Source organism: Chelonia mydas, chromosome 6, assembly GCF_015237465.2.
Source record: "Chelonia mydas isolate rCheMyd1 chromosome 6, rCheMyd1.pri.v2, whole genome shotgun sequence".
Taxonomy (NCBI): Eukaryota; Metazoa; Chordata; order Testudines; family Cheloniidae; genus Chelonia; species Chelonia mydas.
Genome location: NC_051246.2, coordinates 30,540,672 through 30,612,760, shown reverse-complemented (window position 1 = coordinate 30,612,760; position 72,089 = coordinate 30,540,672). Strand labels below are relative to the sequence as shown.

Here is a 72,089-nt window from a genome sequence, read left to right as displayed (position 1 = left end):
GAATAATTAACACAATGGCACCTGTCTCCTGAACATTTCTTCAGTTGTCATTATGCATGATGATAGCCTTCAACACATCCCAGACAAAGGCTCTCTTATGCAGCAAGCACCCACTCAAGATGTCCAAGAACAAACTGTGGCCAACGCTTCTGCTCAAGGCCAGATGCTGCCACGTCCCCACAGTACTGTGATTTTACTGTAGGCCAGTGACAGGCTGCATATGGGGACAATGCATCTCCCTGTGCTCTGAAGAATTCCCCGGTGCCTCTTGCTATGGGATGTGCCTCCAGAAGTTTTTGCATCATGCACAACTGAGTACAGCACCAGTGAGGAGGAAGGGCATGGAACTCACTTGTTGTTTTACCGCGAAGTTGCACTCTCTTGTGCAAGGGAAGTCACTTGAGGTTGAATCATTTGAGTGAATTCTGTAGGGTGAACATATAGTCTCTGGCAGCACAGAGGAGGGATTTGGAAGTGGGGTACGGAAGGGGCACAGAGTGTAAACCCTCCCCCAAAGAGTAGCACAGAGTCCTCAGTTGCTAGTATCACCCATCAAACTGTCAGAGCGACAGAGGTGCAGCTGTGCAGCCACTTCTCACCAATTGCTGGATTGGGCAAAGGATTCCTTCCCGCCCACATCTCTTAGATCTCCTGTGCAAAGCCATGTGCTCTGGCTTTGTGTCAGGGTGAGGAGTGGCATTTGCCTGTTGGGGGAAGTTTCCAGCCACAGGTTACGTAAGAATGGCTCTTACTGCTCGTCTCCAGGTAGGGTGACCAGATAGCAAGTTAAAAAAAGTGGGACGGGGGCGTGGGGTAATAGGCGCTTCTATAAGACAAAGCCCTGAATATCAAGGCGTTTGGTCACCCTACCTCCAGATTAATTTCTTCTGAATTGCTTTCGTGACAAGCACGTTGCAGACAAATTATGATAACTCATTTATAGAGTAACATATTCTAAATTAAGGGTCGAATCGCAAGGTCCTTAGTCAGGCAAACCCACAACAAAGGAAATGTGTCGAATCAGGGCCATACTGTACCATCAGTTTTTAGGCAGAAATACTCAGTGATTTCAATCATACTTACAATACGCCCCCTCCTAAGCACCTGCAGTATCCATTGGCTTCAATGCCTCACTTTGTCAGGATGAATATTTTAAGGCTGATTAGCTAAATGATGCTAATCTAAGAGTCACTATATGAAATTAGAAGGAGTGAAACAACTGGATACACCTGATTCTTAAGACAAGAACATTAGACTGTGTTAGGAGAGCTGGATTCTTGTCCTGTCTCTGCCACAGACCTGCTATGTGACCTTGGGCAAGTCACTTCACCCCTCAGTGCCTCTCCCACCCTTTGTCTATTTAGGTTATAAACTCTTCAGAGCTTGGACTGTCTCTTAGTCTCTGCATGCACAATGCCTAGCACAATGGAGTCCCAATCTCAGTTGTGACCTCTAGGTGCTACTGTAATACAAATAGTAATAGAACAAGATAATAGTAGCAGTGTCACTGTGCTGGTTTCTTGACAATTCAGCTGTATGCTGGAAAAATCTCCTTTGATGGCTGGCTCCAGATGCTCTCCTGCATTAGATTGCATTTGGCACAGAAAAGGAGAGGTGCTGTCAGGGAGAAAGTTATACCTCCCTGCTTCTCATGCACCAGCCCCATATGATTGGCATAATATAGAGCAGCTAATGGGCTGCTCTAATTTACACCAACTAGCTAAGGTCCCTGGGGCTTTACACTACTTGTGACTTAGTGTAGCTCAGCTGCACTTTTCCCACCCACAACTCACCTCTTCCTGCCCCCTACATAGGATGCAGATGGACATTTGTCATAGGAACTAGCTATGCCACTTTATATTAGCTTAGAGCTCCCCATTGCCAGGGGAATTGTTAGCTGGTCATTAGGGCCAGATTCTGCTACTTTGCACTTGTTTGAGTGGCCTGGGGAGGCCAGAACAGAAGGAGGGATTCTGAGCCCATTAGTTTCTCTATCTTCCACTTTTGCTAGATAATCTCATGATTTGTGTGGGAAGGAGGAATCTTCAAATGGGACAGCCATAGCTATAGAAACACTCTGACTGGGAACAATTCCAATTTCCAGTTATTTTATTGGCAATTGTGAGCCAGCATGATTTGTTGATTCTGTACAGAAATAGAAACAAACATGAAATCTGCCTCAGGAAAGATAAACTGATTTAAATTCTCATTTGTCTATAGTTTCTGGGGCCTCTTAACAAACGTACAAGAGGGAAACTTCCTAAGGTCCATAGAATCTTACTCCTTTCCTGTGCACTTCCGAATGTTCCATCCATCCACACCTTGAAGAGTACAGCAGAAAGGTCCTCAGGAGGGGAGCATCCAATAGTCTCCTGTCCTGTGGAGTTCCTGAACTCTGCAGGATTGGAGCATTTCTGAGATTCCTCTCTGCTCAGGAACTCTTTGGGTAAAGGGAGCTTTTGCTATCTCTCACTCCTGCAGGAGATGTGGAAGCTCCTCTCCCACCCCGATTTGCCCTAGCTACCTAAAGTTTTGGCATGAAAAAAAATGTTTTGTGTCAGATCCTGACTGTTAATGGGTCAGCTGCCTCCTAAGTGCCCCCTCATGGCCTGAGGTTGCGCTGCAGCAGCCCTGCCTCAGTTTCCCTACTTTTCAGGGCTCTCTCACTCAGGCTACCATAACAAACTCTTTGGTTCAACAACAGTTCTCCTTAGGGCTGGATTTATTAAAATAGCAATCATACCCCAAATCAAGTTATCAAATCTCCACAATTCCATACTTCCCCACCCCCCTTCCCACTAGGAGTCTCCAAGGCCTTCTGTGGCTGGAACCTTTTCTTTAAAGAGTCAGGGGTCCGTGCTAAAGTCTGCTCGCTCTCAGTAGTCATTCCATGCCGTGCTAAACCTCTGCTGAAATCTCACACACTGGCTTCATTCCAGTCATCTCACTCTACAGTTTGCTGCCTGCTGCTCTTTATAGGGGAATCAATTTCTCCATACTCAGCTGGTTTTACCAATTAAACTTCAAGTCACACCCCATCTCAGGGGTGGCAGGCCGGGTTAATTGACAAACCCATTCTAGAGCTGTGGCCCTGAAAGGAGCTGGGCACCCCGTTACACTTACAACATATTTTCTATCAGCTTCTGAGGGTGTTGAACAAAACCAAAAGGGACAAATAATGGTTGTAACAGCTTCCCCTTTAAGTTTAGAATACAAAGTACCCTGATTCTTGAATGATCTGTGATATGTGAAAGTCTGAAGGGCCCAAGTGATATCGTTTTTCCCATTTAGGGATGAGAAAATAAAACCCATAAAGGTTCAGGACATAAAATTTTCAAAGGGGCAAGTTTTAGCTGCTTTAGATTCCTACATAAAGGAATCAAATTCTGGTGTCAGTGAACCTGGCCTAAATCTAGAGTAATTCTATTGACTCCAGATGAGTACCTGTGTTATTAAGAGCAGAATTTGGCCCACTGCTTTGAAAAATGTCCTAAAATAAATTTACTGTTCAGATGCAGATTCATTTTTATTTGGAAAGTAATTAAAGGTCTGCAGGACATAGACATGCTCTGAAGATAAAATTGAACAGTATGGAGTCACTAGTAACACCTCTGTCTGTACAATCCAGCTAACTGGGGTTCTTTGGGAAGATCCATTTTCAACCACTGTGGCAATTTCCAAGACTTTGCTGACAAAGCCAGAGGCCAGTTCCTGACGGGGTGACATCTAATGAGTGCGGCTGATTGCTCCGAGGAGTTTGATTAGCTATCACAGTGACATGTCTGTGTCCCCCATCAATGCCTTCTATTTTTCAGCTGGATTTTTTTTGGAGCTCTGTTCAATAGTTGTTTGGCCAGTTTATTTGGCAACCCTGCTGAGTTACTGCCCAGAGTCACATGAACCGGGAGCAATGCTAAGCAACTAGGAGTGGAGAGACTGGGAGCAAGAAGAAAAGTATATTTGTTTTTCTCCGGTAAAACATGATTTACCAGCCATGATGCTCTTTTTCAGCAGTCTCAACCAGGAAAATCAGGTATTCATTAACCTAGCCCAGAGTATAACCATACCATGCGATTTAATCCTACATGTTACTCATATAAATCTCTCTCAATGCACAGCAGTTATAGCTTATAGTCATGGAAACATAGAAGGAAGGAATAGACAGCAGTAGTTGGGGACAGTAGACAGACAGTGATGAAAGGCTGCCATGGAGAGCTTCAGTAGGTTACGCCTGTAGGCAGCAAAGAAGAGGTAGGTTTTTGAGCTTATCACAGTTCTGCAGAACAATCCCCTGTATCCACGCTCCTTTAACCCCTGGCATTGCCCCCAGCGCAAGTTATAAAACAGCCTCAGGAGTCCTTTAAACTATGCCAGTTTGTAATGGGCTTGGTGGGTATCACCAGAGTGCAGCACATTCTGGTCACACTCTCTTCCATGTGCCCCCAACACAGGGAGCAGGACAGAGCGGGGCATAGAACCAGCTACAGGAGCTCTATGCTAGGCAAAGATTCAGCCATACTTGGGGAATCCTAAGCTGCCCACTGAGGGCAGCTTTTGAGCCCCTTTGCACCATTGGAGCTGCACAAAGAAGTGAGAGGAGGAGCCAGAATCTGGCATTGCTCAGATAAACAGAGGACTTCTGTCCCCAGGACACTCAATCTGGCACCTTGCATCAGCACTAAATTCATGCTGAAAGAAATAAACTGACCCAAAGCCAACAGAAGTCAAAGGCCCTATATCCAGAAATCCAGACTCTGTAGCTGTGTGAGAATGTAAATGACTGCTGCAGCTAGTACTGAAAACCAACAGAAGTTATACTGGCCACATCCAAATCACGGAACCATTCTCTCCTCATGGAACTGGCATTTGTCCCACTGCAGGCTGTCATGTGCTGCTGAACTGGATAGCTGACATTGCACCTTTTAACTTCGCTTCCATCAGCTAAGAAATTTCATTGTTTCTCTCCCAATGACAAGGAGGATGGTGACTGTCAAATGAGAGATGGGGGGGAAACTAGCTGACTCCTGCGGCTGCTGTGGCTGCTTTTACTGCTGACGCAGATAAACTCTCGTCTTTTGAAATAAAAGTTCCTTGGACATAACATGGTTTTCAGAGTGAGTTGCAAATCTAAACAGTTAATCCCAGAGATCTCGGCTGAATTACCCCACTTTGTGGGTGAGATTTAATTCAGCACCTAAAAAAGTATTAACTGACCTTTAAAAAAACCCACCCTTTTTATCCCCTCCCCCAACTTGGTGCACTCTGACATTTCCTGGTTTGCTGAATATAACTCTGTATAATAAAATTCATCACCATGTGAGCTCATGAAAAGCAGAAGTCTCTTTGCAGCCTGTGAAATTTCTGGTAGCTGTAATGTCATACAATGATGCATTATGGGATAACTCTAGTGAACCAAGAAGGGCCAATATAGTTCACCACTGGAACTGTAGCTTTTTAAGCCAAGAGATGGGATTTTAAGTTACTTGGTTTGTGTCTTTTTTCTCCTTCCCCCATAAAGTAATCCTAACTCCCCCACTGCTTCTATGATTCACATAGCTACAGTGTGACCCCTGTTTTCACCTTCTTAGCCCTGCCCTGACTTCCTCCTGCCTTATTGCGACCCCCTGTGGCGGTCTATGTCCTTTCCTGGTTTTCCTCAAGTTGCTGCCTTAGTGCGCACCATCCAACTATTATATCTTCAGTTACCTCCCACTCAGATGCTCTGTGCACAGGGAATGAGTGAAGTCTGGGATCTGCCTCTTCATCGCACCTGCTATGAAAGTCACACTCTGCTTCCTGACTGCTCCAGAGGCCGTGAAACAATGCACTGCCCCTTGCTTGGGGCATAGAGGTTGCTAAGTCCTGGAACCAGACAAAAATAGCATTGCGGGGCTGAAGAAGCAGTGGCCATTTTAAGTCTGGTATTTTGTGTCATTAATGTCATTTAATAGTTTGTCTGAACCTTTTATTAGGGCTAAAAATCGATGCTATATACCATTGGGAAACTTAAAATTCCATCTTTTCATTGCCTGGCAGCATTTATTTTTAGACTTTGAGGGTTTGCAAGGAATAAAATCACATCATTCTGATTATCATCATACCCTTTCCCTCTTCCTTTTCTGACCTGATTTTAGAAGCTGCTATCTGAAGAACTATTTGTAGCCGAAATCAGTGCTGTACAGAATCTAAAAGACTGGAATCCCTACTTTCACATGGGAACAATTTTCTCCTTCCTACCCCAAGGAGCAGGGCAGGGCACAGACTGGTATTTGGGCTGTGCTGCTGTTTAGGATTACTCTTAAATATATTGCTGTTTTCTGGCCCACTTCACACCATTGCTCTGTACACAACGTGTAGCCACAACAAGCTTATATATATATATATGAGTTGTGACCTACCTGTGGGAACTTCAGAGAGATGGGGTGGAGAGCACCTTGCAGTGGTTATACACTGTGGTATATACTATATTATAGTGGTCTATTTTCTGCAGCTGTGATGACTGTGTATTTCAATCCTGAGTCATCCCTGAATTTATAGCCACTGAAATGAAGCTGAAAAATATATTTATCAGAATCCTCCGACTGGCTGAAATAGAATCTTCCATCAACATTTACAGAACAAGTAAGCATAGACAACTCCAAGACTTTTTCTTGCTTATCATTTATTAAACACAGACCTCCTCAGATGAGGGTTTTTTTGTGGGACAGTAAATGTCTCAGAGTCGCTGCGCTCTTTCCTGTGAAAAATTGTCACTATCTTTTAGTGTTTTTTAAGGTCAGTGTCACAGAAATGTTATGCTTATCCCTAAGTCTAAGGGCTAGCTGCCAGGTTCTGTACCCATTCCTCTGGGCCTGAGTCCCCTTTCACTTAAACCAGTTTTACTCTAGTATGAGTCTGTTAAAATAAATGACTACAGTACAGTTGCTCCTTATTTACAGCACTGAAAGTGAGGAGAAACAACTCCCCCCCCCCCATTTTCTTTGCCCTTTTGTAAGAGATTGGACCCAAGTCTACAGATTTCTCTTTAGTCTGTGAAGTGATGTCGTTTCTCATTTTACACAGGCTTTCTTTGTCAGCTTTGTTCTCTGATGTCTATAAATCTAGCGGGGCTTTTTGGTGTGTGCTTGTTGTTTGATTTCTTGTTTCTCATGCCCAAACTGTCTGATTGTCTTTGCTTTTACTGACTGTTTTTCCAAATGTCTCCCATAAACCTTCTTTTACTGTTTCAGTTGCAAAGGACAATTGCGTAATTGTACTAACTGAATGAATTTTCTCACAGATTTAGTTGAGTGGAGATAAATAACCTTAAACACTCTGCTAATTGCAATAGTATTGTGCTAGGATTGGGAGCCTTAGGAGAATTTGTATTAAGACTCTCCAGTTGCAGTGAATGGCTACACTATATTGTCAAACATTCTTCCATTAAAAAAACACCCTCTGTAAAAACTGCATTGCCCTTACTTTTAACCCACAAAACAGGATATTTTTGGGGATCGCTAAAGTCATGGGAAAGCCCATATTCTGGCAGAAATCTTACTGAAGGAAAGGCCAAATCCTACAAATGCTGGCTGCACTACTTAGAGTATGTCTTCACTGCAGCTGGAAGATGTGATTGCATTATGGGTAGACTTACCTGAGCTAGCTTTAATCGAGCTAGCTAGGGTACCAACAGCAGTGAAGCCACAGCTATATTGGAATAGTCCCGGGGCATAGATGCGGCTTTCACCAATATAAGGGGTTTTCCTGTTGGTGCAGGAACGCCAGCCCCCTGAACAATGTTAGCTACACTGGTGGAAGCGCTCTTCCGTTGATACAACTGTCTCCACTGAGGGGTTTTGTCAGCACACCTACGTCAGTCAGGAGTTTTTCCCACATCGCTGACTGACAGCGTTATTCCAATATAACTTTGTACTGGTTTGTCTCTGTAACAGGCACTGGTTTGCTGCACTATGGGCCTGACCTAAAGCCCTTTGAAGTCAATGAAAAGATTCCCATTAACTTAGATGGGCTGTGGATCAGGCCCTATCTCTGTAAATGCTTTAGCTCAGCAAAGGTCAAGGAGATGGAATGAGGAACATCCATTGTATAATATGTTTATTTCATTTCATATAGTCAGATTAATCAAACCTAAGGCCACCTATTCAGGTGTGCACATCTTAGTGCCCGGTATCAGCAAAGTAAATACTGTTATTATTTGTATTACAGTAGTGCCTAGTGGTGCCAGCTGAGGTCCAGGTCCCATTGTGCACACACATATAGGAAGAGACAGACGGTAAGAAACAGAGCTGGGAAATAAACCCACATGGCCTGAGTCCAAGTCCGGTGTCTTGACCGCAAGACCATCCTTCCTGTTATACATGATATGAAGTCACAGTTACCAGTACAAATAAGAATAACAGTAGATTGTATGGAAAGGATCAATAAAAAAAGGATTGGCTCTTGGATTTCTATGTCAGCTTCACTTCAGGCTGTTTATACAGCGATAATTACTGGATCTGCTATGGAAAACAAAGAACAAAGCCCTTGAGTATTACCCTGATAAGGGGACTCTTTGAAAGAGATTATGTACACAGTTCCACTAGGGTCCACGTTCATAATCCTCTCGACATTTCAACTTTCAGAGTCATGAGAAAGGCCTTGAGGGAGAGATTTTAGCTGAAGCAGCTTGTTTCTTTACAGTTCATATATGGTCACAGGAAAAACAGCCAGCTTCCATCAACTACAGTAAAAGTAAGCAAACTCCAACTCCAGTTACGGTGATTCCTTAGTCCCATGAATTATTCTAAACAAAGCACCAGAGGTAATGTATTGGCCTTACTGGAAACTTCTCCTACCATGGTCTTTTGCAAGAGTAAAGCTGCTAGTTAGACTTCTCAACCATTTGTAATTCTCCTCTTTCTTGTTTAAATCTAGATTCAGCTGTTTTATTGCCCATTATACATTGTCTATGGCTGGCCCTGCCTCAAAATCTAGGTCAGCGATTGGCAACCTTTGGCATACGGGCCGTCAGGGAAAGCCGTTGGCGGGCCGGGACGGTTTGTTTACCTGCAGCATTCGCAGGTTTGACCGATCGCAGCTCCCACTGGCCGTGGTTCGCCGTTCCATGCCAATGGGGGCTGCAGAAAGCAGTGTGGGCCGGGCCGTCTCTTCCCGCAGCACCCCTCTTCCCGCAGCCCTGATAGGTGATCTCTAATGACAAACAGGGCTCCTTTATGCTAAACCGGAAATATGTAACAGATGCAAAAATGTAGATGCTTGTGCAGAAGAACACTTAAAATTACTACTAAAGTCTGTGTGCTTCAGGTATGTGAATCCTCACTTTCTTCAATTCCTGTCTTTCTTGCCTCTTGGAAGAAAAATGTAGAGAAAGCCAATGCAATTGCTCAAGTATATGTGAAAGTTACACTAAAGAAATATGGAAGATCACCTCACTGGTACATCAGCATCAGCCATATCTAGTTGGCGTTTTAGAGCAGAAAGGCTCATTGAGGGGGATGGACTCCAAGTACAATTAAGGAGAAAAGAAAAATCTCATATTTTAGTTGAAAATCCACTGAGCTTGGAGGAGTCTGGATTTCCCTGATCTATGATGTCCACTGTGGTTCTATGATTCATCGATTGCAAAGCCCAAAGCGATCACTGTTATCAGCTAGTTTTATCTCCTGTATAATGGAGGTCATAGAACTTTCCCCAAATAATTCCTGTTTGCAGTAAAAAATATCTTTTAGAAAAACATGTAATCTTGATTTAAAAATTGCCAGTGATGGAAAATCCACCAAGCCCCTTGGTTAATTGTTCCAGTGCTTAATTACGCTCATCCAGAATTTATGAGTTTTACATAGACAGATTTCCCACATCAATGTAACACTGTTTCTTACCTGACAGGTGCTGACCTGTCTTTTGTTTTGCTTGGCTTAAGGCCGTATATATATTGGAGATAAATTCAGTGGGGACAATTGTATTTAGAAAACAGAGAGTGGCTTGTATAAGAAACTTCTGTTCTGGTTCAAACAAAGGACTTACAGTTTGTGTTTAAAAATAAAGGTAGGGATTAACCCTTCTACTAGGCATCCAACCTGGAAGAATCCCTGCCGCACAGACACTGCATAGGGATACCTATAGTCAGGGGCCTACTGGTGGTGGGGGGAGGAAGAGAGTGGGTCAGGAGGTGGACAGAGAGCCACTAACAGGATTCTGGGTTGTTCCAAGCTGCAGAGCAACTCTCAAGGCATTCCTTGAGAGGCTGCTGTAAATTAATGCTCTAATTTATGCCAAGTGATGGAGTGGACCCCATAGCACAGAATTCTGGAGAAGCATAAAGATGGCTTAAAGAGACCTTTCTGTATTGGACCTCTGAGAGGCACAGCATAGAACTCCAGCCATTGTTTCTAAACTGTAAATATCTACAGTAGTAAGCCTGGGGGATTATATGTAGTTTCTTAGTTCTTTCTGTTTCAACACTTGGCCCCACTGGTCTCCAAGCACCATTAGCCCCTAAATTGCTCAGACCCTTGTGATCCCCATCCCTACACAATGAAAGCATGCTGCAGTTATTGTGAATAATGGGCTGTAGTTCCCCTACTTTAAGAAGGGAATTTTGGGTCAAGTGTCACTCCTTTCCACAGCTATGCTGTGTGGCTCTGAGGTTATGTTAAAAATGCTGAGGGCATAGACTGAAGGAAAGTGGAAATAGTTCTACCAAGGTTCTAGGTTAGGCACAGCTAATGTTACTCAATTTCTAACCAGCTCAGGCTGGACTTTGACAACAACTAATTGAGACTATATCTGAGGTTGCATGCCCTGGCAGAAAAATCACAGTGAGGGTGATTAGCCACTAGAACAAACTCCAAAGGGAAGTGATGGATTCTCCATTTCTTGAAGTTGTCAAATCAAGACTGGGTGCCCTTCTGGAAGACATGCATTAGTCAAACAAGTTATCGGAGTCCATACAGGAGTTAGTGGATGAAGTTCTATATTGCCTGTATCATAGAGGTGGTCAGACTAGATGATCTAATGTGCATGAAACATGGGAGTGGCTGTGAGACTGAGTCCCTCTGTGTTTTTAGAATCATAAATAATCTCATCTTTTTTTAATCCACCAAACAAATCCACTGATAACTTTTACATTTTGTTTTTTTTGTGTTGGTGAATAACGGTGGGGTTATTAGAAGCAATACCAAATGCTTGGCATGATATTCATTTTGATCACACTTTTCTCCCATATCAGGTCAGTAGCAGGTAGTGCTAGCATCAGAGATATGATTTGCTTTTTTCCCCCGAGTAGTATTGTGGCATTGGTCTCCTTTGGAACTCTGAGGAGCTAGGTGGATATTTATGCCCCCAAATGTGAAACCATTCAGTGCTAACCAGAATGGACAGGAGTGTAGGAAGCAAAGGCCAGCCAATAGACATAATTAGTAGTTTGAAACAATAAATTCAGAACTCAGGAAGCATGAAAACAAATTCATTATTGATTCAGTTCCTGGAATGTTTGATTCTATCTGTACCATACAGAGAATGTTATCAGCACCAAGGTTATGTTCCTTTTTTATATATATATATAACACAGACAATTTACACTGTGGGGGAGGACAACAGTAGTAACTTGGTCATTGGACCATATCAGATCTATTTCACCTCTGTTCCCATCCTTTCTGTTCTATGCCTCACCCCATCTCACAGTGTGATGAAATTTAGAGGTTTTTAAATGAGGATTATTAGAGATTTAATTAGAGAGAAAGGACAGTCTTGTGGTGAAGGCTCTGGGTGGGATTCAGGAAGACTGGGGTCATATTCCTGGCTCTGCCACTGATGTGCTACATGAAGGTAAGTTATCTAATTGCTGTGCCTTGGGTCCCCATCTTTAAAATAGGGGTAACTTTTCCTTTGTATGTCTCACCTATTTAGATTGTAAGATCTTCACTGAAAGGGCAGTCTTTTATTAGGGCCCAGAGCCACTAACTGTATTTACAAAAAGAAAATGAGTACTTGTGGCACCTTAGAGACTAACCAATGCATCCGATGAAGTGAGCTGTAGCTCACGAAAGCTTATGCTCAAATAAATTGGTTAGTCTCTAAGGTGCCACAAGTACTCCTTTTCTTTTTCAAATACAGACTAACACGGCTGTTACTCTGATAACTGTATTTAGGCACCTAACTCCCATCACTGGGCCTACGTGATTGTGCCCGTAGGCGCTATTGCAATACCAATAATAAGGCTTTATTTGATGTTGATTAAACTGTTTTAGATTCTCAGATGACAAAGGTTGTGGTCAAAATTTTTACGCTTGTGTGTCTAAAGCTAGGCACCAAAATCCATATTTAACACTGAAAGAACTGGCCTAATTTTAAGAGGTGGTGAGAGCCCACAATTGAGCAGATTGATTCATGATCCTCCTTAAAACTAGGCTGCTCCCTATAGATCTTAGCATAGTTTAAAAGGGGAAGAGGGTATGGGATTAACAACCCCGGAATGTTTCTGTGCAGAGCTTTCCCCTTGAACCTGCCTCACTACCAGTTTTTTTGCAGGTGATCTCTGTCTGAGCCTCCATTTCAGCTGCTGTTGTTGGTCTCCTCCTGTCAAGCCAGTTTTTCCTACTGCTTTGCTCATAGATTCTTAAGGTCAGAAGTGAATATTGTGATCATCCTCCTGCATGACACAAGTGATAGAATTTCACCCAGTGAGTCCTGCTTCAAGGCAATAACTAACACCCAGGAAGATCACTTTTCTGCTAGAGCTACCCACAGGCCTTCACATGTGTCCCCTCCATTTCCTGTTCCAGGCATAATGGCCTCTCTACTGTCTGCTGGGCTTCCACCACTGTGGGAGATCTTGAGCTTCCTTCTTCTACTAGGATCTCTCTCTCTCCGTCATAGGGCCACCCCAGGCTACAAGATCCAGTGGCTTTTGTCCTCAGAGCGAGTAAAGTTGTCAGATCAATTGGGGAAATGGGAAATACATTCCCATCAGCCAGGCCCATTTTTGGTGGGAAGGGGTGGGGTGGGGGTGAGTGTAGGGAGCAGGGCCGGCTCCAGCGTTTTTGCCTCCCCAAGCAGTAAAGAAAAAAAAAGAAAAAGAAAAAAAAGAAGCAGGACCCGCTGCCAGAGAGGGAGAGAAAGACCCGTAGCCGAACTGCCCCCGAAGACGCGAACGCGCCGCCCCAATCACGGACAGAGTGCCACCCCTTTCTGTTGGCCGCCCCAGGCACCTGCTTCCTTCACTGGGGCCTGGAGCCAGCCCTGGCAGGGAGAGGTTGGACTGCGGGGGCAGCTGCAGGCTTTTTTGCCTTCAGCTTGGCTCACTGTGGCCAAGCATAGTCTATTCATTTATGTAAGACCAGAGCTAGCCTTGAGCTGTAGAGTCAAAGAAATAGAGACAGAGTCATTTTCAATAAGGACCTTCATTGCCTACGAGTCAGGAAGAAAAGACCCTTTTGGCTACTCTAATCTTTGTTGGATTTGAATCAGATTCTTAAAAAGAGCCAGCTGTCAAGTACCCGTAGCACATGCATGTGGGAAATCTAGAATATGCCATATTATTAAATCAAAAAAGCATTCTAGCCCTTTAACCCCACAGCACTCTGTGCTTGTGCCATTGCACTCACCTGCACCTGTGTATTAAGTGCACAATAAAGTAGCTTCTCTTGTGTGTCTGGCCAACCTGTTTCAGGAGCATCCAGTAAACGGCCATAGTGCTGGTCTGCTGTGTGTGACATTCTCTTATGCCAGCCCTTAGCAAGCCAGAGAATTTACGAAAGACAGACCGCACTGTGTTTTTTACATTGCTTCCTGTTCCCCTTAGGCTTTGTTTTTGCACACTCGGGGGCTTTTCCTGCTGACTTAAGGCTTTTGTTCCTTTTACCTCTATCTGCTAAGAATATTGCTGATTGTTCAGTTGCGGGTAACTGACAAAGGGGGATGTGGAGTTAGTTTTACAGTAGAGTCTGGGACTGTCTCCATGAGGCTTTCAGCTGTTCCCATAGGAATAGTACAAGGAGAAAAGAAAACTAAGCAGACGTTTCAGGTTCCAATTGTTAATTTTTATTTTTTATTCATGCCTGTCACAGATCAGTTTCCATAGTAACAGGTAGCTGTGACACCAGTATAGACGACCAATAGAGCCCAGCTCCAGTGTTCTCCATTACTTCAGTAGTGTAGGCAAGCTCAGAATTGTGGGGCACCGGGGCAATGTCAGCACTAGGAAATGGTGGGGGGGAAAGCCATTTTCAAACAAGCTGAATGTGAACACAGTGAGCTGGCCGGAGTTCACCAGGCCCCGAAATATACTACAGCGAATTCCAAAAGCAGACTTGTACGTGCTTTCTGTTGCATGTTTTGACCAGCTTCAGCTAGCTACGTTCAAAGTTCACTGGGGTGCAGGGAGAAGGGGAAAGCGGTGTTAAAAAAAAATTGCTTTAAAACATGGTTCCATTTCTTTAGTGCAGACAGGCCAACAGGCACAGAGAAAAATAGTGGTTTGCCCAGGGTCACACAGCAAGTAAGCAGCAAAGCTGGGAGTAAAACCTACATCTCTGGCTCCTAGTCCAGTGCCCTCTTCCCCAGGACATGCTGCCTTCCCTCTTCATCCTCTCCAAAGCTGTGCAGGCCAACACATCCTTCCTCCATCTGTCCTTATTGGAAATTCCTCCTTGAGGTGGGGCACCTCAAAAAGTTTAGTGGAACAGTTTGGCCAGGCATCCAAACCCTCTAGTGCTCACCTGAGCATCCTGAGTCTATAAAACAAGCTGGAAATCTCACAAGAATGAAGGCTCTCATGAGACTTCAGGCACCTCTGGTCTCTGCTGCAAGCCAGAAGTGAGTGTCTTGGAATGATCTCAGGAAAGGTTTGGTTTCACTTCAATTCCAAATGGGTGAAGATTTGAAGGTGAAGGAGCATGTTCACTTACCCGAATTGGTTCACCCTTCCTTAATTCCTTCATTATTCACTGTCCTGCAGTTCAATGGTGTGCCAAGCAAAACACCAGTCACAGCACTCTAGCATGCCAACTAATGAAGTTACAGGAACAAGCCGAGTTCCAGGTTACTGGGAGCGTTTAATTAACGTGCTTAAATGCAATATAAAAAGATAAAGACACAGGCTTATTGGATATGTACATCTACAGACACAACTCTTGCAAACTGTTTCTAGAGTCCTGGGTGTTGTGACTGTCCCTCATGAATAATTTCATTCCCCACTATTGCCCTCTTACTCTCCTCCCCCTTTACCTGTTATTAAGAATCATTTTATTTGCATTTATCTTTCATTTTACTTTTTATTTTGTTAATTATTCTTAAAGGGCCTGATACAAAGCCCACTGAAGTCAGTGGGAGTTTCTCAGGCCCATAGTGCCATTAGATGTACCCAGTGCTTTACAAAACTGAGGGTCAGACAAAGAGTGGAATGCCTGCCTAAGGGGCTTACAGACTAATGGCACAGATGGGTACAGTTGAGTACACAGCAATATCAAAACGAACAAGCACCATGCAGATAAACACAGCATTGTTTGGTCACAGCAGCATGGAACAGATGATTGTTCAGGAGCTTCTTAGTGGAGGTGAGGGTACAGCAGTGTGGCTCAACCTATTTACCATTGTGGCCCACAGTGTGTTATGTGGGCTGCATCCAATACAACCTGTATGGCCCTGAGGATGTCACATGGGCTGCAGCTCTGTGCTGATTGGCCCACGGGTTGAGAACCACTGGGGCAGAGAGATACATTGATTGGAAGAATTTTCCAGGGGTATGGTATGACATGGAAAACAGTACAAAGCAGCAAGTAAGAGAGAAGAGCTATCTGCAATAAGGTTGGTTAAAAAAAAAATCCATGAAAACTGGTAGGGGTTTTGCTTTGTTTTTAAAGCAAATTTGGTTTTTGACTAAATGAAATTTCTCACAAAAAGTGTTGGCTTTCTGCACATTTGGTTTTTGCCTTTTTGGTCAAAAAACAAACACCCAAATTTAGGTGTGGGGGTTGATGAAAAGTTGACATTTTCATTAATATGTTCGGGGGGGGGGGAAGGGAGGGGGAAATACCCATTTTCTGACAAGCTCTATCAGCAGTCAGGTTTGATCAAGAGGGGCAAGGAATGTACAATCATAGAAACAGAGCTGGAAGGGACCTCAAGAGGTCATCTAGTCCAGAGGGCTGGATAAGATTGTAGAGTAGAGAAGGAAAGAAATTATTTTAATTTGCCTACCTTTTATCCTAGGTAGGTTTCATGGTTTAACAAGACAATATGCAACAGAACCAATTGAAATCTTTGGTTATTTGACCTATATTGTTCATGGCTATGAGGTGTGAGTTAGGGAGTACTTGGAAATTGAAGAGACATTTGAATTTATACAGAGAGGAGAGGGAATTCCAGAAGGTGGTCGAAGAAGTGGGAAAAGAAAGTATCTTGCTGGAGCTGTATGAATGGCCTGAGATGTGGAGAGGTAGAAGATGGTGATGCTGGAAAGGAAGAGGTTACAGCAATAAATATGGGAGATAACTAGAGCGTGGACAAGTGTTTGGGCAATGGGAACTGCGAGGAAGGGACATATTCTGGAGACGTTGTAGAGAAAGTAACAACAAGTCTGGCAAGAGCCAGAATCCGAAAAGGAAAGAACTGAGTCAAAGATTGCACCAAGACTGTGAGCTTGGGGGAAGTGGAAGGTTGATGTTGTCAGTAGTGACAGAGCACGAGAGGAGCAGGGCTTGGGAGGAAAATAATAAACTCAGTTTTAGGACACAGCCATCCCTAGGCTGCGCTGTGGGCATGTTGCACTGCCCTTCATAGCCTACCGTGGGAAGAACAATCGAGTGTAAAGGGATCATCTAGTGACAGAGCTAGTGGAACAGCTCATATGCCAACCCCGCTCCCAGGGTGCCAGCGCATGGGATGTGACTGGGGGAAAGGAACATATGTGGTTTATGTCTGTGCCCTGGCAAACCTCGGCTGTCAGAATGCTGCTGTAGGGGGCCACTGGCAGATAGTGTAAATTACAGCAGCCTTTGGGTTGCTCTGATTTACAGTGGGGGATTGGCCTGGTGCGCAGCTCACCCAGGATTAGGGAGCATAAAGACAGTTGAAGGCTTGAAGACACCTTGTCCTCAGTTGTTTTGTGTGCTCACTCAAGACAAAGCTGTGGGCCAGAGAATTACGTCTGAGGTGGCAGCAGGACACCCAGGAGGAGATTTTGGGGAGAGAGAGAGAGGAGTATGTCTTGTCTGCAGAGCGTTGGCCAGTATAGCTACGGCAGCAGGACCCCCTAGCGTGGATGCAGCATAAGAAGTTCTTCTGCAGGCATAGCTAAGCCACCTCCCTGAAATACATAAACGAAGCTGATACTCTTTTCTGTCGGCATGACCCAAGTAAGTCAAACAAGTATTGGCAATTTCCTCCAGGGTTGAGCCTTCACCAAATTGGTTACAAGCCTAAGAATTTGCTCTCATCACTGCCTGATATCTTTCATTCCTGTAGGGAAGCTATCTCCCACATAAAGCCAGAAAACAATCCCTAACCCATAAGTATTCATACAACATGTATAAAGTTGATGGAATAGTCTTTGGTTAGTCCATGTTTCCACTCTGTTGGGAACTATTCTCTGAATGCAAACTATTCTCTGAACATTGGTAAATAATAAATACATTTGCAAAAAAACAGGATCAATTTGATCCTGAAAACAGAAAAAAAGGGCTAAATTCATCACATAATGTATTTTAAATGAATAATTCAACCAGCTCTAGCTATCACTAAGTTCACAACATGTTTAAAGAAACATTTTTATCATGCTAACGAGAGCTGGTTGGGAAATTATTTTTTCCCTGCGAAAATTTTGGATTAAAAAAATAGAAAAAACAAACTTTGTTTGATCAGAAACTGAAAATTTTAGACCAAGAGCCAAAAAAATTCAGTTTGACCCAAACATTGATGAAAACGGGCATTTTCTTAAAAAAACTCCATCAAGAAATATCTTGACAGATTTTTTTGAACAGGTGTAATACCAACATTTTTGCCTGACCAATTCTGAATAAAAAATGCAAGATAATACTAATTAAAAATTAAGGTTTAGTACAAGCCAAACTTAGTTGCATTGCATCAAACTTAGCTGCGTGTATCAGAAAGGGGCCTGGAAATCCAAGCTTGAGAGGAAAAGTAGTCCGCCACTGCAAATGATGTTACTGCAATGAAAGGTTCTGATTCCATGATCTGATTATTTCCTTCTCTGCAGGGTCCTCAATGTTATATTGGTACCTAATATAGCAGGTGAATGGGGGTGCAAAGCACACTCCCAGTACTGCTCCCATGTCCCTAGAATGACCCTAAGGAATTGTTAATATTCCATTAGTAAGTGAGTAATGAGAATATGTGCAATAAATGGCTCCTAAAGATCAATGGAAATCGAGCTGGTATAAAATCTGTGTATTGCTTGTTGCTGCTGGTGTATTTTTATGGGAAAATCTAATATATTGATTGGCGCTTTTTTTAGTAGAATAGCTTGTATGAACTCATTAATGGCTTGGTTTGACCTCACAGTGGCCTGAAAAGTATCTGCACTCCAACATCAAGATTTTCAAAAGTATCTGATGATTTCAGATGCTGTAACTTTTGGGTGCCCAACTGAAGAGATCATAAAAGGGGGCTGTAGTGGCATGGCTGGAGCAGCAACCCCTTGTGGACCTTCCAGAAGAAGTCTTGGTCTCTGGTGTCCACTGAGGTGGGCTTCAGCCCACCAGCTAATTGTCCCTTCAGTCCTATGTCCTTCTTCAGGAGTTGGAGGGGCTTAGCAAAAAGCAAAGCTAACTCACTACTGGTCGGCCCACCAATCCTCCCATGCAGGGTCTCTGCTGTTTCTTTCGAGCTTGGTTTCCAAACAGTCCCTTATTAGTGCATCACTTGGTCCTTGGAGTCTAGCTGCTCTGGCTATCAAGCCCATCTCCTCACATCTCTACAGGCAATGCTCCCTTCAGGCAGAGAGGCAGAGCTCTGTCCTCCGTCCTGGCTGGCCAGCCCTAAACTGAGCCAGGTTCTCTCATTTTATTCCACTTCCAGGCTTGCCATTGGTTGCATGTATAGTGGGGATGAGGCTAACTGGGCCTACAGGCTCTCCTTAACCACTCCTCTCTGCCACATCATAGGGCCAGATATTCAGAAATGCCCTGCACAAGTTAGGCCCCCTGAAGGTGTCAAGCCGGGCACCCAAAATCACCAGCCACTTTTGATAATCTTGAACTAAATAGTTCAGTCGCTTTGACAGCCAATGTATAACTTCTCAGTCTCAGTTTGTGTTTCCCCATCCAGTTCTTCTTGTGCTTATCGATTCGGAACCCCGGGAAGCATTGTTCTTCTGTGAGGAGAAGAAAGGACTATCTTGGGGAGCACATTGTTTTGGGCTGATATCTGTTCCCTCTATGTGCTCTCGTTCCCTCTGTCCTTACAACTGCAGTTTGTTTCCTCTGAAGGCTCAGATGGATTCGTGTGTCTGCATGATTCTGAGCAGATTTTTGTACCGTAGTTGTCCTGCTTTTATTCTGCTTTGCAACTCAAATGTTTAATTGCATGCAATCTTTGTTCTTGCATATTGCTTGTCTGAGACAAGCCCAGCCTTCCCCTGTTTGTCTTAGATGAGCAGTACAGCAGTTAACAGGACTTGTTGAGACTCATGTGGTAACTGAATCACTGGTGCACAGATAATTCCCTACTATCTGTTGTAACTGTAGATGCATTTTACACAGAGAAATGGGGCACAATTTTTTGAAGTTGTAGTCAATTCATCTTAGCTCCCCATTGTAGTATTAGTGGATTTATTTGGTATGGACTGGGTTTACTCTGTTTATTTTAATTGGAAGATTTGCAATTCTTGACAATCTCCATTGATTGGTTACATGTCTGTACTTGATTTTGAAGAATAATACAAATATATGTGGTTTAAAAACTTAGATTTTTGAACCACTTCTGGGCTGGAAAAGTAAAAAAAGTGACTCACCCTTAATATTTTTTTGGGGAGGGGGGTAGCTACTGGAACAAAATCTAATTAGTAAACCTGCAGTCTTGATCAGGTTCGATTGTATGTATATGATGGACTCTAATCTTACATATAAAGTTTTTAACACTCATGACTGTGAAGAAAACCTTCCAAATGTGAACAGATACAGTTATCTTCCTGAATCTGTAGAGAGCCTAAAGCATTGGTGTGAACTTGCATTGTCCGCCATTCATTTTGTCATGGTGTTAACTCTGAGTCTACACATGGCACACTATGTTTCAGTTTTAACTATTTCACTTTGATCATTTTAGCAGCTGGAATGGGGAAGAGGATGGAAGTGAAGCTTATGGGGTGGAAATTGGGAAAGAAGAAAGGAGGAGAGACATAGGCAGGGAAGAGGGAGAGAAACAAAAAAGGGAAGAAACAGCAGTAGTTCTTAAGATGAGCATATTTTCTCACTGAGTAATGCTGAAGTGATAAGAAGTTACTGAACATATAATAGATGAGGGTAATTAAGGGCCTGACAGTTACCTGTGTGGAGCTCATAGCAGGATCAGGGTCCAAATGTTTAGTTACTTCACAGGGTCATAGTCTACTCTTGAGCCCATTCACATTGTCATCATGGGAGTTGTGCTGAAGTGAGATGAGGTAATTTCGAGATTTCTCTGGGCTTTGGGAAAAAAAATTGGTACAAGGAGGAATAGCTTATAGTTGCCCTCTAAAGGAGAAAGCACTAGATTTCTTTGTATAAATTATATACAGTTGGGTAGAAAAAACAGAATATGTGCATATTGGTTGGTATAGAAACCGAAAAGAGTGTCATTGAACTCAAATGGAGATGGATGTAATTGAAAATAAACATTTTCTATAATGTTTTCTTGGATAAATCCCACAGGCCCTGGCATATGAAAGTAGTCTGGATTTCAGTAACAAAGTGCTCCAAATAATGAATCTGAGAAGTCAGGAAGGAGCAGACCAAGGAATGCCTGACAGATGATTCTTTAAATAAAGCATCTCTAGTACTTACTAGATCACACATCTGTTTTTGCTTTCCTCAATGGTTTTGTTCCCAGGCACTTTAGTATTAATAATAGATTTGAAAGTCTGAAATAGAATGTACACCCCTGGCTATATTATCAGCAAACATAGCTTGTTCTAGCAGATCTTGGGGCTGCAAACTAGGAAAGCTTATGGGGCTTCCATGTTCTGAGAGGCGCCTGGAGATCAGAGGTCTGTTGCTACTGCTTTAGCCTGTAACTAGGGACAATAGACACCACTGGATAAGAAGAATTTAGATTGCTGCTAAGAGTTCAGTTACATAAATATTTCTAGCCCTTCATATTACTAAGATAGCCATTGTAATGTAAACCAATACATAAGCTCTTTGGGAAGGGACCGTCCTTTTGTTTTGGATTTGTGAAACACTTAGTATAAGGGGCCCTGGTCCATGAGTGGAGCTCCGAGTTCTATGGTAATACAAATAATAGCATACTCTGAGGCTGACATGCACAATCATGGACCTTATCCATTGAAGTACTTTTATTGACTTCATAGTCCTTTGGATTAGGCTCTGAGTGCATGTAATTGGGAACCACCATTGACTATTTAGCCTAGAGAGACTAGCTCTCAGGTCAGTGCTACCTGGATCCACTGACTCCCCCCGCATAGGAGTCCACCAAGGGGGAAAATATGGAAAGAAAAACTTCATTATCAGACCAAAAACCAAATTCTTAAGAGATAGTTTCTCTCTCTCTTTTCATAACCCACAGACATTGTTCACCAAAGCCATTTCCACACTGTTACACACACAAAAATCCCTGAAGTTCTGTTTTGCAAACCCTGACCCAGTAAGCGTATGATCACATGACTGTTATTGAACTCTGTTCATGCTCACTGTGACCATGTTTTTAAAGAAAAAAAAAATCAAAACTGCAATAAATTTCCTATTAACAAATTCCCTAAAGCTGTACTTTAAACAAAATGTTTGTTTTCATGAGGCTCATCACAATCTCTCCTGCATCAGTCAGAAAAGTAATCCTAAACTAGAGGGAGGATTCCAGTTCCTGCAACAACAAAAAAGATACTCCCACATTCCAGGAACAAGTTTATCAGTTCATCAGCTCATTGCATCCTGTATTCCTTTTCTTTCCTTCACAAACCAGCCAAAGTGACTCCAATGGTTGCCTGACATACTGTTTCTCCAAATGGAGGGTGTTTGTGTGAGGATCTGTTCTGTGAGTGTTTTCATTATGATAAGCAGAGAATTTTAGTCTTTGTGTTCCAAACCATGATTTCCAGCATTGTACCAGACTTAGGAGGAATACTCATTTTACATTATCACTTATTCTGATACCTTAGAAACAGACATTAAAGTGTTGGGAATAATGTATTAGCTATAATGAAACTGGTGTGCTATTAATAATGTTGGGAAACAGTATAGTTTCATCTTATATTTAGATCTTAAGCTCTTTGCAGCAGGGATCATGATTTCATTGTGCCTGGCACAATACTTCCCTGATCGGGACTTCTAGGCAACAACCCATAACAAATTATTAATAATAGCTTGTGCAGGAAATGATCTTAAGATGATATGCCTGACCCATTGTACGCAGTTCAACCAGATCATATAATGCCTTATGCTAAATGAGATTAATTTTCAAAGTACCTCCCTGGGATTGGGTAGTTAAGACATTTCCCCAGTGTTCCCCATCACTTGTAGTATGTTTCTTTGAGCTAGTTACTAAAATAATAAACCCATGTTACAGTTTATACTATTACAAAGAACTATATTGAGTATCTGTATGAATGGAGCAATACAAGATTTGCTGGATCTGTCTTTAGCCACAGTTAATATCCAACAAGATAAAAACCTCACAAGAAACAATTAAAAGATGTACAAATGGTGACCATAGTAGGCCCTTTGAATGTCTTACAACAGTAAAAGCCAATACCAAAATGCACACAAATTTGAATATATACACCCTACTGTGTTGGGTAAGTAAAGGCTCAAACAAACAGATGAGTTTGGCTAAGAATCAAGGGCCAGATTTTTGACATTCCCAGTAGGCACCTACCTGTATCTTTAGGCATCTAAAAACCTTTAAAAATCTGGTCCCTAGTTCTGCTCCTTTTAAGAGGATAGCAAGGTTCCACCTAACAAAGAGAGGGAAGAGCATCTTCGCAAGCAGGCTGGCTAACTTAGTGAGGAGGGCTTTAAACTAGGTTCACTGGGGGAAGGAGACCAAAGCCCTCAGGTAAGTGGGGAAGTGGGATACCGGGAGGAAGCAGGAGCGCGCGAGAGGGCAGGGCTTCTGCCTCATACTGAGAAAGAGGGACGATCAGCGAGTTATCTCAAGTGCCTATACACAAATGCAAGAAGCCTGGGAAACAAGCAGGGAGAACTGGAAGTCCTGGCACAGTCAAGGAATTATGATGTGATTGGAATAACAGAGACTAGGTGGGATAACTCACATGACTGGAGTACTGTCATGGATGGATATAAACTGTTCAGGAAGGACAGGCAGGGCAGAAAAGGTGGGGGAGTTGCACTCTATGTAAGGGAGCAATATGACTGCTCAGAGCTCAAGTATGAAACTGCAGAAAAACCTGAGTGTCTCTGGATTAAGTTTAGAAGTGTGAGCAACAAGGGTGATGTTGTGGTTGGAGTCTGCTATAGGCGGACCAGGGGGATGAAGTGGACAAGGCTTCTTCCGGGAAGTCGCAGAAGCTACTAGATCGCATGCCCTGGTTCTCATGGGCGACTTTAATCATCCTGATATCTGCTGGGAGAGCAATACAGCGGTGCACAGACAATCCAAGAAGTTTTTGAAGAGGGTAGGGGACAATTTCCGGGTGCAAGTACTGGAGGAACCAACTAGGGGCAGAGCTCTTCTTGACCTGCTGCTCACAAACCGGGAAGAATTAGTAGGGGAAGCTAAAATGGATGGGAACCTGGGAGTCAGTGACCATGAGATGGTTGAGTTCAGGATCCTGACACAGGGAAGAAAGGAGAGCAGCAGAATACAGACCCTGGACTTCAGAAAAGCAGACTTTGACTCCCTCAGGGAGCTGATGGGCAGGATCCCCTGGGAGAATAACATGAGGGGGAAAGGAGTCCAGGAGAGCTGGCTGTATTTTAAAGACTCTTTATTGAGGTTACAGGGACAAACCATCCCGATGTGTAGAAAGAATAGTAAATATGGCAGGTGACCAGCTTGCCTTAACAGTGAAATCCTTGCTGATCTTAAACACAAAAAAGAAGCTTACAAGAAGTGGAAGATTGGACAGATGACCAGGGAAGAGTATAAAAATATTGCTCGGGGATGCAGGAGTGAAATCAGGAAGGCCAAATCACACCTGGAGTTGCAGCTAGCAAGAGATGTTAAGAGTAACAAGAAGGGTTTCTTCAGGTATGTTAGCAACAAGAAGAAAGTCAAGGAAAGTGTGGGCCCCTTACTGAATGAGGGAGGCAACCTAGTGACAGAGGATGTGGAAAAAGCTAATGTATTCAATGCTTTTTTTGCCTCTGTCTTCACGAACAAGGTCAGCTCCCAGACTACTGCACTGGGCAGCACAGCATGGGGAGGAGGTGACCAGCCTTCTGTGGAGAAAGAAACGGTTCGGGACTATTTAGAAAAGCTGGACGAGCACAAGTCCATGGGGCCGGATGCGCTGCATCCGAGAGTGCAAAAGGAGTTGGCGGATGTGATTGCAGAGCCATTGGCCATTATCTTTGAAAACTCATGGCGATCCGGGGAAGTCCCGGACGACTGGAAAAAGGCTAATGTAGTGCCCATCTTTAAAAAAGGGAAGAAGGGGGACCCTGGGAACTACAGGCCAGTCAGCCTCACCTCAGTCCCTGGAAAAATCATGGAGCAGGTCCTCAAGGAATCATTTCTGAAGCACTTAGAGGAGAGGAAAGTGATCAGGAACAGTCAGCATGGATTCACCAAGGGCAAATCATGCCTGACTAATCTAATTGCCTTCTATGACGAGATAACTGGCTCTGTGGATGAGGGGAAAGCGGTGGACGTGTTGTTCCTTGACTTTAGCAAAGCTTTTGACACAGTCTCCCACAGTATTCTTGCCAGTAAGTTAGAGAAGTATGGGCTGGATGAATGGACTATAAGGTGGATAGAAAGTTGGCTAGATTGTCGGGCTCAACGGGTAGTGATCAATGGCTCCATGTCTAGTTGGCAGCCGGTATCAAGTGGAGTGCCCCAAGGGTTGGTCCTCGGGCTGGTTTTGTTCCATATCTTCATAAATGATCTGGAGGATGGTGTGGATTGCACCCTCAGCAAGTTTGCAGATGACACTAAACTGGGAGGAGAGGCAGATATGCTGGAGGATAGGGATAGGATACAGAGTGACCTAGACAAATCGGAGGATTGGGCCAAAAGAAATCTGATGAGGTTCAACAAGGACAAGTGCAGAGTCCTGCACTTAGGACAGAAGAACCCCATGCACTGCTACAGACTAGGGACCAAATGGCTCGGCAGCAGTTCTGCAGAAAAGGACCTAGGGGTTACAGTGGACGAGAAGCTGGATATGAGTCAACAGTGTGCCGTTGTTGCCAAGAAGGCCAATGGCATTTTGGGAGGTATACATAGGGGCATTGCCAGCAGATGGAGGGACGTGATCGTTCCCCTCTATTCAACATTGGTGGGGCCTTATCTGGAGTACTGTTTCCAGTTTTGGGCCCCACACTACAAGAAGGATGTGGAAAAATTGGAAAATGTCCAGCGGAGGGTAACAAAAATGATTAGGTGACTGGAATACATGAGTTATGAGGAGAGGCTGAGGGAACTGGGATTGTTTAGTCTGCGGAAGAGAAGTATGAGGGGGGATTTGATAGCTGCTTTCAACTACCTGAAAGGGGGTTCCAAAGAGGATGGCTCTAGACTGTTCTCAGTGGTAGCTGATGACAGAACAAGGAGTAATGGTCTCAAGTTGCAGTGGGGGAGGTTTAGGTTGGATATTAGGAAAAACTTTTTCACTAGGAGAGTGGTGAAACACTGGAATGCGTTACCTAGGGAGGTGGTGGAATCTCCTTCCTTTTGAGGTTTTTAAGGTCAGGCTTGACAAAACCCTGGCTGGGATGATTTAGTTCGGGATTGGTCCTGCTTCGAGCAGGGGGTTGGACTAGATGACCTCCTGAGGTCCCTTCCAACCCTGATATTCTATGATTCTATGATTGATTCTATGACTTAAGTGGGGCTGGATTCAGCCTTAATTGTGCAATGCTGTATATTGCAAAGAAATTTCTTCCTGATCTCTCTTCAGTTAGTGCCCTAAAGAATGAGATTTGATTGCATTTACCTGAATATATAGCAACACTTGTCAAATTAACTAGCCTAATTAAAAATCTAGCTAAAGTATTCAACTACCTGATCACCCTTTGTAGCAGCGAAATCTACGTGTGATTTCATGCTGTGTGGAAAAGCATTTATTTTTGTTTACTTGATATTTACCTGTTACTGATTTCATTGGAGAGACATTTTGTTCTCGTAGTACATTTCAGTTCATTCTCTCTACTTACAGAGCCCATCTCTAATTGATAGATAATGCAAGGTGATTTTGGAGGGGCTTATTCATGGTTCTGTACAAAGGAATGAAACATTCCTCAGTTATACCATGGGCTGGTGGGCAAAATGCTGCCCTCAGTCATAGAATCATAGAATATCAGAGTTGGAAGGGACCTCTGGAGGTCATCTAGTCCAACCCCCTGCTCAAAGCAGGACCAATCCCCAACTAAATCATCCCAGCCAGGGCTTTGTCAAGCCTGACCTTAAAAACTTCTAAGGAAGGGGATTCCACCACCTCCCTAGGTAACGCATTCCAGTGTTTCACCACCCTCCTAGAGAAAAAGTTTTTCCTAATATCCAACCTAAATCTCCCCCACTGCAACTTGAGACCATTTACTCCTTGTCCTGTCATCTGCTTCATTTGTGTCAGTGGGTTTGCATAAATGTAACTGAGAACAGAATTTGGCCCTGAACAGCAAATTTACCTGCTGACCTTCTGCCCTCCGTTATACCTTTGCAAACGTCTTATAGTGTTTGCACTGGTTTGATGTGAAGATGGTTTTATGTCAATGTGGTAGTCTAGATAATAAAAAACACCGAGACTCCCATTCAGCAACGCATGTAAGCACATGAGTATTTAGTCCTTATTAAGCAAAGCACTTAAACAAATTTGTGTTGCCCATAAAACAACTTTCTCCAGTGTGTACTGATGTCAAAAAAGTAGCATCAGTGCTCAGCTGAGGCTACATGTAGTGAGAATCTGTTGATACGGGTTTGTTCCTGGCATTTAGAAAGTGAACATCAAACACTAAAGAGCCAGAGACTAGCTGGGAAGAATAGACACAGTCACATACCCAACAGTAAACAGCATCAAAAGACCCTGGTCTCTTTACTAAATAAGACTGAAGGAAGAGGGGGACTGGTTGTGAATTGAGAAAAGAAGTTGGAGGAGAGAGGGAGGGGAAATGGGATGCTAGTAGGAGTGGCTATGAAACTTCATTCAGAGTGAAGAGAAAAGAAACTAGGACCACGGAGATATGTAGGCGGGGTAGAAGTGGGGATTATAGAGAAAGAATAGGGTGCATGAAAGGCATGTGGGAATTCATGTGGAAGGTGGATGTATGAGTAAAGAAGGGAAGAGGCCAGGATGGTGTTTTCTGGAAGATCACCATCGGTGATCTACACTATGGATGTAGAAGCCCTCTACACCAATATTCCACACAAAGATGGACTACAAGCCATCAGGAACAGTATCCCCGATAATGTCATGGCAAACCTGGTTGGCTGACCTTTGTGACTTTGTCCCCACCACAACTATTTCACATTTGGGGACAATATATACATTCAAATCAGCAGCACTGCTATGGGTACCCGCATGGCCCCACAGTATGCTAACATTTTTATGGCTGACTTAGAACAATGCCTCCTTAGCTCTCGTCCCCTAACGCCCCTACTCTACTTGTGCTACACTGATGACATCTTCATCATCTGGACCCATGGCAAAGAGGCCCTTGAGGAATTCCACCATGATTTCAACAATTTCCATCCCACCATCAACCTCAGCCTAGACCAATCCACACAAGTGGTCCATTTCCTGGACACTACTGTGCTAATAAGCGATGGTCACATAAACACCACCCTATACCGGAAACCTACTGACCGCTATGCTTACCTACATGCCTCCAGCTTCCATCCAGGAGACACCACACAATCCATTGTCTACAGCCAAGCTCTAAGATACAACCGCATTTGCTCCAATCCCTCAGACAGAGACAAACACCTACAAGATCTCTATCAAGCATTCTTAAAACTACAATACCCACCTGCTGAAGTGAAAAAACAGATTGACAGAGCCAGAAGAGTAACCAGAAGTCACCTACTACAGGACAGGCCCAACAAAGAAAATAACAGAACTAGCCATCACCTTCAGCCTGCAACTAAAACCTCTCCAGCGCATCATCAAATATTTACAACCTATCCTGAAAAATGATCCCTCACTCTCACAGATCTTGGGAAACAGACCAGTCCTCACTTACAGACAGCCCCCCAACCTGAAGCAAATACTCTCCAGCAACCACACACCACACAACAAAAACACTTCCCCAGGAACCTACCTTGCAACAAAGCCCGATGCCAACTCTGTCACATATTTATTCAAGTGACACCATCATAGAATCATAGAATATCAGGGTTGGAAGGGACCTCAGGAGGTCATCTAGTCCAATCCCCTGCTCAAAGCAGGACCAATCCCCAACTAAATCATCCCAGCTAGGGCTAGGACCTAATCACATTAGTCACACCATCAGGGGCTCGTTCACCTGCACATCTACCAATGTGATATATGCCATCATGTGCCAGCAATGCCCCTCTGCCATTGCATTGGCCAAACCAGACAGTCTCTATGCAAAAGAATAAATGGACACAAATCTGACATCAGGAATCATAACATTCAAAAACCGGTAGGAGAACACTTCAACTTCTCTGGCCACTCAGTAAAAGATTTAAGGGTGGCAATTTTGCAACAGAAAAGCTTCAAAAACAGACTCCAACGAGAAACTGCTGAGTTTGAATTAATATGCAAACTAGATACCAATAACTTGGGTTTGAATAGAGACTGGGAATGGCTGGGTCATTACACATATTGAATCTGTTTCCCTAAGTTAAGTATCCTCACACCTTCTTGTTAACTGTCTAAATGGATCATCTTGATTATCACTACAAAAGTTTTTTTCTCCTGCTGATAATAGCTCATCTTAACTAATTAGCCTCTTACAGTTTGTATGGCAACTTTAACCTTCTTTATATGTATATATATATATATATCTTCTTACTATATGTTCCATTCTATGCATCCGATGAAGTGGGCTGTAGCCCACGAAAGCTTATGCTCTCATAAATTTGTGAGTCTCTAAGGTACCACAAGTACTCCTGTTCTTATATTTAGATTCTAACCTCTGCAGGGTATGCATCATGGCCTTCCTGATCTGTAGTTTGCCTAGCACATGTTTGGTGCATATTATAAGAAATGATAACTTATTGATGGGCATATATCTATTATGTAATTCAGTTGGTGGCCTGACACATAATGATTGATGGTGTTATTTTAATATTTTGATGGTGTTATTTTAATTGATGGCATTATTTTAATATTTTCCACTATGGTTTACTTGAAAGGATTCACGAGTCCCGTTTTATATATATAAAGATTGGTAAACTATAAGCAGTTTGGAGAGTAGGGCAAAAACTGGCAAGATCTGGATCTACTTTTTTGTTGCCCTGTAGCAACTAGATGTGCCATATTCCAGAAGACTTTGGCACACTAGTAGCAGGTGGGTGAGCCCTTTAGGAAGTGGAATTTGGGAGTCGGAGCACAAAAACAGCAGGGTCCATCAAAATCCATGTCTAGAATAAGTTTTTTGCAGCATTAGGGTTCCAAGATATGCTGGATTCTAGAATTTTGTGGCACATAAGTAGCAACTGGACATTTTCTTTATTTGGGAGCTGGGTTGTGAAAATCAGCAGGCTTTTCTGGAAGGATCTGATTTTTACTCACATGTATTTGTGAATGTATGTGTTTATGCACGTGTCTGTAAGTGTACCCATGTTTTGGTGTGGGAGTACGTGTGTGCATTGAAACCTACTGTGGACATCAGACAGACAGGAGGGGAGGGGAAGAAGTGGAAAACTGCCACCCTATTCCTCTCCCCTTATGAGCTGAGTCTATTGAGCTGCAGGTTGTGAGCCTAGAGAGGAAGGCAGAGGGAGGGGCGACTGAGACAGAGCTGGCTGGTGTCACACCCCCAGCTCCCCTCCCTTCAGCCCATTGGCTCCGGCCTTTATGATGTCATTGCGTTCTAAAAAAGAACCCAGAAAACAATCGGCATTGAGAAAAAACAGATATATTTTCTGATCCTATTTAAAGGGAAAGCGCCAGGCACCGGGACCCAGCCGCAGAGCCAGAGTCAGGGACTGCAGTTCAGCTTGAAGCCTACCGAGAAGACATGGTGTCGCCGGTCACAGTGGTGAGTGCACACGGGGCTTTGCATGGATTGGAGACGAAACCGGAACAGTAACAATGAAAAACCCAACTTTTTTTTTTTTTTTTTTTTTTGAGAAGGGGAACCTGTATACATGGGGCGGAGTGTGGGGGGACGACGACTGGCCCCATGCTGGGTTGCGTTCAGGATCGCTGCCCCACCAGGGACCGGAGTAATGCGTTGCGGCTGCTGCCTTGAGTTGTTAAATCCGATTCTCCATCGGCTTGTTGGCTCTGGGGAGAGGGAGGGAGTTAGTAATAGGGGGCCAGAATCTGATTCCTCAGGCTCAAGGCTACCATCTTCTCCAGCCTGTGCCTTCCTCTGCTGGGATGTGTGTGTGGGGGGAGAATTAATACCAGGGGGGTGGGGGATGGGAATCCTGCGAAAAAGTGCATCGGATGAAAACACTGTGCACGTGAGCGGGAAGCGTGACTTTGTTGATTTCTCTGGTCTCGCCGGTTGGATGCTGTCTGAGTGATGGAGAAGGAGAGCCCTGCTCGGTCAGCCCCCCTCTCCCTCGCCCAGCAGCCTGAGCAGAGCCGCCCCATCATTTCTCTAAGGAGCAGCAGGCACTGTCCTATTGCTATTCGTGGTATGTTTGTGATTTATGTGCTTGGGCGCGGGTCTGTCAATATCCCTGTGCGCACTGCACATCTGGGAACCTCTGTGCTGTGTGCCCGTGTGGGAGGGATGTGCAATGTGTATGGACCAGCTCTCTAGCAGCGTGCCTAGGTGTGCATCGGAGGTGTAATGCAGCCTTGTCCACTCACCAGGATAGAGGGATCCTCTGGGGAGTTAAAAAAAAAAAAAGTTAATGTTCTCCCTTCACATTATAATAATTTATCCCGATGCATTATGTTCTTCCTCTCGCCATTCAGTCTGGATCAGTAGCTGCAATAGTGGTGGTGGAAGAGGGGATAATCCCTAGCCTCTGTGCCTGGGCTGGCTAATTATCATGACAATTTTGCAAGGCAGTCATCATATTTGTGGCTGGCCGTATGTTTATGCTCTTCCAATACTACAAAAATATCTCTGTAGGCCCAGTTAAAGTAGATAAAATATTCAGAAAACAGTTGGTATTAGCCAGAAATGCCCACCAATATTTTAAAATATTCCGTGTATTGTTTTTCATGCAACATTCAGACCAGCAGTGAAAAGCAAGGTACTTGGTGTACCAGATAAATTTCCAGTTATACAAGTATCAGTGTAAATTATCAGTACAACATCCATTGGAGATGGTATCACATCCCCCTTTCATAATGGAATGTTCTATTTTACTGCACTTTGGTTCCTGTAGGATAATTTTAAAAACACTGCATAGGTGAAAGACCTTTTTTTCTCTAAAAAAAGAAATCACTGTTAAATTTCAGTGTTTATTAACATTAAAGTATATTGTTCATAGGAGATCATGACTGCACTGTAAATTCTATACACTGATATATCCTAAACATCATACGTTTGGCCTTTTGGCAGGGGACAGGGAGGGAAGCAAAGAACAGATTCGCAAAAAGAAAAGGAGTACTTGTGGCACCTTAGAGACTAACCAATTTATTTGAGCATAAGCTTTCGTGAGCTACAGCTCACTTCATCGGATGCATCGGAGCTGTAGCTCACGAAAGCTTATGCTCAAATAAATTGGTTGGTCTCTAAGGTGCCACAAGTACTCCTTTTCTTTTTGCGAATACAGACTAACACGGCTGATACTCTGAAAAGAACAGATTGCAACTTCACCTCCTGTCAAAATAGGAAAGAAAATGAACAATTATGTACATGGCAATATATATTATATTATATATTATATATATAAATACAAATATTGCTAGGAATGGACAAAATTCTTACACCCATGAAATTAAGAGCAAAATTTGACCCAGAATGTGTAAAAAAAATTCTGAAAAACATTTCAAGGTCTACAGTTGTAACTGGGTATTGCCCATCTTGTTATTTATTACTAGCAGAAGCCAGCATTCAGATGCCTAGTGTATTTTTCTCTTTCCATTTTCTTTTGGCAGAGTCAGTGTCCTCAAAATATACCTGGACCTGAAACACTGCTTGCAATTTTGCCAGAGACAGGATTGATGTATCTGTTCCTTTTGCCACTGAGTAATTTCAGGGGGTGAAAATTCTCTCTCTCCTGCTGAACATAATTCATAAGGGCTCAGGACGGAAGGAAAAATATGTTGTAGCTGTTATAGGTAACTTTCCTTGCTGCCTTCACTGTATTCAGAAATCTTGTGTATTCCATCAGACAGCGTTGCTGTAATAGATCTGCTCTTTTCTGCCTTTCTGCTGAGATTCTCCCGTTCCTTTCCAGTGATGTGGGAACCTTCTCTAAGTAAAATTGAGTTTCAGTTGTTTTAATGATTAGCTTCTCTCCTGCTCCCCCCCCAGGCGGTCTGCTCCCCATTTTATTCTCTGGACCCCTCAGTTTTATCCATATTCCGAGCTCTGCCTTGGTTTTCCAAGTCTCTTTGAGCTTTCCTGTTACCCAGGATGCTCTTTTTTGGTAAATCCTTTCAGAAAGAGACCATTTTGCTTATAATTTTCCTGTGGACTTTTGCCTTCACTTCTGTGTCCATTTGTGGTTCTCATCTGCAGACTCAGTTGTCCAGATTATCAGATTTCTGGCTTGACAGAACCTCTGCTTCTTCCTCCTCAGAGACCACTGAGGGCTGTATTGCCCCAAGTTCAGCTCTACTATTGCTCTTTCCCAGCAGTAGCTGCTCCAGATGGAGTGAGCCAGCTAAGTGCAGGCAACTCTTCTCTTCTTCCTTCACCAAGCCAGAAGCAGCACCATGGCCTTTTTTTTTTTTTTTTTTTTAAATTATTATTATTGAGGCTTTCATCCTGTAAACTGATCAGAATTTCTGTCTTTGAGACTCGGTCCCCCTCTTCCTCTTGTCACAAGGCATCTTTGGACTTTATGCACACATGCATTGGTGCACCCAGTATCATAAGATATATCCCTACATGTGCGTGCGTGTATATCTTCCACGACCTTGCCTTAATTTAAATAGGCAACCCCACATTTACCCTTACACTAATATACTAACACAAATACATCTACCTAGTGTAATGGATTGGATTTTCCTAACATAATCAGTATTTTCATGTACTTGAGTGGTTCACAGTTCACTTGAAAATGGGTAAAAACCAAAACACTTTTGAAACCCCTGATTTTTTTTTTTTTTTTGTAAGAATGAGTGAAAAAAACAAAGGGCCTTGTCTATGTGGAACAGGAATAATATTACTTGCCTGTCTCACAGGGTAGTCAAGAAGCTTAATTAATATAATCCATACTAATACAATGTGCAAGACCACATGTGGAGGTTTGTGTATGAACTAATAGAGCTGGTTGTTTAGCTGAAGTAACAGTGGCTGTGGCTTTAAGATCCAGAGGTCCAGGTTCAGTCCCTGCAGATGAGCCGACATAGGGTGTTATTACATTAACGTGGAAAAGCACTGTGTGATCCCAGGATGAAAGAACTCTGTGTACATCTTATGTGCCTTCATATGCTCTCCTATTTCCAGGACACAAATAGTTTATCTGACTGAGTTTAACTGACAAATCTATAGCTGCATCAGGAATAACTAAGTGTTAGTCAGCAGGTTAAACAGTCCCTTCACTACAGCACTTAGCCCAGAGATATTAGGCATCAGCAATTGATATTGATTTGTCATCTTCCTGTTTTCAAAGTACTCTGGCCAATGGCTCTCTTTGAAGTGATTCCCTTGTGCTTTACATCAAAGCTAGAAGTTCTTTGATCAAAACACTTCAAAAGCAGTAGGTGCAAAGACTCTTTACCCCTGTCTTTGCCAGGCCTGCACAATAGTTTGCTGTCTCACATTCCAGTGACTGTCCCTTGCAGTCAGTGCAACCGTCGTAAAGAGGTGAATCGGTCTTTAGAGCCTGAATTAAAATAACTTTGAAATATCACGCAAACGTTGTTCATTTCTCTTTTTATCCTCTTAAGGGGCAACCTTTGAAGTTCGCTCTTAGTGCGTATGTTCTAGAACATGTTTAAAACCAGACCGTGTAGGCTAGGTAAAGGTCATTGTGAGGGGGCAGCTGCCCCTCACTGGCAGAAAAGGGGTTAAAAGCAGCCCAAGGGAGGCTGCGCTGGAGGCAGCCAATTAGAAAGGGGCTGAGAGGAGTAGCCAATCATGGCCTGGCAAGCCCATATAAGAAGGGCTGCAGTCAGAACAGACTGGAACTCAAGGGGAGAAGCCCAGTACCTGGGACAATTCAGTGCTGCAAGCAGGGACTGGGGAGCTAGAGAGTGCTCCTGGCTGGCTGCTAGGGCCGGCAGGCTGAGGCCCTGAGGTAAGGGCAGAAGAGGGTGCTGGAACTGCATGGGAAGCGGCCTTGGGACAATGAACTGCAGTTGCCACTGAGGGAAGAGGCTGGGTGGAGATTGCAGGTCCCCTGGAAGGGGAGAACCCAGTGTGGCACAGCTGGAGCGCAGTGTCATGAAGAGGATGCTGTGCTCCTAGGAGTAATGTGTGTCCAGGAGCAGAGATGACGGTGGGTGAGATACCACCAGAGGAGGGTGCAGAGCTAATTCCCAAGACCACCAGTAGGAGGTGCTATAGTGGTGAATCGCACCCGTCACAATAATACACAGGTTTGTCCTAAAGGAATGTGGGTTTACCTCAATTTACATATTAGCAGTAAACACAACCATCAAGCTAAACCAGTGGAGGTTATCCTCAGGCTGAACTTGAGAGACAGAGAATTAATATGGCTCCAACACCCCAGAGAGACACTGGAGACTGAATCCCCAGGAAGCCTTCCTGACTTTCAGGACAAAGACAATTCCTTTGGAGGAAGTACAAGGGACAGAGAGAGACTCCATCTTTATCTTACCCCTGAGGAGACAAAGGAATCAAATGTACACTTTATGTGCTGTGTATTGGTTCCTGGCCAGAGGGTCTAGACAGCCATGCTGGACCAAGAATGATTAGTGAGAAAACTACCTTGAGCACTATCTGTAGCTTGTTAAGTTAGGACTTAGCCATTAGAAAGTGTATTTTTACTTTTGTTTGTAACCCATTCTACCTTCTACTTGGGATCACTTAACCTTGCTGTATTTTTCATTGTAATCCAGCCCAGGGCTGTGTTTGAATGGTAAGGCTTGTTAACTTCAGTTAAAATGATAAGTTGTACTTTTGTCTCTTCAAAGGAGCAATGAATCTTATCACTTCCCTGAGTGTTCCTAGAGGGGGCTGGGGCTTTAGGACAGATGGTTCTGGGGAAATTCAGAAGTGGGGGTGTGTTGGGGTCCATGGCTAGTGGAGACCTGGGTGGGGCTGTTGTGTTGTAGGCAGATGGTTGGGGCCAGAGTGCAGAACCAGGGCCGAACAGCACACAGACACTCAGGAAACTACATGCTTGTCTGTTGTTGATCAGGCTGTGAGCCACAGCAGCAGAGCATTTAAGGCACACAGGGCAGCTGGTGACACAACGTCTCACTGGTCTGTGTTGAGCCCCAAAATATTGCACTGTGTGAAATTACGTCTTAAAAGTGAATTGTGGAGCAGAAAATAGACCAGTGCCCTTCAGCTGTGCTTGCCCAATGACAAAGTCAAGCTTTTTTAACAGTTGGTTTCTGCTTGTTTTCCCCCTTGAAATACAAAGTCTGCATTCCCCTCTTGTTTGCTGGAGGACTTTGGTAAAACCCGAGGAGGACTGGAACAGCGATAACACATGAAGCTGTAACCAGAGCAGCACCTGCTCCATTCTGCAGTAGAAGTGGGAAAAGAAACTGACTTTTAGGCAGTCAGTGTTCTGGTCCTCCACCGATCTTGTAAAAGTTGGCAGAAGAAAATGATGAGTCTTTATATTTCATAAGGGAGCAGCAAAGTCGAAACCAACTGCTTTGCAGTTCACCTTGAACAGTATGCTGGGATAGCTGACTAGCAGGCTAAAAGGTGGATGTGGGATATCCTGGGCATATACCACAAAGGCATTATTACCGGATACAAGACCAGATTAGCACATGGAATTGTTTTTGGTTATCATGGATATCCTCTCTTGCCTGCCTGCAATATTGACCTGGGTGGGAAAAATATTTGAAAACCGCAGTTGATGACATGATTTTTTTCTCTTGTTTTCTAAGATCTTTGTGTGTACATTCCAGATGCAGCAATTGTCTTTGGCTACTCGGGAGTATCATTTTTTCCCAGTTTTTATTTCCGCTCCCCTCCCCTCAAATACTCCTACATGGAACGAAGCAATTTGTTAAAGAGGGAAGAATCCCTCAATGCAAAGAAGGTGGAATATGGAAGTTTAATTTCTACCGCCACCACAATTTATTGCTAAAGAAATAATGTATGGAGGCTTGGCACTGTAAATGGGACCTTTTCTCATACATACTATGCATATCTTATATGTAAGTTATATTCTTAGGTAACATAAAGAAGGGTATATACTGCAAAGTGTATTATAGCATAGAGTCATAGATTCCAAAGCCAGAAAGGACCACTGTGATCATCTAGTCTGACCTCTTGCATAAAACAGGCCATAGGAGCATGTTACAGATACATTACAAGCCATCTCTGATAGAATAAAGTCTGGACCAGATCCTCAGCTGGTGTCAATCAGTGTAGCTCCTTTGACATCAATGAAGCCTCAGTTGGTGTAAAACAGCATAGATCTGGCCCAGAAATGGCTCATCCCTCTGCCAGACCTTCCCAATGTGTTCTTCAGTATTTTGACAGTTCTGTTGTAACTGACCCCACCCCCTCCCCCCGGGGACTCACTTGACAGGCAGGTGGGGATTGGACACATACTGCAGAGATGGACTACTTGGACTGTGAACACTTGCTGTGTGAATTGGGGAGGAGAAGGCAGCATGCCAGTTGCTCCACTGCAGATTATTACACTAGTGGAAGGAGTTAGTAAGTTCTGCTGTTGTTTCTGGAAGGGACTAGTGCAGCAATGATGAGTAACACCAGCTTTAAAGAGTGGGGTTGTAAAACTGGAGGGAAAGCAAGCAACAAAACCCAGACTGAAGCGCTGTTTCTTTGGTGTAGGCTAGGATGGCCTATGGGCGCCTTCTACTAGCAGAAAGAAAAGAAAACGAATGTAATGCATTACATGGAGACTATTTGTTTAGTAAGTATTTGCTAATTAATTCTATTCTCACTCAGTAGCCACTGGCATCAGTCTTAATGAAAAGAATGCTTTTTGAAACTGTATTGAAAGGGGTTTTGTCCTCTCCCACTTAAACAGTTTCTAGTATGGGTCTAGAGGGACCTATTGCTGAAAGCCACTGTCCGCTCATGCCTTCTGGCAGCTTCAGGGCCCCTGCTGTCTCTGGGGCCAGGGTATTATTTAGGCTTGACCTCACCCACCCACCGATCTAGTCTTGCTAGTGTAGATCTAGCCTTCTAGACAAAAAACTTAGACTTGTAGCCTGAGATTTTCAAATTATCTTAAAGAAGTTTGAATTCTAATGGGATTTAGGTGCCTAACTCCCTTAGACCTCTTTGAAAATCCCTGCTGTAATTCTCTTCTAGTGCTGCTCAGCCAGCAGCAGCAGTGGCAGCCTCTGCAGAAGGTTTAGGCAGTTTAACCCTTGCCTGTACTGGTGTTTCCACCGTCACTACCACGGGTGGAGCATCACAGCTCTGACTGTTCCCTGGTCTTGACAAGGCTGTATTGGTTAGAAACAATTTTTAAGCATAGTAACACTCTAACATGATGGGCCAGTTTGTATCCACGTATGCTGTATCACGGTTAAAGAACAGGTTACAACTGTATTTGAAGCCATGTGATAGGCTGTGTAGGAGGTAGTTGGTTTATAGCTCTGCTTTGGGGACCATGTTCAATCCATGCTCTACACCTGTGTTAGCAATAGTGGTGGAAAACATGGTTTGCCAATATTATTCATGCCTTAATAAGAACTGGTGCCTAAAGAACCCAACTCAACCTGCACTCCCAGGGCTTCTGCTCTATTCCATTTAGGTTCTTATGCTGCACCCATCTCTGTGGTGTTGGGATTCTTCCATTGATGTGTTAAGCAGCGTGACTAGCATCTACCATTTGTGCTTTCTCCTCCATTCCTCTTTTACCTCTCCAAATGGCTGTACAGCAACATTGACTGCTTCTGCACAAAGAAAAATCAGTAACCTTAATTCTCAGATGACAGCATCTGTGGAGTTGGGTTGGTGGTGAATTTATAGTCCTAATTTTCCCCTAGGCCAGACAAGGCCATTGTGTATGGTTGGCTATACTGTATGCACCGTTTAGTTTATGATCTCTGCACACATGGAAGTCATGCAGTTCTGCAACACTTGCCCTTTTGGGACCTAATCTTTAAAGGTGAAGAGTACCAGGGGCTCCTAAAGTCAACTCTCATTGAAGTGGGATGCGGGTGTCCTTCAAACAGTGCTCTTTATGTCCTCAGAATCACATCATGAGCACTAAGTCACATGCTGAGTAGCTTTTAAATTCTCATGGGACACTTGAGCCAAAACCTACGTGCTTGCTCATGAGGTGTTCCATGGTCTCTGCGTGACTATGGGAAGCAGGATTCCCTTCCCATGGCCGGTTGGTACACTGTTTGATTTCAGTGTCTGGAGGAATTAAGAACAAGGCAAACACAAGACAATTACTGAATATGCGGGGCTGCATATTTCCTGGAACCCGCATTTAGACAGACGGTGCACTGGGCTTACATGAAGGAGGGCTTTTCAAATATTTCCCTGCCTGGTAAAATTTATATATTTATTTAAATGTTGTTTTTAAGTGGTCCTCCCCAAAACGCCCCCAAATCATTCCATACTGCTCGTTGCAACCCAGACCACTTTGGGGTAAATGTTCATGCAGGTCAGACCATGCTACTTGTAATAGCAGCACTTCTCACTCCACCTATATGGGAAGTGAGGCACTGAGTACATAAGAAAATATCCCCACGCTGGGAGCCACTGCAAACAGGGCTATACCCTCTCCCAGGCGAGTAAGAGCATGAATGAGTTTGCCACTGGGCATACACGTCTCTTTTGGGAAAGCAAGATGAATCTACTATGGTTCTTCTCCCCACAGGGTCCTGACCGTAAGTACCAATGCTTCAGAAGAGCCCACTCCCTCCAGTGATGTCCCTAGCTTAGTGCAATATAATACATGGGGAGGAAAGGCACATTCTTTTGTGACCTTGGCTTGTGATCAGCCTGGGTCCTGATGCATAATATTTGTAGGTTGTTTTAACCAAAATTCCAGGCCCTTCTCTAGCAAACAACCTAGGATTTGTTTGCTTTGATTTAAAGGCAGTCATCTTCCTAGGCTACATCATCTGATCCCCTTCCTCACAAGGGGAAAGCAGTAAAGGAAAGAATCTTGAAAAATCCATTGTAAGTCTTTAAGGGTAATGGGATTACCACAGTGGAAGGCTAGATCTCGTTACAGCTAAAACGTTGTATGGTTACAAAACTATAACAAACATGACAAAGAGGGGAACTACAAAGCCTGTGATGGAGATAATGTGTTGGGCCTATAAGTGTCTAGATAGAAAAAGCTAGAAGCGCTGCATGGACTGGTTATTCAGCTTCCCACATGTCCTGGGTATCATCAGATCCTTCCAAGCCAACATCACTGTTGATCAGAGCCAACTGAATTTCCCTTGTTTGTGCTTGTGTGTACGTGCCTGGTGTTAGTTTTGCTGCTTAGAGAATACACACCGTAGAAAAGTGTTTTTCAACCTGTGGTCCGCAGACCATGTCTAAGAGGTCTGCAAATGGTTGTCTTTATCATAAAACAATGGTATTTAACCTGGGGTCCACAGATGATGTCTATGATTTCCAAAGGGGTCAGCACCTCCGTTCAAAATTTTTTAGGGGTCTGCAAATGAAGAAAGGTTGAAGACTACTGCTGTATAGCCCTACGCCCCTCATGACAAACAACTGGCCTTAGTTATTATGAACAACTGAAATGGGAGGGTTATAATAGACGGTGCATTTATACCTTCATTAAGGCTGTTGCTCCCGCTCCCACTGTGGTTAAGTTTTTAAAAAATCATTGCTGATCACCATTGTCAACAATGCAGTGGGATTAAATTGCTTCATTAGCACATGTTTATCTTTACAGTCACATGCCCATAAATCTAAACATGCTTTATAGACTAGTTTTTTTTGGTTGGTTTGTTTTTTGTTTTTTATGGATCCGGGTCTGAAGTCCTTAGACAAAACTCCCTTCAGATGGTTTTTCATATTCATTTGCAGTTGAAATGTCTATATCCAAAACAATTCCCCAAGGGCTTCTGTTGCCATTATCTTTGCAGATAATTGCACAGGGCTGAGATTACATGTTCTATGGGAAAAATCCACTTTGTTAATGAGAGCATGAAACCATCCCATATCAGGGCTCTAATCCAGCTCACCAGGTGGAATGGTCCCATGCTTTCCTCCTGGCAGTTATATCCGTTTGGCTTGAGGTAACACTTTTGATAACCATCTCTTAAACACACAGAGCCACTGATGTTTCCTGCAAGACTTTTCTATGTTGTCTCTTAACTACAAAGTATTTACAGTCTTAACATTTAGGGACAAGACATGTAATGTAAATGTAAGACAGCAGATAATATCGTTTATGGAAAATCCCATAGAGAATGAGACCTCTTCTATAGAATTTTTAAAGCAGGTTTTTTAACAGGTGCCATTCACAAAACACAGGAGAAGGTGCCATCCTGCCACCCAGTAGTCTTGTGGTTAGGGTACTTATCTTGGATGTAGGAGAGCCAGGTTCAAATCCCCACTCTGTACATGGGGCTTGAACTCCTATCACCCTGCTGCCACCTGAAAGTCTATCTGCTGGTGGACAGGGCAGTCCTCAAGGTCTCCTGTTGAAGTTGTTCTACTTTGTATAACTAGTTAAATGTTCATTGGCACTGGGACTAGAACCCAGGTGACTCACCTAACCATCAGGCTATAGAATCCCTTACTCTTCTTTAGCCCAATGAATATGCTAGTTATACAAAGTTGAATGTCTTCAACAGGATAGATTGAGAGCCTTGCACCCAAACATAGCCCATAGGTGGGTGGCTACGGCACTCACAAGAGAAGAGCTGGTTCAAGTCCCCTCCAGAGTGGGGATTTGAATCTGTACCTCCCATATTCCAAGTAAGTGGTTTAACCACCAGGTTATTTGGTATAAGAGGATCACCTCTAACACCACCTCCATTTTGTGAATGTTTGAAATGTGGTGACTTGTTGAAGCGAACTGTTTCAACATTTCCAAATTCTCTTTCGACCAAAACACTTACCTGAAATAAAAGCATTTTGTAACTTTATCTGACTCAAATCTGCATTTTTTTTCAAATGCTAAAAGTTTTGGCTAAAACATGTCACCCAGCTTTATCGGTTACGTCCTATTAAAAATCACAAGGCAATTTATTACAGTAAAAGGCCGCAGTGCTGGTATCCTGCTGCCTGGTACTCACGTTGGACAGATGGAGCAATGCACTCCCCTCATCCATGGCTTAAACTGCCATTAGCTAAAAAGCATTTCATTAATGACTGACTTCTAGATAACAAGTCTGACTGTTTAACCACTTCGATCATCGCTGCACCTACTACTGTACAAGCATCCTTCATCAGTAAGTATCCAGGTAACCATGACAAAGCTGCTTCTGGGATGGTGGTGAAGAGGAGGGAATTGATCATTAGCTGGAATAGCAGCTTGAAGGTGGCAGGTTGGTGGATTGCTTTTCATGTACAGCACAGCCCCATTTAGCCAGATGTCTTGAAGATTTCAGGCTGAGAGGGCTTTATGTAATAATTGTGGAGAGTTACTGGGTAAGTGATTCACACAGTGGAATACAACCTTGATTCAGATAAATGGCTGTTTCTCTTTGGACAAACTGAATGCAATTCTTCATTTACACTAATTGTAATGCCATGGGGCCAGATCCTCAGCTGGTATAAATTGGCATAGCTCCATTGATGTCAAAGGAGCGAGTGCAGATTTATATCACCTGAGGATCTGCCCCATTGATGACAATAGTTACTAAGGTTTACCCAGTTGTGAGATTAGACTGAGGCACATGGGGTTTAAATAGCCTTGCAGTCTGGGTTTAAAACAATAAGAAATGTCAAAGCTGAGGCAGTTCATTACCAGGCAGACCACATTTCCTTCGGTGGGCTGAGATGTCCTCTTTCATTAACAGTAATTTTGTAAATTACTTCCAAATCTGTAGTCTCAAAGTGTGAAGGGAAACTGGGCCAGCCATACCTTTAAATAAGAATTGGTGAAGCTGTGTATTGAGCCTTTTGTAGTGTTTGAATGTAGGAAGTCGCTCCCCACACCACCCAGAGCCCAACTCTTCATGCAGACAGACTTTAAATTGTGCAAAATCAAAATAACTTGGCATCAGGCAGAGGGATTTCCAAATGTAACAATATATATTCATGCTAATGGCAGGAAGCTCCAGGTGACCTATTGCCAAAGGTTACGGGTAACTTTCCAATCAAGAGATATAGCTGAACATCTTTCAGTGTAGAATAGATTAGAGACGGAGGAGCAGATCCTCAGCTGGTGTGGGTCCAGTGACTTCAGTAGAGCTATGGTGACTTAGTTGTGGGAGTGGCACAATTTTTTGCCAGGATCAGTAATTATTTTGTTCCTTGTGCTTTTGTGATAGAGGTGTGATCTAAGCAGGGAGCTAGGTACTCCTAGATTCTAATTCTATCTGTTACATTGATCCCTTGGGTGGTCTTGGGCAAGTTGCGTAACTTCTGACTTTCTTCCCCTTATCTGTAAAGTGGGCGTAAGGGCAGACTGCGTGGAACACTTAGCTGTTTGTAAAAAGCTAATTATCTGCTAGGACTTTGAACATGCACATACCTGCACCATCATATTATTAGTGCAGACCCCTGTGTGCCCCTCAAAGTAGTTTAATACCCTTGCACATAATCATTAGAATTTGTACCTGCAAAAACCCACTGGGGTCAGTGGATTGTGCATGTTCAAAACACTTGTTGCACTACATTATTGAAAGTGTTCGCACCTGCCAAACTTGGCTACATTGCGATGGGAGGGGGCACATGTGCAGCCTGATACTATGTCCACTGAAGTCAATGGCAAAATTCCCACTGACTTCACTGGTGTGAGATCAGACCCACGCCGAGGCTAGTGTCTGTCCAAGTCACAGGAAACCTGTGGCGAGTCTGGAAATTAAAATCTATATCCCCAATGCCATGCTTTAACCGGAAGACCATCCCCCAAGCACGCAGTCCATTCAAGAACAAAGACAGCTGCCGTTTGTTCTTAACGTTACATCTCACCGGGATATGCATCTGTTGGGGCGCTTCAGTATTTTGCTCTCATATTCTTCATCATCACTGGCTTTCTGTGAGAAGAACATGATATGCAGTTAAAGCATCTATGCCTGTATTAAGTGTACTACTTCTGCTCTAAATTGGGAACAATGCAATCTGTGCTTCACTGCTAGTGTGTTTTTCCTATAACAATGAATCACAGCTTGCTATTGACAGATTCTGCAGATCCAGACAGCACCCCGGTGCTAGCACCTTTACAGTAAATCTCCTTTTACAGCTATCAGCTCTATAATGGTTTCATAACCACTGAAATCCATTATCACCCTTCTTCCCTGAATATCACGTATCTCCTTTAACTTGCAAAGTCCACAGTTGCCAGCCACAGTGTGTGTGAGTTCATTGTGTTAATTTAGCACGAGGAGCGTTTCTCCAGCCGGACTCTGGGGCTGCTGAAGGAAGTTTCACATAGATAAGAGACTCCTGGCTTTTCCAAGGGAAGAGAGTCTGCTTTGGAATCTTAAACAGGGCTGTGATGTTCCATTAGCATACAGCTCAGCCATGTTAGTACTTCTGTAGTCTGTCTTATGGGAAACCACTACATGTGTGTTTGAATCACCATTTACACAGACTCAGATCACTCCCCATAGACTTGATTATCTTACACATTGTGAAGACAGTGGTCACTTTGGATGGGCTATTACCAGCAAGAGAGTGAGTTTGTCTGTGGGGGGGCGGAGGGTGAGAAAACCTGGATTTGTGCTGGAAATGGCCCAACTTGATGATCACTTTAGATAAGCTATTACCAGCAGGAGAGTGGGGTGGGAGGAGGTATTGTTTCATGGTGTCTGTGTATATAATGTCTTCTGCAATTTCCACAGTATGCATCCGATGAAGTGAGCTGTAGCTCACGAAAGCTCATGCTCAAATAAATTGGTTAGTCTCTAAGGTGCCACAAGTCCTCCTTTTCTTTTTGTGAATACAGACTAACACGGCTGTTACTCTGAAACTCCCCATAGACTATACATGGAAGGGACTTCCCAGTCAGGGATGGCTCCATTCCACACAGAAGGGCCTCTCTTCCCTTTCTTTGGGGCCCCCACTCAGGCCTGTCCATGCGGGGGAGCAGTTCTATCCTCCCCTGGTGTAAGTTAGGGCATAGCGGAGCTCCTCTCTGCCCTGCTCCTTCCTAACCACTGGAACACTCATTCCATGCTGGCCATGCCGGAGGGGTAGGGCGGCTGGTACAGGAGAGTTTCCCTGCACAGTGCGGGAATTTGGTGCTTATACAGTGCAAATCAGACGGGAGAATCTGGCCTAAGTGTATGAAGAAGGCAAAAATGTAGCATTGCAGCCTGGAAATGGAAAGTGTAACTGTGGAACGGGCACCACACAGTTAGTAGCAATCCAACTCTCACCAAAGCATCTTGCTGTGTCCCGTTGGTGAGACTGTCGTTTTTTTTCTCCATGGTAATAATTCTTTGCCTTTCTATTGACACCGCCAACAAAGATGTCAGTGAAGTGCCTATTGAAGTGGTTTATTTAATATATGCACCTGCTCTACTAGGAAGATGGAGACCGTCACTCTTTTCACATATAACTTGCTGAAGACTGTTTCATGGCCTAATTGGTCATCAATAACTTCGCAACCTAGAAATTAGTCACCTAATTATTCACCATTTTGACCCAGCAACCTAGAAATAGAGGCCTTATTCTCCCTTATGTTAAGGCCCTTTTTACACCATTTTGGCAATGTAAAGGGGCCCTAAGGAAGGCAGAAATGCCCCCTTGAGAATACCCCTGCAGAGAGCCTCCTCATCTCCTGAAGAGGTAAAGTAAGGACTCTACGATAGCCCTGCTCCCAGACCCTGGCATGAGAGTGGCCAGAGTACAGTGCACTCCAGCCACTATCTCTACTTTCCAGGGCCCTGAGGAAGCAGAATTTAAATTAGAGCAGCCTTGGGGCTGCTCTAGTTACACTCTGGGCCAGAGAGATCCCTGCACAACTCCAGAATATGGTGAGTACAAAATGGCTTAAAGTCATCGTTGCTCTCTTGCTCCATCCACACTCAAAGTACAGGATTACAGTTAGAAAGCAGGCTGTGAAGTTCTGTATGCCATTACCACTTTCTTGAGCCTTCCAGTCTCCTGCAATGCAACATTTAAAATGACATGAAACCTAACACTGCATTTTTTTCCTTGATAATGTAAAATCTGTGTTCTTTTCACAGAAGAATGTGATATAAATAATGATGAGTCTCATGAGAACATGTGCTTGTGACCTGAAAACCATCACCACAATCATCCATGAAGATTTTTCTTTTTTGTAGCAGTAGAAGTTTTTGATCTAGATTAGCTTGCCAGGCTAAGTGTGTAATTTTTTTTCTTTTTCTTTCTGAGAATGAAGTTCTTTTGGGGAAATACACACCATCTTCCCTGTGATTATTGTAAGCCTGCAGTCTGGTAGATGGCTGCTTCTGGCTCTACTGGAGTTTATCGTTTGCATTACATTAGCCCCTGGAGGTCTCAGTCAAGAATTTGGGTCCTTTTGTGCTAAGCACAACGCACAGATCAGACCAATAGTCCCTGCCCAAAGGAGCTCGCAGTCAGAGCATTATGAGAACCAGGTGGACACAAGCAGATAAAGGGTGTGTGTGGAGTACATGATAACAAGACAGTTACGGTTCCTGTAGTAAGCAGCAGTTACAGCATATCCTCTCTTTAACCATTTCCGAGCTTTTTTTAGGTATCACAGCAGAGGTGAGTTTTAAGGAGAGATGATAGAGGCTAATATACTGGCTTTGTAGATCATATTATTGTAAACCAAGAATGCCTCCCAGGCAGAAGGGAAGGCACAGGAGAATGAGAGCAACAATTCCTCTAGTCCAGCATTTCGTACAACCTCATGGTCTGCTAAGGTAGGATGCTGTCTTGCCAACACCACTTTCTGGTGCTCAGTTTCTGATAACTGATAAGAACCATTCTGAAAGTGCTGATTTGTCATGACCTCCCTTCCCCCTCCAGAGGTATCTGAAACAGCAACACATTTGAATTCTGTTGGCTACCGGAAACAGTACATTGTTGACCACATGCAATGAATACTACCTTGAAAACTGATGTCCAAAGATTGCGAGGGTATCAGGAGTTAGTCAGCCCTCCTTTCCCACCCCCATTTCAATCATATTTCTGCTGCTGGCTAAAAAGGGTTTTAAGAGCCCCTGTTTACAGTAGTATGTTAGTCCAATAAGTAGGATAACATGACATTTGGTGCAGAAAATCAGGTTAAGGACCAGGTGAAATGTGTTTCTGATGATCTGGCTTTATGAATCCTAAGCCACAAAATTAAGGCTTTGTAGCTGAGTCATGTTGGCTAGTACTTGAAGGCTTTCCTTTTCTCCCACTAAATAGTGGATAATTACGCTAGTTACTTTTGACATGGGAAAAAAATTTGAACTAGGCTGTTAAATCCTCATGGCATAGTTCCAGAAAAGTGTGCTCACTTCACCTTATCCCATGATACTCACCGTTTCTGTGCTGCCTAATGTGCTAGGTACACTGGTCCCTGTTAACCAGCTGGTTGTTGCCAACAGTCACCATACAGTGTTAATTGAAATACCACTCTTTCTTCCCATATTTAGGACAGGAAATCGTTAACAACTGTGGTACCTGACATGGTAACAAACACTGACACCTGGATAATCCAGTGCCTGGTGTCACTGTGTAATGACAATACAGCTGCAACTTCAAGAAATGGCAGTGAGGTGGTTAACAAAGCAAAAGCTGGTGCCAGCTTGCAGGCTATGTAATTATATAGGGGTGGTCGTGTATTTGTTTAGGGCCAAAATGTGACCTTCTGTACTTTAAAGTGGTTATACTCAATGGGGGAGCAACTTCCTCTAGCTTCTAGACACTTGATTTTGATTCCATGCCTGCAATTTTGCATCTGGAAGTAATTGCAGCTACAGTTTTATGGGCACAAATAACTACAGAAGCATTTTCTAAGTCATATAGAACTGCTTGATTACACCCACAAATAAGATAGATATCTGGTATATAAAACATGTCCTATTTTTCCACTTAGGAAACTGTAGGGACAAAAATCATAGGCTGAGTTGAACCTATTAAAGAAATCAAATATTTTCCCTTTCTCCCATACTCCTTCAATACAGTATAGTGACATCTTTCACTTTCCTGACACATCTAATGAATACCTGTTCCTCCCCTTTTGATTTAATTCTCCTCTTAGAAATTAGTTGTGTTGATATTGATTATTGGGTGTCTCTGTCAGATTTTACCATGATGGCACTAACACTTCAGCACTTTTATTTGCTTTGTGGAGTGGTGGCAGGGCAACTCCTGCATAAAGTCTAAGCAGCGATAGAACCTACCACTCCGTTACCAACTTCTGTTACTACAAATGTCCTATCCCTGATCACTATACAAGGAGACCTGTTAGTTATTTTCAATTTGTAGGCCTCTGGGCAACTCCCAAAGCTTGTCTGACACCCATTGTCTCCTCCACTCCCCCTCTAATCCCATATGCTATATATTCTTTTCCTAATATTCTGAATGGTGTCATTTTAAAAAGAGATGGAGACCTATCCTAGAGGAGTCCTTTCAAAGATTCACTATTGATATGGTAGAATCACTGCATAAGTTTTCCTGGGTGAGGGGAGGCACATTCTATGTAAGAAATAGATATTGTTGTTTGTGGTAGACCATGCCACCTGATACCCTACTCATGGAGATGGTTGAAAAGTAGCCTGCATGATATCTTGGTTGGGGTTCTTGGATAAGGAGAGACAGCAAGCTCTTTTCCTGATAAGTCTGAAGGCACAACGGGAGCAACTGATGTCAGGTAACAGATCTTCACAACCACCTTCCCCTTGGTCTTGCAATAAAGTAACAGGGACTAATTCCCCACTGCCGTCAGCGAGTGTTGCTTCTTTGATTAAGGGAGTTGCATCTCTAGGTTCCAGGGCTGACTCTGGTTTATAATACTTGATTTGTGACATCACAAGCAGTTCCTTGCCAGCAGATCGGCACCCCCGCCTCACCCACCCACAGTATGCTTAGCCTTTTCAATACCACCTGTCAACGTTGCCAGGGCAGTGAGAGGCTGGTATTTGGCAACACAAAATTGAAGTAGCTACTATTGCTGAGTTACACTGGGCTCCAACCGTGTGGTTGAGTGGCGCCCCGTCCTGTGAGCAGACTGCACAGCCACAGGACAGTAGAGTTGACAATAGAGATTGTCTTAGTTTATTTCCTCAGAGCTATGCTGCCAGAGATTCACTTGCCTCATGTTTGGTTGGGACAAGACACATGACTGGGATGGTTTTAGCTCTCTGCTGACCAGTGTTCAGCCACAATGATTAATGCTGATCTTTGCCATACAGAGATGAAACTGAAAGTCAACAGGATGGCAAAATTTTGCCTTGTAAATTAAGAATCCACTTTGATAGAAGGGAGGCCCCCCTTTTTAATGCCAATTTGATTAATTCTCTCCCACCCCATCTTCTCCCCACACCTCCACTTAGGTGCCACGAAAGGAGATTTTCTGAGACCAAGGCTACTCCAGCAATACATTCAAGTTCAGCACCCAAGGATTCCAAGGGCCCGTGCTAAAGGTTTAATTGTATTCTTTTGGCAGATAGCCATAGTCTGCTCTTTAGAAAAAGTCAAGCATTATTAGCTGCCAACCCTCTTGCTTCGGTCAGTTGAGGAGCAAGGCTCTGAAGAGATGTGAAAGGCTTGTTTTGCTCAACTGGGGGTATTGCTACTGAGCCCACTGTAGAAAGAGAACACAAATGCCATTGGGGTCCAGGATGAGGGGTTGATTTGTGACATTCCAGGGTGGAAAATATTAAGCTAATGAAGTCTGCATTAGTGTCCAATTGGCAGGGGACTCCCTCAGATTACTTAAGAATGGCCATATTACATCAGATCAATGGTCCATCTAGCCCAGTATCCTGTCTCTGACTGGGGCCAATGCCTGATGCTTCTGGTAGTTGGGGGCTTAGGGACATCCAGAGCATGTTGTGTTGCTGGACCATTGATGGACCTATCCTCCAGTAATTTATCTAATTCTTTTTTTAAACCCATGTATGCTTTTGGCCTTAACATCCCTTGGAAAAAAATTCCACAGGTTGACTGTGCATTTTGTGAAGAAGTAGTTCCTTTTGTTTGTTTTAAACCTGTCGCCTATTTATTTCATCAGGTGACCCCTGGGTCATAAGTTATGTGAAGGGGTAAATAACGCTTCCTTGTTCACTTTCTCTACACCATTCATGCTTTTATAGATCTCTATCGTATTCTCCCCTAGCTGTCCACTTTCTAAGGTGAACACTCCCAGTCTTTTTGAAAGTTTCCTTGTTTAGAAGCTGTTCCATAACCCCCATTTTTAATTTTTGAGATGGGGCAACCAGAACAGTATGCTGTATTCAAGATGTGGATGTACCATGGATTTATACAGTGGCATTATGATATTTTCTGTTTTATCTATCCCTTTCCTAATGGTTCCTAACATTCTGTTAGCTTTTTTGACTGCTGCTGCATATCGAGAGGATGTTTTCAGAGAACTATCCAGGATGACGCCAAGATTTTGCTTGAGTAGTAACAGCTAATTTAGAGCCCATCATTTTCTATATATAGTTGGAATGTTTTCCACTGTGCATTACTTTGCATTTATCAACACTGAATTTCATCGGCCATTTTGTTGACCAGTTTAGTGAGATCCCTTTGTAATTCTTCACAGTCAGCTTTGGACTTAACTATCTTGAGTAATTTAGTATTTTCTTCAAACTTTGCCCCTTCACTGTTTACCCCTTTTTCCAGATCATTTGTTAATATGTCAAACTGCGCTGGTCCCAGTACAGAAACTTGGGGGACCCTGCTGTTTACCTCTCTCCACTGATCCATGAGAGGACCTTCCCTCTTATCCCATTATGCCTTTCTTTGCTTCAGAGCCTTTGGTAAGGGACCTTGTTAAAAGCTTTCTGAAAGTTCAAATACACTGTATCTACAGGATCACCCTTGTTCACGTTTGTTGACTCCTTCAAAGAATACTAGTAGATTTGTAAAGGGAAATCATGCATTACCAAAGGTATGTTGACTCTTCTCCACCTTATGTTCACTTGTGTCCACAAATTTTATTCTTTACTATAGAGTCAACCAATTTCCTTGGTACTGAAGTTAGGCTTAGCAGCCTATAATTGCCAGGGATTGCCTCTGGAGCCCTTTTTTTTTTTTTTTTTTTTTAAAGGCACTACATGAGCTACCCTCCAGTCATCGGGTACAGAGGATGATTTTAAGTAATAGGTTACATACCACAGTTAATGATTCTTCAGTTTCATATTTGAGTTCCTTCAGAACTCTTGGCTGAATACCATCTGGTCCTGGTGATTTCTTATTATTTAGTTTATCCATTTGTTTCAAAACCTCTCAATCTGGGACAGTTCCTCACATTTGTCACCTAAAAAGAATGGTTCAGGTGTGGGAATCTCCCCCACATCCTCTGTTGTGAAGACTGATGCAAATAATTCGTTTAGCTTCTCCTCAACAGCCTTGTCTTCCTTGAGTGCTCCTTTAGCACCTTGGTTATCCAGTGGTCTCACTGATTGTGGGGGAGGCTTCTTGCTTCTAATGTACTTAGTTTTTTGTTGTTAGTATGTGTCCTTAGCTAGTTGCTCTTCAGATTCTTCCACGGTTTGCCTAATTATACTTTCACACTTGATTTGCTGCAACTTATGCTCCTTTCTATTTTCCTCACTAGGATAGGACTTCCAGTTTTTAAAGGCTGTCTTTTTGTCCCTAACCACCTCTTCTCGGTTTTGTGTGGTTCCCTTTTTTTAATTTAATGCTATGATGGGGGATTTCTTTGGCATTTTCCCCCCTGCAAGGATGTTCAGTTGAATTACATTATGGTTGCTATTACTAAGCGGTTCAGTTGTATTCACCTCCAGGGCTAGATCCTGTAACCCACTTAGGGCTAAATCAAAAATTGCCTCTTCCTTTGTGGTTCCAGGACAAGCTATTCCAAGAAGCAGTCATTTATGTTGTCTAGAAATTTTATCTCTGCATCCCTCCCTGAGGTGACATACCCAGTCAATATGAGGATAGTTGAAATCACTATTATTATTGCATTTTCTGCCTTTGCAGCCTCTCCAGTCTCAGAGTATTTCAGTCACCATCGTGGTTAGGTGATTGGTAGCTTATTCCTACTGCTGTATTTTTATTGTTCAAGCAAGGAATTTCTATCAATAGAGTTTTTTTTGGTTCGTTTGATTCATTTAAGATGTTTTACTTTATTTGATTCAGCTTTCTTTCACAATAATGCCATTCTACCGGTGCGACTTGTTTGGTCATTCATATATATAGTACCCTGGTATTACCAAATCCCATTGATTTTCTTCATTCCACCAAGTATACAGTGTCTATTATATCAATATCCTTGTTTAATTCCAGACACTTTAGTTCATTCATCTTAGTATTTAGACTTCTAGCGTGTATGTATAAGCACTTGTACATTTTGCCAATATTCTGTTGCTTGCATTCATGTGTTATTTTTAAATGGGACTTTTTTTTTTTTACATGTGACTGTTCCTCACTAGCTCCTACCTGTACTTTACCAACTTCTTTCCTGTTCTCTTTACTAAGATATAGAGTTCTTTCTTTAATAAATTCATTCCTAGGAGATGTTTCCACCCAAATCATGTGCTCCTTTGTATCTGTTGGCTTTCCCCTAGACCTTAGTTTAAAAACTCCTCTACAAGCTTTTTAAGTTTACATGCCAGCAAACTGGTTCTGTTTGGTTTGGAGGGGGCCATCTTTCCTGTATAGGTTCCTCCTTTCCCAAAAGTTTCCCAGTTCCTACACCTTCATCTTATCCACTCTCTGAGATCCTGCTGTTCTGCCTGTCTTTTTGACCCTGTGCGTGGAACTGGAAGCATTTCAGACAATGTTACCATGGACTTTAAGCTGTTACCTAGCAGCTGAAATTTGGCCTCGAGGACCTCTCTCCGACCTTTCCCTATGTCACTGGTACCTACGTGTGCCACAATCATTGATTCCTCCCAGCACTGCACACAAGTCTGTCTAGATATCTTAAGAGATCTGCAACCTTTGGACCTGGCGGGCAATTTACTGTGCATTTCTCCCAGTCATCACAAACTCCACTATATATTTCTCATTTAATTATGACAGACTGTATTAGCCACAGCAGGGACAAGTGTTTAATGGTACTGCTTCCTGACACAGCTGTAATTTGTCGGGGAGGCTTCGTGCCCCATAGCAAGGCTGGCATGAATGGTCAACATTAAAATCTAGTCACATGACGTCTGGCCTTCACTTAGGCATGTGCTAAATGGAGCCCTCTGGTGCTCTTCTACAAAGCATCACAGGTTTCTTTCACTTCACTAAAAACAAGACTTGCTATACAGCTGACCCAAGCACCAAGGCCAACTAGAGGTCACAAGCCACTTTGTTATATCTGCCTGAGTTCTCTACAGGTCAGTCACCCAGGGTGCCGGAACCTTTGTAAAAGTGGCGGGTGGGGCAGGGCACACAACTGAGGCTGGGGGCGGGGGCACAATTGAAACGTTCTGCAGGGACATGTGACTGCCCCACACATTGCCTCTGCCTCCACCACCACCCCCAACTCACCTCAGCGGAGAGTCTGCTAAGCAGGCAGCTGTGCTGGGAGTCCAGCAGCAGGGAAGAAGTAGCCGCCTCCTGGCAGGCTGCTCAGTCGGCAGCCAGGCACCCTGTTTCCTCCCTCCCCTCACTGCACAGACACTGCCAGGGGGAACTCTGACTCCTCACTGCTGGGTGTCCTTGCCAGAGGCATCCTGAGAAATATGGCGTGGCACGTGACCCTGCATGCCCCCCACCTCACCACACACATTGCCTCTGCCAAGACCAAAGTGGATTCCTGCATCCTTTTTACCCTAACCACTCCCCTCCTGTGCTCCCTTCTTCCCTAACCCTGCACTCCCTCGTGGCACTAACCCCCTGCACCTCCTCACCCCCCAGGTACTTGATGCAGCCAGTCTCATACCTCCAGCGGCTGCACGTCGCTCATTGGGAACCAGCTGTGCAGCCCGTCCTCTTTCTGCCCTTCCCACAGCCACTGTCCGGCACCTGCAGCACCGTGATCAGCTCCCCTGTGGTGAAGTGCAGCCCCTTCCAGTGCTGCTCCACGCCTGCCCGTGGCTTGCACTTTGGGGGGGCAACACTTCCCCTGCCCTCCCAAATTAAACCCAGTGCCCCCACGGTTCTGGCACTGCTGTCAGTCACCCCCCATAGGAGCAACCAGATGTAATGGATGGGATCATCTCCTCATCAGCAATCCCCTTCCCAGGTTCAACCCCCGTAGCCCTTCCCCCTTCCTGGTTTTATTAGTTACTCTACAAGCTCTCTTTGCAGTAGCAGCGTGGGTGGAATAGTAACGTTAGCCCTTGCCACAGCTGCTTGTCTGCATGTGATACAAGGTTATAGTCATTGCACTGAACTCTTTAAAGGGGCAGGAGTCTCTCTGTCACGTCAGTCCTGCTTCTGGGACCTATTTTAGAGTCACCTCTACTGAATTGTGCACACTTATAAATGTGTTCCTGTGGCAGGCCATGTGATCATGTATCAAGTGTTTTCCCAATAGTATTTCAAAGGCATAAAGGCTCAGACTGACACATTGTGTTAACACAGTATTTCACCTGAGTCTTTGTAAGGTGGGAGAATGAATCGGCTTGTTCAGCAGCAAAAGTAAACAGCCTCAGTCAGCAAGCTCTATTGGTCAAGGTTTTGTTCTTGTGTTAAAGGGCAACTTGGGGCACAAGCTAGTCCTTTGAGCACAGGTGTGGAACTTGCCCTTCTCTCCTGACAAGGAAGGAGCTGTTCTTCCTGAGGCAGGTTCATTCCTGCACTGGAGCAGGGATGGAGGGGAGGTGACTTGAACCTCATCTCTTAACTGGTAGCTGGTTCGAGCCTGAGTGTGGGTTATTAGCATCACTATTGCAATGGCCGCTTTGTGCCGCTGCTAGGGCGCTGAATTGCCAAAGTGCTGGACTGTTTGATCCCTCATCTCCATCCGCTGGCCTTCCTCCAGCCTGGCACCTGCCCATCTTAGAATGCCACCCTGTGCCAGACAGGGAGCGGTTTCTGCAGCAGCGGCACAGAGCTGTTAGCCACGTTAGTGCAGAACAAACACAAAGCAGGCGTGAATTTGCGCTATAGAATTTCCTCTTTTCCCTTTTGAGAGCCTGATTGGACCTTGTGTCTCTAGCCTTGCCTTCTTATTACACCCTTCAAGATCTAAACTAGAATTAACCCCTTACTTGGAAACAAGCAAGGCCTCTGAACCCTGTGTCAGTCTGTCCTACTGCAATTAAATCTAGAAGATGCTGGTATAAAGGCCTTCTGTACCTCCACATTTATTTGCAATGGTATACTGCAATTGGTGCTAAAGGCAAAGTACCAGACGTTTTCTTCCAGAAAACTTTCCCAGAGAGGATAAGAGGGAAGATTTCTCTCACTGAGAAAGGAGAAATAAAAATAGTGGAATTTTAGGTACTCAGATCCAAAACTGAGCAGCTGAATCCTCTAACAGACTGAGCCAAAACCCTGTATCTAATCCCCCAGCTGACCATAAATTCCCTTGCTTTATCTGTTATGATACATACACACATCCAACAGGTTTGTTACACCACAGAGAAATGAGCTGGTGAGTAACTGTGGGAAGGGGAGAGTCAGTGAGAAGCTGGAAGGACTGGCTTCCCAAGCTCATCTTCTGAGGCAGAGGGAGGAACAACAGTAAGCCAGCAGCTGGTAGAGTGCCTAGGTGCATGCCCAAAGGATGGTCCTCCCAGAGCAAGAGTCCCTACTTCTGCACATGTGACACATTCCTGTGGCTGACCCTTCACAAATAGGCCAACAGATGATTAGCAATTGCACATCGGGGTAATCAATCTGCTTCAGGGAAAAGACAATTGACTACTGAGATCAGAAGAGTCCCCTTCCTCCTCCCATGGAATAGATTCTTTCTCTGAAGCATCCAGTATTGACTAATGATGTAGGCAGGTGCTGTACTCCAGTGTTTCTCAACCAGGGGTACAAGTACTCCTGGGGGTACTCAGAGATCTTCCAAGGGGTACATCAACTCATCTAGATATTTGCCAAGTTTTACAACAGGCTACATAAAAAACACTATCAAAGTCAGTACAAACTGCAATTTCATTCAGACAATGATTTGTTTATACTGCTTTATATACTATACATTGAAATGTAAGTACAATATTTATATTCAATTGCTTTATTTTATAATTGTATGGTAAAAATGAAAAAGTAAACACATTTTCAGTAATAGTGTGTTCTGACACTTTTGTATTTTTATGTCTGATTTTTGTAAGCAAGTAGTGAGGTGAAACTTGGGGGTTCGCAAGACAAATCAGACTCCTGAAAGGGGTACAATAGTCTGGAACAGTTGAGAGCCACTGTTGTACTCAGTGGTAGATCTGGTAAGAAAACCTAAGAATACAATCTTCTCCCTTCTATCTGTGAAGAGAGCCTGACAGTTGCACATGAAGTCATGACCCCCTCTTCATGCCATCACAAATCCAAGCCAACTGCCTTGCCCCAGGGCTCCAACTTGAGACAAAATGGTTGACATTCATTCTAACAGTCACGGTAGTTTATGGAGACCAGAGAATGAGAAGCACAAGCCATGACTTGGACTAGCAACAACACCCACCACAAAAAAGCTGCCAACCACTTAAACATTTAGAGACGCAGACAGACACAAACTGGAAATGAAAACAATTATCCCAGGAGGGCAGGGACGTGAGGGAGGCCAAGGGCCAATAAAAACAGTTTAACTTTGCGAAGACAACAGAATGTATAATATTCTACTTGATTAAAACAGGCCACTCTGAAGGGTGAGTGGGGAAAGTGCCCCAGCTTTTGTTGGCTTGTACAGAATGTTGTGCTAAAATGTTACTAACTGGAATATTTGGGATATTAAATTTTTATAAACAGGTTTCCTAGTAAGCAGGTGTACAATTCAGCACATGTAAATGCAATTCCTCTGCAGTTTTTTACGTTTTACATAGTAAGTTTCAGCCCAGAGTAAAGTTGACAATTGAGTTTATAAATCCCAAAAAAACAGCATTTGAAAGAATAGTGAAGACAATAGAAGCTTATTTAAACTCATGACAGACATTTAAACTAATGTGTATATAGTCAGCAGTAGCAGGTTCTTACCTTACCAGCATCAGGACACAGCCATCACAGATGGCTCAGTTTCCCTCACTCTTGGGTAGCTGGATGATTTGATGTGGTGCAGCCCTCTAGCCAACAATGAGGTCTCTCTTTTTGGAAGGAACAGAAATCCAAACATCTGACATATTCTTGGCCAACGCCAGGCCATAGCCTTCACCTGTGTAGACATAGGGTTGATTAATACCAATAGGAACTGGTCCTCCTTAGGCAAAACAGTCTCCCCTGCACTGATCTCTGTTGGTGATAAATGAAGGGAGACTGAACATCATAGTCATGTACCCAAAATGGGATTCTAGCTTTCAGTTTACATCTCATCCCCTGTATACCCCTTTATCACCAGGTACTTGCTTCATCCTTCCCCATGGTCCTTCTATATCTTGCCTGTGTTTAGACTGTCTCAGCTCTGAGAGGGAAGGGAGGAATCACCTCCTCCTTACCTAATTCCTAGCCTTCTGTTCTACAGCAAGGCTGCTTCTTACATGCCCTGCCATTCCTTCCCAGCATGCCTTGCTGTCCCACCCTACAGTCACCTGGTCCCTGACTACGTCTCCCATTAGTCCCTGCAAACTACTGCCCCAGACTGCACTTTTTGGGGCTGAACCAGGACCAGGGAAGTAGTAGGTCAACAAGGGCACTTAAAGGGTCACTCCATGCTTTGTTACATAACTAGGGTTACCACCTGTCCAGATTTTCCCAGAATTTGTCCCATTTTAAGGTAGCTGACCTGGAAATCTGTAAGGGTGCTCAGCTGTCCAGTTTTATGGGCCCAGGATCATCCCAGATGTCCCTTTTTTTGTATCTCAAAAGTGGCACCCTATACAGAACCCATTTAGAATAATGCTGGTCTAGAAGATGTAAAGGATGAACTATTAACAATGTGACATAATACTGCCTCTCTGTGGCTGGAGGGTTATCTTTAAAATTACAAATTCCAGGTATATACCAGAGTAACTGAGATCAGAATCTGGCCAAAAGTGTTTGAAAAATTCCAAAACTAGTATTAAGATGAAGTTTATATAACTATAAAACTTCATTAAATGGTTATTTAGGTTGCAACATCAAGCACTCAAAAATTAGGAAATACTAGTTTTACAGTTGCATTGCAAACTTAATTGTGCCCTTTTGTGCACCTGTCCTGTGCACTGAAGGAGGCAGGGGCCCTGGGGAAAATAATGATTGTGTAATTAAAGAGTATATGGTAATGCATACACACAAGGGGGCCAAATTAAGATTGCACAGGCAACCTTAAATCTTGTAACCTAAGTAATGTTCAGTTAATATAGGGGTTTTAAATGCAATTTGCTAGATTTTTTTTTTAAAAGGAAAAGTTAAAAACAAGTTCTCTTATGTGCATTTGTAACCACTTCTCCATCATGCATCACAAACAGGGCTGGGCTTGAACCCTGACTTTTCAGCACAGATGTCTACTACTTAATCTACAGGAAGACAGGGCTGTTATTCCAGAGGTGGAAAGGACTGCAGGGGCCAGATGCTGGGCCTGGAGGATCGTTGGGTACCCTGGCCTGTGAGTGTGTGTGAATACAGTCTCTCTCTCTCCCGACTTCAAACCAGGAGTTGAAGGAGCTTTTGCTCTGTATGGCATCCGGAGGAAGGGGGATGGGCTGCTGGGGCCGTATGCTGGGTCTGAAGGGGTGGTTGGGGGGAACCCACCTCAGCAATCTCTCCCTCTTCCTCCCTTCCCTCCTGTTACAGATATTTGGTAGCTCCTAGGTGTTCCCAGTACAATGTCTTCTGTTTTGGTGACAGCATGGATCTGGTCTTAGAACATTCATGTCCTGTTAATATTTTGGTGTCAAAGTTTTCCTGAGAAACACAAGTGACAGAAGGAAAATAATGATTTTCCACAGTTTAGATCTTCAAATCTAAATAGAATTTCATGGGACAAAGAAAAGGCACTTCTCCTTTCCTTATCTCAAAGGTTTGTGTCAAGCAATGGAGGAATAAGAGCGTCTCTAAAACATTTCACAAGAATCTTTTATATGGGGAAGTGCTAGGCAACCCAAATATAGGAGTCACTACCAGCTCCCCCTATAACGTAAGAAGCTAATGTGCTGTGAAAGAATGAGTTATCTAGCCTGGTTGCTTATTAGAACATCTAAAATTTGTGTTGGCTATATAAATAATGTACTCAGAGGTGTTACAAAATCTCACTGCTAAGGAGCTGCTGCTACGTGGAGGAACTTTCCATTCAATGCAACAGTAGTTTTGAAAGCCTTATCTATTGTGACAAGCTCTAGTTTCCTAGGGTTGCTCATTTGCTGTGGTCCTACTGCTTCATATTTTACCCATTACAGACATTGCATTTGAAGAGACTTTCCACCTCAGTATTCCAACTCTGCTTTACTCCACTGAACTTGTGGGGGGAGTTTGGGCTTCAGTGACTTGGCATTGCACTAGGAAGATGATGTAACCACACACCAGAAGAGCCTGTCTTCTAGGGTCCTGAACCAAAGCACATTGAATCAACGGAAGGACTGCCATTGACTTCAGTGGGTTTTGCCTCAGGCCTCACAATCCTCTTTCCAGCAACAGAGGGCCTACTGAGTGGTGAAAAGGCCAACCCTCTTTTCCATACTCCTGAAGCAGGGGTTCTGTAACTGGGTTTTCAGCACTATAGCACTGTGACCCATAGAACACCACATTACAGAGCAGTTCTGGCTTTGCTGGACTTCACGGCTGGAACTAAACTGTTCCTCTCCCATATTCACCCCAACATTCTGTTGCATCAGTGACAGTCCATATTCTGACTGGACAAACGATCCCCAAACCATCAGTGCTGGGGAGCTACACACATCTAGCAGTGGCCATGGGGACAGTCAATAGACACACTTGATCTAGGGTCTCCAGAAAATTAGGAGCTGAAAGCCCTCTGCTGTGGGCATGAAGGTCGTGCCCTCTGAGACAATTAGGGTATATGCTCACCGTGCTGAATACAGCCTCCTTATTAACACTGCCTGGAGACACACAATATAATCACCCCTGGCCACTTAAGAATACATGATGTTTGTAAAAACAATGAGTCTGGTGGCACCTTAAAGCCTAACAGATTTATTTGGGCATAAGCTTTTGTGGGTAAAAAAACCCACTTCTTCAGATACACGATGCATGATGTTTGTGTTTGTCTCATTTGTGGGCCAGAATCTAGTCTCAGTGACATCAGTGTAAATCCAGAGTAACTCCATTAGAATAGATGAGAGCAAACATAATTTGGGAGATTTTCCATGAGCCGTCACATATCAGCTGATGGTTGGCTTTCCACTGTGGGGTACTTTACTCTGTTTTGTTTTAACTCCATCAATGACCCCTTGAAAACCATCCACCAACGGCTCTGTTGGAAGTTCTGTTGCTTTGGATTCTACTGCGGGAGCTGGTCCTCCCCCAGGACTCCAGCAGCTGTCAGGCATGATTCCCGTAATAAGCTGACAGCTGTGCAAGGTAACCTCCTTTTCTCCTATCCAGCTGTGTACAGCATCTAAGATCCTTTTAGCTCTTGGGAATAACATGGTTAGAGGGAAAAAAATCTACCTCATTTTAATTCCATATGTATTTTTCCCTATATGGCCTAAAGTGGAGAGAGACACTAGGCTATGGCAGCATAGCATAATGGTTCCCCTTAGATCATCCCACTGTTTAGAGACGGGCCCAAACTGGATCACACCCTCAGACTTGGGATAAGTTTGGATCTGGACTGAGAACTTTGCCCCTTAGGACTCTCTTTATGGTGGGCACAGACTGGAACACCAAATCCAGACACTCACAAACATTGGGATAGTTCAGATCTGGACTCTGCGGCTCTGTCCCATATGCATTGTTTTTACTGTGTATAGCTCACCTGCTGCACTTTGCACCTGGGGTTACATAATGGGACCCTGACCTAGTCACGGGCCCTAGCTGCTATTGCAGTGCTAATAACCATCATCAGCATCTGTTCAAAGAGAATTTGTGTTTGTGAAGATGCACCTTCTCCCCACACAGCTATCTGATACCAGGCTATAACTGATGCTGCATCTTCTAGGCCACAAGATTTGGCAAGGGGATGCTAAAGAGGGTCTGATCCAAAGCCAATTGAAGTGAATGAAAAGATTTACACTGACTTTAGCAAGCTTTGGATCAGGCCCTCAGTGTATTTCAAAGGCAGTAGAGCATTTTACACTTTCTTCCCCCACTTCCACTCAAAACCAAACAAACCCCAAACCCTTATTTTTGGGACAGAGGCTCAGGACAGCTCCTTGGCTGAACAGCTAATGGGAGCGAAGAACATGTTAAAGTTCAAGTGGCTTTTTGCCTGATGGGTAAATGCTGCCAGTCGCAGGGACTCTCTGAACTAGAAAGGAAGCAGCCTTTCAAAGCCAAGGGGTGCATTCTACAAAGGAGTTTATTATAGTGTAGCCTCTAATGATCCTATTGATTTTTTTTTAAATGACTTGTTTCTTTTAGGTGAAGAGTGAAGGCCCCAAGCTGGTGCCATTTTTTAAAGCCACTTGTGTCTATTTCGTCCTCTGGCTGCCAACTTCCAGCCCTTCCTGGTTCAGTGCCCTCATCAAGTGTCTGCCCATCTTCTGCTTATGGGTTTTTCTGCTGGCACATGGAATCAATTTCTTAGTCGCACATCGAAGCGCCAATAGGATCCTAGCAGGGTTAATATTCTCCGCAGTGGGGGATGCCTTCCTCATCTGGCAGGAGCAAGGCTACTTTGTTCATGGTAAGTGATACGCCAGTTCTGAAGGGATGTAATAGCAACCAGTTAAATGTATCACTAAATAAATGCTCTTATGTAGAGGGTTTATATATTTATTCTTTCATTTTTATTTATATGAATAACCCATTGTCATGGCAGTAGGAAGGACTCATCCCTTGCATAAATCCCTTGCACTGAAATTAGAGGGGGTGCACCATGGATGGACATGACCCATGTCCTCCTCTGTACTCACATTCCAAGAGCCTGGGGTTGGCTGGTAGCCCTGTCATGGTGCTGGCCCAGCATCTGTCCTCATTCCCTGGACTGGCAGGACTTGGGAATGTGGCAGAATGACCTCACACCACTCAGCAGTTAGCAGCTGGCTGGGCTCTGTGCAATCATCTTATACAAGGATAGCTGCTATGATGTGCACTCCCAAGGCCCCAGTGTAAAGCAGAGAACAAGTGAAGGGGAAAGTGGCTCCTCAGTGTTCTAACAGGGAAGCATGTGATTAGGGAGCAGGGTGGGGGCAGTGGTTAGTCATATGCACTTGGAACTAGAGCTGGGGTTCGAGTCAAGTGCCAAGGGAAAAGGTCGCTGCTAGAGACCAAGTCAGGAGGAGATGCTGGAGTTGAGTCTGGGGTAGGGTGTAGGAGCAAAGATCTTGAGCAATGCAGGAACAGATGGTGGTCTGGGATAAGGAGAAACAGGCTGCAAGGCAGGAAACAGGAGTCAGGCACATAGGTAGGGTGTGTAGTAGCAGCCAACCAAGGATTCCTCTAGTCACTCAGACAACTTCCTATTCCTCTTTCTGGTTTAAGTAGTGCATCTAAGCCAATTAGTGGGGCTAGACATCTTGACATCCCCCCCCCCCCCCCCCCCCCCCCAATCAGTAGCTTTGTGGGTAGGGCCCTATGCAAGCTAGAGCTTCACTAGCCTCCTTCTCCCATCAGTCATTCAGGTGAGCTTCTGGGTGGTGACTGGGGTTTGAGGCCCATGATCCTTCAGTGCCCCTGGAGCTAGAGGTGGGTGATAGAAACCACTAGGCCTAGCCCTAATTAGAGGTGTGCTGACTTGAGTCTCAACCTATCTTGAAAATGGAGGACTTTCAGCAAGCTTTGACCAGGTCCCTCTCACCAAAGGCTCTTAAGCAAACTAAGCATTCTTGTCATAAAAGGGAAGGTCATCTCATAGTTCAGTAACTGGTTAAAAAGATAGGAAACAAAGGGCAGGAATAAATGGTGAATTTTCACAGTGGAGGGGGTAAATAGCAGGGTCCCCCAAGGATCTATGCCAGACCACTGCTGTTCAACATATTTATAAATTGAGGGGGGGGGGAGGGAGAATAAAAAAAGGTAAACAGTGAGGTGGCAAAGTTTGCAGAGGATACTAAATTACTTAAGATAAGTCCAAAGCAGACTGTGAAGAGTCAAAAGGATCTCACAAAACAGAGTGACTGGGCAACAAAATAGCAGATGAAATTCCATGTTGAAAAATGCAAAGTAATGCATATTGGAAACCATAATCCCAACTATACATACAAAATGAGAGTCTCAATTAGCTGTTTCCACTCAAGAATGAGATCTTGGAGTCATTGTGGATTGTTCTCTGAAAACATCTGCTCAATGTGCAGCGGCAGTCAAAACAAACAATGTTAGGAACCATTAGGAAAGGGAGAGAAAACAGAAAAGGTCATTCTATAAAGTCATTGTACACTCACACCTTGAATACCATCTCTAAAAGGATATATTAGAATTGGGGGAGGGAAAAGTAAAGAGAAGGGCAATGAAAATGATTAGGAATATGAAACAGCTTCCATATGAAGAGAGATTAAAAGAGACTGGGAGTGTTTAACCTAGAAAAGAGACAACTAAGGGGGTGGGAAATGAGAGTCTATAAAATAATGAATGGTGTGGAGGAAGTAAGTGTTATTTACCCCTTCACATAACGTAAGAACCAGGGGTCACCCAATGAAATCAACAGGCAGCAGGTTTAAAACATAAGGAAGTAATTCTTCACACAACGCACAGTCAACCTGTGGAACTCATTGCTGGGAATGTTGTGAAGGCCAAAGATGTAAGTGGGTTAAAAAAGATTCTGGAGGATAGGTCCATCAATGGCTATTAGCCAAGATGGTCAGGGACACAACCCCATACACTGGGTGTCCCTAAACCTCTGACTGCCAGAAGCTGGGAGTGGGGATGATGGGGTGGATCACTCAATTCATTGCCCTCTTCTGTTCACTCCTCTGTAGCATCTGGCACTGGTTACTGCCAGAACACAGGGTACTGGGCTAGATGGACCATTGGTGTGACCCAGTGTGGCTGTTCTTATGAATACCCATCAGCCCATTTTCTTCAGGAGCTGTTGACAATTTTGTCTTGCCTCCTCAAGTGTTTGAACTGAGGTTTTCAAAGCAGTCTGGGCTAGTGGTTGTCAACCTTTTCACAACCCTTTTCTATCAATGGCAAAAAACTATGTTAACACAGAAGTAAGCTTGCCTGGCTGAGTTGAGCAAAGCTCAATCAGAAAACGCAGCGTTAATGGTGCCCATGCTACCTTGACTCTACCCTCTTTTAGGAATGCCCTAATATGCCCTGTTAACACACATACGTTTACGCTGCCAACCCCACAGTTGCTGAAACGTAAGAGCTCTTCACCACCTTTTACAACCCATTCACTTTCACCACAGGAGGACTGTAGAGTACTTGCAAGAGTTGAACTTTAGCACATATAAAATGTTAGGAATGGAAACTAACTGTATTCCTATATTAGCACATGCACACTAAAAAAAAAAAAAAAGTTAAATTGGTAAAATTCTCTACTCCTCATGTTTAGCTCATTAAGTCTCCCCTCCTGTTCCCTGAATTAGTCTTGAGGCCCTCGTTTGCTCTGTTCTTCTCCCCCCACCCCATTTCATCCCTCTCCTTTAGTGCCCTTTCCCATCTATCTAGCCTTGTGCCCAACATGTGGGCTCTGCCTCTCCGCTCTGTCTACCAGTTCCATTCTGTGGACGCACCAGCAATCTGAGCTGTAGATCAGCTGGCATAGCACAACAAGACACTCCCCAGTGCAGAGGGGGCAGTGCCACCTGGTTGAGTTGTTTTAGCACAGTGTGTTGGCTTGTGAGCATGACAGACAGAGTACAAACTTGTCACTGGTGGATTTTAGTTGCTAAGGAGCTCCTGTTCCCCTTGTACCAGGGCATCACGATATAATTTTAAGCCATTGGCCTGCTGTGGTGCTCAGATTTCCATGGTTTTATTTAGGCATGAAAACTTCCAGCCAAGTTAACAAATCTGCATGAACAGAATGGAACAGACTTTCAGTGTATGTAGGTCTGTGGGCTGAGGGTGGGAGAAGGGAGCTGAAATTATTTTGGAGTCCATCATGTGTGACTGGCAAGACCAACTAGTAATCAGCACCTGCTGCAACACATGGTGACATTTCTTGTCAGATGGACTAGTGCAGAGTGATTAACATATGGGCAATTCCTTCCTACACCAACATCTGGGATTTCTCAAGGGTGTTTTACTTCAAAGGGAAGCTTGTTTGGTTTTCTCAGATCAATTCCACTTTTGATTTGTTTGGGTCCTGCAAGTAGCCATAAAAAAAAAAATTGGCAGGTTAAACTGGTGTAATCCTGGCCAGCTGCTTCCTTCCAGTTTATGATTCTGCTATCAGTGGGTGGAGATGATGTTTAGACCTAGGTCCAGCTGAGTCCCAGGCTGGAGTTTGCGTCTGTGGCTAAGGCCAGAGAGTTTGGGTCTGAATTTGGAGGTGTTGAAATCTTTGGTAATTGCTCTCACAATATTTGGATTCCATTGATCTGGGAAAAGGTTCCTTCCAGTTTTGGCACCACCCAGAAAAAACTCTACAGGTGTTTACAGATCTGGGATCTCAAACCTGCCTTCCTCCGCTCTGAAATTCAAAAAAAGAGGTTAAGTCTGAAAGACTTGAGTTTTGTTTCTTCCTGATTTATCTGTAGAGTTAGCAGAGGTGGTTGTCGAAAAGGCAGAGCAGCATTATCCTCAGTGTGACTGTGGGTACATCAGGACATTTTCCTAGGGCAGGAACCAGCCAGACCAGGGTAGCCTCCTCTACAGAGGTCACTGAATTAAGTGTTTCCCCCCCCCCCCCTCTAGGGATGGGATTTTCAGAAGGGCTGAATGTTGGCCTACCTCTGCTCCCACTAAATTCACATGGGAGTTTTACCACTGGGAGCAGAATTAAGACAGCACCTTCCCTGTGACTGTTTAATCTGATGTAGTCATAAATTAATTATGCCCATTAAAGCTCACACTTGCTGTGTCAATGCCTCTTTCCAGGTCTGCTGATGTTTGCCATCACACACATCCTGTACTCCTCAGCATTTGGGATGAAGCCTTTGGACCTGAAAGCTGGCTTTGTGATGACCCTTGTCTCCAGCTTCTGCTATACCTTCCTGTACTACTACCTCTCAGGCCCATTCACCTACCTGGTTGCTGTCTACATCGCTTTGATCGGCTTCATGGGGTGGCGCGCCATTGCTGGGGTGCAGCTGTGCAATGACCTCTGGACTTGGACCAAGCTTTCAGCCTGCATCGGAGCAGTGCTTTTCATGGTGTCAGATCTGACCATTGCAGTTAACAAGTTCTGCTTCCCGGTGCCCTACTCACGTGCCATCATCATGGCCACTTACTATGCAGCCCAGATGCTCATTGCACTCTCAGCTGTGGAGAGCAGGGATGAAGAGGACTTCAAAAAGAGGAATTAGATGGAGCGCCAGCAGGCTCGTGAACTGCATGGATTATAACTGGGGTGCTGTAGTAGCATTAGTTGCTGAAGGAGATCTCCATCTCTCAAGGTGCATTGGTGATAGAGATTTTGCTTCTTTAAAGCATTATCTTTGTTTTTTTTTTTAAATCTGACTCTCCTTGAATGTAATTTACTTCAGTGTGGAGACCACACTGGAAAATTTAGACTGCTTCTACAGTAGCTACTCATTGACCTTTTCCTCTTGGAAGCTTCAGGAGTCCTCTCTAAAACATTGTATTTGTTAATCCTGAAGCTGGTTCTGAATGTTATGGAAGGAGAAGGCTAATTTAAAGAGACCGTGAAAAGAGGCTAGGCAGGTTAAGAGGCTTGCCTTCCAGCCTGGGCACACATGTCCGAATCCCAGCTAAGGTGATAGGGATGTGACAATGAGCTTAGGTGGTGACTAGACTAGACCCCAGTTGTAGCCATTACAAAGCCACTACACAGGGTGCAGCAACCGACAGCCTCTGCTCAAAGAAAGCCCAGGAGTAGCATAGCAAGAGGATAGGTAGTGCAGGTCAGGGCTGAAGTACATTGGTAAGAATTGGGTGGTGGGAAACTTGCACTGTACCGGATTCTAACCGGGGCTCTTTTGTGAATTCCAAATTCATGCAACTTCCTATTTAAATGCCATTCAAAGTTTCTGCCCAACGTGAATGCTGCTGAGCATTTAGTATGCTATACACTTGCAGAAGCAACAACAGAATGCAATAACATTCTGAACTTTGAGAAAATGGGAAACGAAAGGCATTCTTTAAGCAGGCTGGGTTACGATGAAAGGATACGTGCATGAAAGTTAATGAGCAATTTTAGCAGGCAACTTTCAGCATTTGCTTGCCTAGGGTAGTCCTGTGGCCATGTGCTAAGATATATGATGGAACAATGGGTCTGACTTTCAGCATCAGACCTCACCCCCTGTTATCAGTAGCTTTGTTGACTGAATTAATAAGCCTGGTAAACCTCCTGCACCTCCTCCGTAGGTGTTGAGAGCTCTTGAATCAGTGACAATGTTTGTGCCAACCCCAAAAAACTCCAAAACAAAGGCAAAGTATTAAATGCACACTGGGATACAGCATACTTTGATCACTGTGAAATTACTGCAGACCCAAGTTTATAGATGCGTCATTAGTGTTAACGGGCAATGGTTTTAACTGTGAGCTTGGCAGATTTTCAGGGAAACCTATTTATTCAATTAAGGCTAGTAGGCTTCTCTGTATGTGCATGTCTACACACTTGACCCTATACATATGTGCACAGTAGTATGGTATTAGGAACCACCTTACACAACCTGAGTTGGGGTATTCTGTGCTTTGCATCACACTTTTGGAGATACATTCCACTAAGAAATCATAATTTATTTTTTCCTGGGCTCACATTCTATCCATAATGTGGGAATTGGGAGACTGGAATTTGACATTTAAGCATTTATTGCTCAGTATTTACAGCTGCTAATAAGTGAGAATACTTTGCATATTTGCACATATTTAATATACGCCTTACTCGGGGTCTTTTATTTGTCTGTGAGCATTTTCCCTTACCTACAAAGCCAGCTACGTAGAACAAGTGTCTGTTTTTTGCCAGTCAATGGCAAAGAACCAAGTTTGTGCCACTTGACTTGGCAAAGCCCACTTTGAGGCTAAACTACCTGAAAAGAACAATTCTGTGCATTCAAACCAACTCACCCCCATTTCTCCTAACGTCGTGGAGCCTATAAGAAAAATTAGAACTATCAGAGATGGGAAAAACCTATTTCCAACCAACCCAAACTATTTGGCAATCTTATCCTCCCCTCTGCCATAGCAAGGCTATCTCTTCCATTAGACTCTGTTAAAGGATTCTGGTGAGGTATTTTTAATTTCACAATTATAGTTTTACTTTTCAATAATTCCTTCCCTCCTGCTTGCTGTTTAATTTATTGTGGGTTGCTCACAAGTGCTGAGCTGCTGCTGCCCCTGATTTGTCTTTGATGCATGACAAGTGGATGGAGAGGCATTTCCTATGGATATACAGTGATAGTGCATCAAGGGGGCTTTCCTCTCCCTTTCCCAAATCGGATGGTGTCCCTTGAATGTTTGTTTTGTGGCCCTTCCTCCCATGGTACTCACATGAGTAGTCTTATTGATTCTAATGAGACCATGCCGGTGAATAACTGTTCCTACATGTGAGTGAAGAGTTCACAAGTGGGCCTTGTCACAGGGTGCTCTACTCACCACAGGATGGCACCTCCTCCTGGTGGTTCTGAGGATTAGCTCTACCAGACCAACATCCTTTCCCATAGTTGCAATCCACCTCTCTGTCTGTAGCCCCTCTTTCACTCCAGGAGCTGCTGCTTCCTCTTAATGACCTGGCTGGACAGCTGAATCACAAAGTGGTTTCCCCTTCCACCATACTCTTTCAGAGTCTCCTTCCACAGGCAGTCCTCACACCCACTGGACTGACAACATCACTCCAGCAGTCTTCATGTTTGCTGCCCTTAGCACTACCACTCTGCAGTGGTTGGTAGGGGAACCCAAGCCTGCCCTCTATTTGGGGTTCCAGGCCAGGCCCCTGTAGTGAACAGTTAAGGCCTGGCTCTGTCCCAATCTTACCGCTCTCACCGCAGTCTCCTTCCTACTGTGAGTCTTCTCCCTTACCTCAGGAAGTGAGACAATAGACTTCCTCCCTACTACCTTCTTACACTAGCTCTGTCTCCTGGCTTTGTAGAATGCTTGCCTATCCCCTTGCAGGTGAGCTTCCTTCTAATTAGCTTCCTCCAGTCTAAATCTCCCCTATTTGCGTCCTAATTGGTTGATGAGGCTTGACTAGGCCTAATGCAGCCCTTACTGTGGGGAGTACCTCTCATCATAGGCCCTGTGCAGTGAGAGCTTTGTTTTTGCACCTGGCATTTCTGAACCTGAGCCTGCAGGGTTCTTGTAGGTCAGTTGCCATGCCCTGACTGAGGACTTGTCTATCCAGACAGGGCTGCAGCAGCACTGATGCAGTGCGCGGTTGTCGCACTTAGTGAAGACACAACCTATGCTGACAGGAGAGCTTCTCTCATCGGTGTAGTGCTGTCTACAGCTGCAGTTCAGCTGGTTTAACTGCGTTGCTCAAGGGTGTGGATTTTCCACACCACTGCATGACGTAGTTCTGCTGACATAAGTCTGTAGTGCAGAGCAAGCCGCAGTTTCTGCTGCAGCCCTGCTCACTATGCCCCTTGGAATCCAGCAATAGTCCCTTTAGTTCACATGCTCCTCTAGCCTTTGCTCTTTGTGGGGTCTCCCAGCACTGTTCCCCCTTACAAAGGCAGCTCCTGTTTTCCCTGTTATTAAGATATTGAAAGTAAATGGCAAGTTTTTCAGGACCAAATATGACACAAAGAGACACGGTCAGATCTAAATTAGTCCCAAATGTAGAGTTAGTAATGGTATCCACAAGTGGTGTAAATGGGCCATTGATTTCTGTGGAGCTTTGCCAATTTACACCAGCTGCAGATTTGGCCCACAGTTTGCAAAGCCCTTTGGGCTAAACCCTGCTATCTACATAGTAAGACACTATTAGTCACTGAATGGTCTGTGCATTAAGTCCATGAATTGAAAGAAAATGGTCTTTTTCTGTGACTGGTTGCAAGGGTGAACCCACCACTTGTGCCAGGGAAATACCAGATGGGTGACCATCTCCTAAGTGCAGCACCTCCACCGGACACCCTCTTCTCTTGTGTGTCTGTCTCGAAGGGAGATGCTGGGAGAGAGACAGGCACTGCTAGAACAAACCAGGCTGCAGTGTTGGGTTTAATTAGAGAGCTACATGGGTGAGCACCCCAGAGTCTCTCAACCAACCCCCTGATTTTATATTACATACAAACTCTTCCGAGCCAATAACGCTGATGGGGTGCCATTGTTTTAGACTCTTACCTGAGAATGCTGCAGTTTAGGAAAATATAATTCCACTTTGATTTAACCTCCTATAAAATATGTGGGCTTCCATTCTCTGGTTCACCCAAGGAGTGCTTGGCATAGGCTGGAGAGGGGGCAAAGATCTCTTGAAGAGACTTTTGCACCTTGCCAAATCTGTAGCCCTCTGGCCACATGGTCAGGCTCTAGTGTAAAGTGAAGTGGCCTGAGGGCTGCCATGATATAAGGCAGGGGTGGCCAACCTAAGCCTGAGAAGGAGCCAGAATTTACCAATGTACATTGCCAAAGAGCCACAGTAATAGGTCAGCAGCTCCCCACCCCCCCCCTGCTCCCAGCACTCCCGCCCACCGGCAGCCTCACCGCTCAGCACCTCCCCCTCCCTCCCCGCACCTCCCGATGAGCTGTTTTGTGGCATGCAGGAGGCTCTGGAGGGTAGGGGAGAGGAGCTAGGGGACAGCCAGCTTAGGGGAGGGGGCGGGAAGGGGTGGAGTGGGGGCAGGGCCTGTGGCAGGGCCAGGGGTTGAGCAGTGAGCACCCCCTGGCACATTGGAAAGTTGGTGCCTGTAGCTCCAGCCCCGGAGTTGGTGCCTATACAAGGAGCCGCGTATTAACTTCTGAAGAGCCGGATGTGGCTCCGGAGCCACAGGTTGGCCACTCCTGATATAAGGGAACGCTGATCATGTCTCCCTGTGTGAGTGTTAGCAACAGAGGACAGCTTCTGCTCCTCTCCTCGGCTTGGTGATGCTCTCACAAACCTTCCTTCTCCTTGGCTGATGCGAAGAGCGCTCTCTCCTGGCTCTCTCCTGTGTTACAGTTCAGCTCACAGAGTAGCACTTAATCCATGGGACGACTAGCAGAGTACGGCACTATTCTACCTGAGCACGGCTGACAGGACCAGTGGGCAGTATTAGCAGCAGTGTGAGATAGGCCGCTGGCACTGAGAACACCCCACACTTTCTTTACTGAGTAGTTTTCACACCCACCAGTAGCCCTACATAGTGGGATTCAGTATGTTGAACAGACATTTTGGCCTACATCCCCAATAGTACTATTCAGACTCTTAACTTCCATTGAGTTCAATGAGGATCTGGCCCTTCCTTCCAAGGACTCTTAATAGTTTAGAAAATTTAAGTACCATTGCAAAAGGCTGGGTTAACAATAGTGCCCCCCAGAAGCGTCTGCTGCTTTATAAACATACACCAGAAAGGTTAGCTGCATTACTGAGGGGGAACACATTGTAAATAGCACAGGCCCCTGTAATCTCCTCCCTCTAATGCTGTTGCACAATATTTCCCGTATTCATTCACTCAAGGGATTGCTTCTGCTAGAGCGACCAGCTGTAGGAGGCATGCAGCATCTCCATTCATCAGTTTTGCTTGTCTTGTGATCCCCAGCTTGGCCCCTGCATCGCTGCTCTTTGTGGATGTCCCCTGCTGTTACACAGGCCGCTTGTTTGCAACCCTCTTCCTGTCATAGAGCCAGCTAGAGAAAATATGCATGTACAGTGCTCTAACTGTCTGCTGGGGCCAGTGCTAGCAGGATTTGAGTGACTGGCTAATTTAAGACTTATTTAACTCTCTCTTGGACTATGTCACTTTGGCATATCTGTTCTTCACTTATGTTCTCCAA

The 72,089-nt window shown here is 44.1% G+C and overlaps 1 protein-coding gene and 1 long non-coding RNA gene across 3 annotated transcripts; one reads left to right on the top strand and one right to left on the bottom strand.

Moving 5' to 3' along the window:
* The first annotated feature begins 30,187 nt into the window (after positions 1-30,187).
* On the top strand, positions 30,188-68,112 carry TMEM86A (transmembrane protein 86A). Of its 2 annotated transcripts, XM_037899666.2 has the most exons (4): positions 30,188-30,515; positions 58,460-58,596; positions 61,530-61,794; positions 66,099-68,112. In XM_037899666.2, the coding sequence occupies exons 2-4, from the start codon at positions 58,561-58,563 to the stop codon at positions 66,524-66,526; spliced, it is 729 nt and encodes a 242-aa protein (XP_037755594.1). In that variant the 5' UTR covers positions 30,188-30,515; positions 58,460-58,560; the 3' UTR covers positions 66,527-68,112. The 2 variants fall into 2 exon arrangements, with proteins under 2 accessions (XP_037755594.1, XP_037755595.1); XM_037899667.2 differs by lacking the exon at positions 58,460-58,596 and having other exon boundaries at positions 30,195-30,515.
* LOC122466276 lies at positions 64,042-68,914 on the bottom strand. Its single transcript, XR_006291666.1, has 3 exons — positions 68,778-68,914; positions 68,250-68,275; positions 64,042-65,691 (listed from the first exon to the last, which is right to left on the bottom strand). It is a non-coding gene; the product is annotated as an uncharacterized LOC122466276 (long non-coding RNA).
* Positions 68,915-72,089: the final 3,175 nt, after the last annotated feature.

Excerpts from the sequence above, each read along its gene's own strand:
- TMEM86A (XM_037899666.2), top strand. The coding sequence starts at position 58,561 with ATGCTGGGCCTGGAGGATCGTTGGGTACCCTGGCCT. Across the intron at positions 58,597-61,529 it reads ATCGTTGGGTACCCTGGCCT|GTGAAGAGTGAAGGCCCCAA; the intron begins GTGAGTGTGTGT and ends TGTTTCTTTTAG. Across the intron at positions 61,795-66,098 it reads GCAAGGCTACTTTGTTCATG|GTCTGCTGATGTTTGCCATC; the intron begins GTAAGTGATACG and ends GCCTCTTTCCAG.